Raw genomic sequence first — 71,035 nt, forward strand, 5'->3', positions numbered from 1 at the left:
AAAAAAATCATCATGACAAACATGATGACAGACGCTTTTGAAGAATTACTAAGGTCTTTCTTTTAAAAAAAAGTGATTTTTTAAAATAGAAGTATAGTTGCTGTACAGTATTATATGTTACGGGTGTACAGTATAGTGGTTTACAATTTTTAAGGGTTATACTTCATTTACAGTTATTATAAAATATTGGCTATATTCCCCAAGTAACTTTTTTTATGAATATAAAAGTAATGCATGCTGCGGCTTCCCTGGTGGCGCAGTGGTTGAGAATCCGCCTGCCAATGCAGGGGACATGGGTTCGAGCCCTGGTCTGGGATGATCCCACATGCCGCGGAGCAGCTAGGCCCGTGAGCCACAGCTACTGAGCCTGTGCTCTAGAGCCCGCGAGCCACAACTACTGAGCCCGTGGGCCACAACTACGGAAGCCCGCGTGCCTAGAGCCCGTGCTCCGCAACAAGAGAAGCCACCGCAGTGAGAAGCCCGCGCACCGCAATGAAGAGTAGCCCCCGCTCGCCGCAACTAGAGAAAGCCCACGCACAGCAACAAAGACCCAACGCAGTCAAAAAATTAATTAATTAATTAAAAAAGAAAAAAAAAGTGATGCATGCTTACATGTGAGACTTCAGAAAACACACAAAACCACACACACACACACACACACACAAAGGCAAAATAAGACACTTAAAACCCGTCTTTTTTCTAGCTCCAAAATACAATCACCATTAACAAATTGATATCATTTCTCTCCTTCTGGGGGTATGGTATTCATTGAACACAATATTTAATGTACGCATTGCTTCTTATCACTCAATATTCTTTAAAATACCTTTTGATGGCTCTTACATCTTTTATTATAAATGTACCATAGTTTGTTTGACTATTCTCCCGCTGTATGCCACACAGGTGGGCCCTGAGTCCATGTACTTATTTTAGATAATGCTTCGATAGACGTCTTTGTGCATACAGCCTCATCCACATTTTGAATTATTCCCCGAGGACTGATTTCTGCAAAGGGAATCAATTGATGAGAATGGGGACCATGACGGAGGTCTTAAAGTTTCCTGATGTTCAACATCATCAAAAATGACCACATTTTATGTGATCAGCTATTTAGGAGAACTCCAGTATCCCTCTATTTTTTTAAAACTTTAATTTATTTATATTATTTATTTTTGGCTGCGTTGGGTCTTCGTTGCTGCACACGGGCTTTCTCTAGTTGCGGTGAGCGGGGGCTACTCTTTGTTGCGGTGTGTGGGCTTCTCATTGTTGCGGAGCACGGGCTCTAGGCACGCGGGCTTCAGTAGTTGTAGTTGCGGCACGTGGGCTCAGTAGTTGTGGCTCACGGGCTTAGTTGCTCTGTGGCATGTGGGATCTTCCCTGACCAGAGCTCGATCCCGTGTCCCCTGCATTGGCAGGCAGATTCTTAACCGCTGCGTCACCAGGGAAGCCCAGTATCCCTCTATTTTAATGTGTATTTCTTTGATGAGCAGTGATTCTAGTCTACTGATTCCAGCCATTTGTCCGTCTTTTCCCTTTTTGGATGAGTCCCCCCTGCTTCTGTCACATACACCAGGCTCCACAATCACATGACCAAGTCCTTAAAATAAATCTCAATATCTTTGTCTCTGTGTCTCTCCATCTTTCTCCATCGTTCGCATCTTGGGGATACTTACGCACACCTGGCCTGAGAAGACGTCCCTGCCCTCACCTGCCACTCAGTGTCAAAGGTGCTCTTGTGCTGGATTTCATACACGAGACCTTTGTACCACAGGTCAGAGCAAGTCACTGTCACTGCTCCCTGATGCCACTGGAAGCTCAGGTCACTCAGGGATCTGGGTTTCACTAAGAAGGAGAAATAGCACATCTATTGTGACTAACACCTCTACAAAGATAAACATTGCACATCTCTAACATTACAGTGGTAACTGGGCTTGGGTTCACTGTCCTCTGACTGTTCCAATCCCTCCTCTAACACCTTATGAGATTTGGGGTTTCCGTGTCTTTAGTACATTGAGAATACAACTTTTAGCCAGCTCTCCAAGGACCCGTAGGTGTCTCATGGAAAGAGCTCTCTGAAACTGCTTGAAAAACTTTTCTGTATCTGTTACGGGATGAATTGTGTCCCACCAGAAAAAGACACTTTGAAGTCCTGGACTCTAACACCTCAGAATCTTTGGAAAGAGGATCATTACAGGTGTAATTAATTGTTTAAGATAAGATGAGGTCGTCCTGGAGTAGCGTGAGCCCTAATCCAATATGGGATGTCCTTATAAGAAGAGAAGAGACACAGACACACAGAGGAGAAGCCACGTGAAGATGGATGCAGAGACGGGAGGGATGTGGCCAGAAGCCCAGGGACGCCCAGGATTACCAGCAGCTCCCAGGAATTGAGGGAGAGGCTTGGAGCAGATTCTCCCTCAGAACTTCCAGAAGGAACCAACCCTACCCACATCTCGACTTTGGAACTTCTGGTGTCCAGAACTGGGACACAATGTTTATTTTAAGCTACCCAATTTCTGATCATATTTTATGGCAGCCCGAGGAGACTTATACAATGCCTATGAGGGATTTTTTCAGTAGGGGGTCCATAGCTCTCACGGGATTCTGAGATGCACCTGTGACATCCCATCCCTCAAAAAAGGGGGGGCAGAAACACTGCCTCACAGAAGTCCCGACCAAAACATGAATCTTTGGAGAGAGGGCTTCACCACCTTTGTACGATGTACCCTAATCCAAAACGGACAGTCACCCCTCAAGGTACCAAAGCACGTACGGTAGTTGCTGATCCACAAACTCTTGCTGAGAAGGGGCTGAGTTCCATTCCTGATGGAAAAATGTAGAACTGCATCTTTTTCTACTTCCAGGAGGCACCCGGCAGTGTAACCTTGTTGAAGGGTATACTTGGAGCATGGTCTGTACGCCTCATTGCCGCTTAACCTGTGATGTAAAAAGAGAAAAATTCAGCTATGTAGCATCTTTTTTATATATATATATAATTTTATTTATTTATTTATTTTTGGCTGTGTTGGGTCTTCATTGTTGTGCACGGGCTTTCTTTAGTTGCGGTGAGCGGGGGCTACTCTTCGTTGCGGTGCGCGGGCTTCTCATTGTCGTGGCTTCTCTTGTTGCGGAGCTCGGGCTGTAGGCGCGCAGGTTTCCGTAGTTGTGGCACGTGGGCTCAGTAGTTGTGGCTCGCGAGCTCTAGAGCTCAGGCTCAGTAGTTGTGGTGCACGGGCTTAGCTGCTCTGAGGCGTGTGGGATCTTCCCAGGCCAGGGCTTGAACCCGTGTCCCTTGCATTGGCAGGCAGACTCTTAACCACTGCGCCACCAGGGAAGCCCTGTAGCATCTTAAAAATAACATCTTAAGGGCCGTTCCTTTGCTCCATGACTCTGTCACTGACTCAGATTAGGTACCATGTCACTCGCTTCAATGACCCCCTTCCCCTTACAACTACAGCAAGACCTGTCAAAACAGAAAAGTACCCCTCTCTTAAATGTTTACACGCCTTGAATGGATCTTGTAGGGCTTGAATTGTGGCCCTCCAAATGGCATGCCTACGTATCAATACTAACCCCGGAACCTGGGAACAGGACCTCATTAGGAAATAGGATCTTTGCAGATGTGATGCAGTGAAGGGTCTGAGATGAGGTCCTCCTGGATGAGGGTGGCCCTACATCCAATGACAGGGTCCTTCTAAGAGACAGAAGAGGAGAGACACAGACACAGAGGAGAAGCCCCGAGAAGACAGAGGCAGAGACGGGAGAGACGCGGCCACAAGCCCAGGGACGCCTAGAGCCCCCAGAAGCTGGAAGAGGCAGGAAGGACCCTCCCCTGGAGACTCTGGAGGGACCGCAGCCCTGGGACACCTTGACCTCAGACATCTGGTCTCCAGGATGGGGGAGGTTGAATTTTCCTTGTTTTAAGCTGCCCTGTTTTTGGTACTTTGTTGCGGCCGCCCTAGGAAAGTAAGTGACCTGCAGAGTAACCCAGCCCTTGACTCAAGGAGGCATTTTTATTTTATATCGGAGTAGAGCTGATTAACAATGTTGTGATAGTTTCAGGTGCACAGCAAAGTGAGTCAGCCATACATATACATGTATCCAGTCTCCCTTCCCATCCAGGCTGCCACATAACATTAAGCAGAGTTCCCTGTACTATACAGTAGGTCTTTGTTGGTTATCCTTTTTTTTTTTTTTAATAAAATTTATTTAGTTAGTTTTGGCTGCATTGGGTTTTTGTTGCGGTGCGCGGGCTTCTCATTGCAGGGGCTTCTCTTGTTGTGGAGCACGGGCTCTAGGTGTGTGGGCTTCAGTAGCTGCGGCTTACGAGCTCAGTAATTGTGGCTCGCGGGCTCTAGAGCACAGGCTCAGTAGTTGTGGCGCAAGGGCTTAGCTGTTCTGCGGCATGTGGGATCTTCCCGGACCGGGGCTCAAACCCATGTCCCCTGCATTGGCAGGCGGATTCTTAACCACTGCACCACCAGGGAAGTCCCTGGTTATCCTTTTTAAATGTACCAGTGTACATGTCAATCCCAAACTCCCTAACTATCCCTTCCAGGAGACACCTTTAATAGGGATGTCCCAAGATTGGGTATATCTTTGAGGCTTCCCTGCAATATTAAGAAGAAGCCTATAGGACCCAGCGTGAGACCAGCTTATACTCCATCCTTAAGATCTCAAACGCAAGCAGTGAGGAGACCAAGAATTATCTCCTTTATGACTAAAGAAACAGATGCGGGACTTCCCTCGTGGTTAAGAATCTGCCTGCCAATGCTAGGGACATGGGTTCGAGCCCTGGTCCAGGAAGATCCCACATGCCCTGGAGCAACTAAGCCCGTGCGCCACAACTACTGAGCCTGTGTTCTAGATCCCGCGAGTCACAACTACTGAAGCCCACATGCCTAGAGCCCGTGCTCCACAACAAGAGAAGCCACCGCAATGAGAAGCCCGCGCACCCCAACAAAGAGCAGCCCCCGCTCGCCACAACTAGAGAAAGCCCGTGCGCAGCAGGGAAGACCCAACGCAGCCAAAAATAAATAAATTAAATAATTCACTAAAAAAAAGAAAAAAGATATAATCAAATATCTATTTAAAAAAAAAAAAAAGAATCTAGGTGGTTTCGAGCGTGAGTCAGTCATCGCTCCGTTAGAAGGTCTGGGAGCTGCAGCTGCAGCTGTGGTGAGGCCTGAGGGCGCACACATTCACACTTGCACTTTCTGATTCTTCACACGTTCACTTCCTGGGCCTCCCAGTTGCTGACATCTTAGAAGACGAAATATTTTAGCCATAGGCATGGTTTTCCCTTCCTCAGGGCACTTACTTTAGGAGGAATGTCAAATTAGTCCCAGAGTATTCACTTGCATTCCACGTAACCTTCACAGTTTCGAAATTAAAGTTGATGATTTGAAGCTGCAATGCTTCTCCTGGGTAAAAAGAGACAAATAAAGTAGACTTTGAGGCAATGCTGGAAAGAGTGAAATTTGTAAAATAATGTCAGCACTCATGTTATAAGAATGATATAGTGCTTTTTAAAAAAAATTTGATGATATATTTTATTTAACCCTATATATCCAGAATATTATCATTTCAACATATCTATCTATATCTATCTATCTCTATTATCTATGTATCTATCATCTTCATCATCATCATCATCTATTACCTATCTACTATCTATTTATGTATCTATCAATCATCTATCATCTATATCATCTGTCTACCTATCATCTAACTTACCATCATCTATCTGTTATCTATGTCATCTATCTGTAATTATCAACAAGATAGTTTATATTCTTACTATGTGTCCGGAGTCTGTTATGTGTTTCATACTTATAATACAAGAATGATAGAGTGCTTTAAAGGGACAGAGAAAACCAAGATTCTCACAAACAAACCGGTCATGACTTATGTCAGTAAGAACTGCAGGATCTATGAAGGTCGGTGAGAAAACTCAGTCACTTTGAGAGACAACAGTCAGTGTAAGGTTACAGCTGACTTTCTTCTCACGTTGGCAAGAGGTAATGATCATCGGTTAGTGTGAAGAGTAAACAGTGAGTGCCGACTGTGTGTCCAGCGGCACCACATTTTGTGGGCACACAGAGAGGAAGTGGACACTGTCCCCCGTCCACCAAAGTCGCTGTCTTACTCAGAACACCACACATGACGAGTCGAGGAAAAGCTCAAGGTCAAGTGAGTCCTTCAATGTTTGCTTTAGACGTTACTTAGGCTCCACACCTGTCAGAATGGCCATCATCAAAAAGACCACGAATAATAAATGTTGGCGAGGGTGCGGAGAAAAGGGAACCCTTGTGCACTGTTGGTGGGGATGTAAATTGGTGCAGCCGCTGTGGAAAACACTATGGCAGTTTCTCTAAAAGATAAAAATAGAGCTCATAGAATCCAGCAATTCCACTCCTGGGCATTTATCGCGAAAAAACGAAAACTCTAATTTGAAAAGATACATGCACCCCAGTGTTCATAGCAGTACTACTTGCAGTAGCCAAGACATGGAAGCAACCTAAACGTCCATCAACAAAGGAATGGATAAAGAAGACTTGGTACATATATACAATGGAATATTACCCAGCCGTAAAACAGAATGAAATAATGCCATTTGCAGCAACATGGATGGGCCTAAAGATGACCATACTAAGTGAAGTCAGTCAGAGAAAGACAAATATCACGTGATATCACTTACATGTGGAATCCAAAATATGACACAAACTAGTGAATGTAACAAAACAGAAGCAGACTCACAGATACAAACTAGTGGTTACAAGTGGGGAGAGGGAAGGGGGGAGGGGCAAGATAGAGGTAGAGGATTAAGAGGTACAAACTATTACGTATAAAATAAATAAGCTACAAGGATATATTGTATAACACAGGGGATACAGCCAATATTTCATAATAACTATAAATGGAGTGTAAGCTTTAAAAAATTGTGAATCCCTATGTTGTATACCTGAAACATATATATTATAAATCAACTATATCTCAACTTTAAAACTCATATATTTTTTATAAATTTATTTATTTGTTTATTTATTTATTGGCTGTGTTGGGTCTTTGTTGCTGCACGCGGGCTTTCTCTAGTTGCGGCGAGCAGGGGCTACTCTTCGTTGTGGTGCGTGGGCTTCTCATTGCGGTGGCTTCTCTTGTTGCAGAGCACGGGCTCTAGGCACGCGGGCTTCAGTAGTTGTGGCACGCGGGCTCAGTAGTTGTGGCTCGCGGGCTCTAGAGCGCAGGCTCAGTAGTTGCAGCACACGGGCTTAGTTGCTCTGCGGCATGTGGGATCTTCCCGGACCAGGGCTCGAACCCGTGTCCCCTGCACTGGCAGGCGGATTCGCAACCACTGCACCACCAGGGAAGTCCCAGAACTCATAATATATTTAAACAAAAAGAAAATGTGTAAGTTTTTTCTTCATCCCTTTGAAATATATGTAGAGACTTTTAGAACTTCGTGAGCTTTTGCCAGATTTGGGACCGAGGCGTATCTCTCTCAAGGGAGACAAGTCTTTGAAAAGCAAACATAAACGGTGTGGTGCCCCATTTCTGTGAGGGGCTAAGAGTCTGGCTCCAAGTCGTAAAAGCACCTTCAGTCATAAAGACAGACGTTAATTTTTCCTTTGGATAAAGCCAGTGATCTGACCCAGGTGGTCCCTCCCACTGGAAGGTGAGTTTAGGAAGAATTACGGTTACAGATGGTGCTGGGACATCCTCCCGTTTGAGAACGTGGGTGCAGTGGCTGGTGTCCACCTTGCTCTAGAAAAGGGTTTGTGCCTTGCCAATCTCCTTCTCAAAAGGCATGTGCATCAGAGGGCAGTCTTGTTCAATGCTTATTCAGCCATGAAATCGTGTCTCTCTTATCTCTACCTTTGTGGTGAAGAATTCTGGGTTGGCGAGAGATGCCGGTTTTGATTCTATTTCTGCAGTACCATCAGAAACACCTCCATCTCTCCAGAAATTACTCGCCAACCTGGGCCATCGGTGGTTAACAATCCTGGTGACACCATTGCCACTGAGAGATACCGTCTCATTCCTGTGATTTCACTGTTCCCACCTGAATGTCGGCTCCTGAACGGAAAGAACTCAGGGCCACCAGGACCCATTGTTGCTTAGAAAGTATGTGCTGATTTTATGGAATATTATGAACTTATTCGGAAATTTTAAGAGATGAAGGTGTAAATGGCAAAGTGTACCAGGACAGCCCTGGTGACAAAGGTTGTCTGTACCAAGGCAAGGGCGGTGGGGGGGGAGCTGTCTTTGGGTGTCAGTTTCCAACCTCCCTCAAACCCTCCCTGAAAACCCTCTGAAGATCATCGTGGGACCACACAGGACACAGTAAAGCCAGGGCAGATTCCATAAAGAGGTGCTCAAGTGTTCCGGGGCGTCTGCAAGAAATGACCACAGACTGAGGGGTAAAACAGCAGGAATTTATCCTCCCTCAATCCTGGAGACCAGACGTCTGAGGTCGAGGTGTCCCAGGGCCGCGCTCCCTCCAGAGTCTCCAGGGGAGGGTCCTTCCTGCCTCTTCCAGCTTCTGGGGGCTCCAGGTGTCCCTGGGCTTGTGGTCGCCTCCCTCCCGTCTCTGCCTCTGTCTTCCCGGGGCTTCTCCTCTGTGTCTGTGTCTCTCCTCTTCTGTGTCTTAGAAGGACCCTGTCATTGGATGTAGGGCCACCCTCATCCAGGAGGACCTCATCTCAGACCCTTCACTTCATCACACCTGCAAAGACCTTATTTCCAAATAAGGTCCCATTCTGAGGTTCCAGGGGTCAGGGCTTGAAAATATCTTTTGGGGGGACACAATTCAATCTTCAACAGGAAGACACCCGACACACAAAGGTATTTGCACAAGCAACTTAGGCATGTCTGCGCCTGGGACCGTCCTACCTACTCTCTGCTGTGAAAAGGCGGCTGATGTCAGCAGCATTGCTGGGTGTGCTCTGAGCCCCTCCGTGTGCACGGGGATACACTTGCCCCTGGGGGTCCCCGTAAGGTGCATCTGATACCAGCGACATGGCAGAAAAGGTGAAATCAGCATGGCCACGTCTCCTTGGAGCAGTGACAGCCCAAAGGAAGCAGACACACACAGGGGGCTCGCCCAGCACCTGCAGGGAGCATGCCGGTGTCTGACCACTGCCTCACATGCAAGTGGCCGCCTCACTGTTCCCCACCCACAGGCTGGGCCCACGTCCCCGAAAAGAGCGCCGTCCCGACTACCCCGTCGCCCAGACCACACACAAGGAGTGAGAAATAAAATTCACGCTTTATGGCAAGACAAGAAAAACTTAAACATAATAAATGTTCTCTGCCCTTTGGCCTCCTGTCTCCCCTCACTGTGCATCGTGTGTCTGCGTTAGGCATCGGCCAGACCTCCCCCATCGGCGGAAATACCTGCTCGGCCATGAGGAGTAACATTTCGCCGGGCGCCAACCAGACACTTCCTTAACGGCAACGCTCCCCGTTGACCTCGTAAGGGGCCAGGACGACGCTTAGATCTGGAGTGCGTACACGGTCACTAATACGTCACCGGATGCACAGCCCTGTGTCTCAAAAACCTTTGGGCGGAACCATTCTCAGAGCTTCCTGAGATGCTCTTCCCATTACCATCCTCAAATTTGGCTTGAATAAAATTTTCCATTTCTTTCTCAGATCGCCTAATTTTTCATCGACAGCGTCTTCCGCCTTAAGAACACTTTTTAGGGCCACCAGGAGGTGTCAGGTCACTTTCATCCACCGCCTCCCTCCACGCTTCCCTCCCAAACCCAAGCCTGAATCCCTGCTGCGTTTGGGGTAAGCAAGTGGGCTCGGGCGGCAAACATCTCCCGAGTTATTCCGGGGCGTCATGACGTGTATAGTGTGCCCACCTTTATCCTTCTTCCATTCCAAGCTCTCCCTCCCCTTCCACTGCCTCCATCCCCGACTTTCCTGGTCTCCCCGATTCTGCCCGACCCCCCCTCCTTATCTGCCCCCGATGCGATAAACACGATTCCAGCCCACACGGCTGCTGGTCAGTGAAACAGCCTGGGGGTTGTCTGAAGACTGAGGGTGTCTCATTCTGTATGGCTGGTGGGGACAGGCTCTCCCCTCACGCCTGAGCCTTTAATGAGCCCCCCCCTTCCGATCACTCCCACTCACCGCCCCTCATGCTTCTTTTGACACCGGTTCACAAGGGTTCACGAAGGTTAGGCGTGTTTGGGGCAAATGTGCATTCTCACTAGCCCCATCAGAAACACACAATAGCCTCAGATGGAAATATGATCTGAAAGCCCAATGGAGTCGTGAAGTCTGAATCTGTTGGTTCAAAATGGATCGACGGGGTGGAAACGGCCCCGGAGGGACCTCCCTGCGCAGCTCCGGGACCTCAGGTGGGATGGGGGGAGGCTTTCCTAAGAATGTGCCCAGTGGGACCGCAGGTGTTCACACACCTGTGATGACCTCGGGTAAAAGAAAAGCAGGCAAACCACAAAGGCCTTTCGTGAAGCAAGTTCTGCATTTTCCAGGAAGTTCCTACAAAGGTTCTGAGCGAGCCCGGCTTCACAGAGGGATGAGAACCGCCTCGGGTGGGACCCTCTGTCCATCCACGACCTGAGCCCCTACTTCTGCCCACGGATGTGCATCAGGTGGGTCAGAATCCAGAACTGGTCTAAAGGGCTCTTTCTTCACTCAAACTCCACGTGCGCAGTGGTGGCGGGTATAGGGGGGCTGTCAGAAGGGGGCTGTGGATCTCAAGGATTGTCTGTGGCCATGGGGAGCTCCGGCCACAGCCAAACCTCTCCTCCCTCTGCCTTCTGTCGCTGGCAGACGGAGTCCTGGATTCGGCCACGTGAAAACGGAGCACCGGGCATTGCACAGAGCTAGGGAATTATGCGGGTGTCAGCCCTGGGGACACCCCACATCCAGGCTCTCTCACCCTCCTCACCGTGTCCACTTGATACGCAGTTTGCAACCCCAGGGCTGCAGCAAAGAAGGCCCCTAGGGACCCTTCCCAACCAGGTAGGCGAGAGGCCAGCTCGGACGTGGACGGTCAAGCATGGGGTGATGCCTGGGGACAGTTCACCAGCTCCCATCCGGGCCTCCCCTGAGCTGGAAAGCAAATCAAAGCTGTCTAGTGCAAGACGGGACCAGACCCCTCCCGTCCGCCCCCTCCTGTTGCTGCCTTTTGACAAAGCTTGTAAGGTGATCATGCAGCCTGGAAACAATTCTCTGGAAAAGCCCCGGGAACCAGGCTCTGAGGACAGAGAGCAAGGTGACACTGATAATCATTCTCAGAAGGCACGGCCAGCCGTGGGATTCACGGATGACCCCGCGGACCGACGGGTGACTGGGGAAGCCCTTGTCTTTCTCGGGGGCACTGCGCGGCCGCATGATCTCACCACGGGAAGGTAAGTATTAATTTAAACAAAAGCCTTTCACCTCTTTGGAGGCAGACAGAACAACAAAGCAGCCCAGATTCTCAGTTCTGCAGACAAGGGCTCTTCTATTGATTTTTTTTCCATTCAAACCTAATCCTGAACTCAGTCAAGAGTGGGTCCTTTGCAACAGGCAAACGGAGCTTTGCCAGAGACTCAGAAACCTGCGAAAGCCCTTGTCACTTTCACAAAGAAAACAGTGCATTTGCAAAAGGCACCATAAAAAGAAAAAAGCAGAGATGTTCAAAGAAAGGGCATTTCTCGCAGACAAATGGCTACGTTTGCCAGCTGTTGACTTACCGAGCTCCTTTTCTTCTGAAGCCATCACACGTCCCAGCAGGAAGAGAGCTGAGACTGCCCAGGGCAAAAAGATACGCCTCATGCTTGAAGGAGGAGAAGTCAGTGAACAGAAGGTCAGTGCCCCCAAGGTCAGCGCCTCCGTTCATCGTACAGAGTCACCCCGTCTTTAAAATGTGGAAGAGAAACTAGGGAAATGACTACAGGAAACAGTCATGCTTTATTTTAAAAGATGACTCTTGTCAAAAAAAACACAAAAGTGCAGGATCATTTTTTCAGCCCCCGCCGAGTACTTTTGCAGCCCCGCCGGATACATCTCACTTGAAACATGATCAGATATGATCTACACCCAGGATTCTCACCGTCTGGTGGGTCGTGAGAATCCTGTGTTTGGAGATCGAGGTCCAAGCCCGGTCCTGCAGCCCTCATCTTGCTGAGGTTTCCTGGCCGCTCACCCAGAAGCAGGGAGACTTGGTGCCCCTCCCAATGACCTCAAGCCAAGCAGGGGACAGCATGGTATCCATAAAGGACAAAGTTTGGGGACTTGTAGAACCCCAAGGAGAATCGTTTCCCAGATGTTACCAGGGAGATTTGTAGGTGGGCTTTTTCCCACAGAAGGGAGCCTGGATTGACCCTCAGCGGCCAGTTTATGGCCCCCGTGTCTGCCTCCAAATGTGCCCCCGGGAGTGGGTGACTCTAACGAAACACAACACCCACTGTGGTAACTGCGCTTGTAAAATCACGTCAAAGCTACAAAGCCCTTTCACAGGTAGCCACGGACAGAATCTGTGAGCAGCGCGAGATGGGCAGAGTGAACACGAATTGCTCCATTGCGGAGTTAAAAACGCAGTTTCCCAGAAGCAGACAGTGGCCAATGGACTTCCAGTTGCGTATTGCAGGGCAGGCTGAGACTCGGGTCTTCCCGGCCCCAGATCAGGGGTGCTTCCACCGTGGGCATCCTTCTGGAGGTCAGAGGTCCAACACTGCTGTCCCGGGGCTGAAATCCAGGTGTGAGCAGGGCTGGCTCCTTCCGGAGGCTCCAGGGGAGAATCTGTCTTCTTGCCTTTGCAGCTTCTAGAGGTGCCCACGTTCCTCAGTTCATGTGCCCAGGTGACACCAACCTCTGCTTCTCTGACTCTGAACCTCCTGCTTCCTTCTTACACGTAAGGGCCCTTGTGCCCACCTGGAGAACTCAGGACACTCTCTCCATTTCCAGATTCTTTTTTTATGGCCATGCCGCGGCGGCTTGCGGGATCTTAGTTCCCTGACCAGGGATTGAACCCAGGCCCCCTGCAGTGAAAGTGCGGAGTCTTAACTACCGGACCTCCAGGGAAGTCCCCATCTCCAGACTCTTAATCACATCTGCAAAAGGTCTTTTGTCCTGTAAGGTAACATACTTGCAGTTGCCAGGGATTAGGACGTGGGCATCTTTGGGGACATTAGTCTGTCTGCTACCCAGGGATTACGACATCGACACCTTAGTGTGATAGATGATAGACTGAGAGACACAGACATGCATATGTATATATGTACATATATGTACATATATGTACATATATACTCATGTACATTGATGACAGATTGATGATAGATAAGTAGATAGATGATAGTGAGATAGATAGATGGTAGGTAGGTAGGTAGATAGATGATAGATAATTGATAGGAAGTCTCTCGTGCTAGGTCAGGGCTTCTCAGCCTCAGCACTACTGACCTCTGGGGCTGGATGACTCTGTGATGAGGGGCGTCCCAGGCCCTGTGGGGTGCGGAACAGCTTCCCTGGTCTCCACCCGCCAGGTGCCAGGGGTTCCCCTCTCCCCATCCCCCCGCCCCCAGCCAGGACAGCCAAAGGGCTGCAGGCATCCCCAGGCTTCCCTTTGGAGGGGGGACCCTTATCCCTTCATCGCCCCCCACTGCTCCCTCCTTCCCGCCATCCAGGGCAGCTAGAGCTTCTAGCTCTTTTCCAGAGCGGACCTTGCCCAGCAGGAACTGTTCATTTCAGAAATGTTACCTAAAAAAAGGAAATACTCAGGCAGACCACACGGGGAGAAAAGGCCTGGGAGGCCACTCGGAGGTCGGAGAAGAAAGCCAAGCCTCACCGTGGCGCTCCTGCAGCAGGGCCAGGGCTCCTGTGAGATTAGGATTTTACGGGAACAGAGACGGGTGGTCCCCGAAGGTGGGTTCCCACAGCTCCCCGGGTCAATGGCGTGAAAGAGCGTTTGCCCTTTGGGAGGACCGAAGAGGCACAGAGAGAGGGTAGGAGTCCGCGGTGCTCTCCCGCACTTCCTGGAAAACTGTGACAGGCTGTCCCCCCGTGTTTTGACGGCTCCGAGACGCTGGACCGCTCCGAGAGGGGTGACCCGGTGGGAAAGGCATGATGGCCGGGGTCGTGCTACCTCGGTGAACTGCGCGGGAAGGTTTTACCTTCTCTGGCCCTGCGCTTCACGGGGGCATAAACCTGGGCGGGGGGAGAAGATGGGCAGGCGAGACCTCCCCTCCCTTCTGGATTCCAGATTGGAAACAAACTGCACGTGGATCCCGGGGGCCACGGGCATCTCCCGTGGAGATGACGTATCACCCCGCGTGCACCTGCTTCCCACCGTCCGCCCTCTGCGCTCAAAGCCACAAACGGATACCGTGCTGTGCGTTTTTCTCCGTATCGGACGTGCAGGGTGAGTCAGCAAGCGAGAGAAGCAAAGAGGAGGGAGGTTATAAAACGTGGGTGTGAATGGAGCTTCTGTTATTTCTTCTCTTCTGCCCACTCGCCCTGCACGTGGGAATGATTGTGGTGATCTGTGGACGTGGCACAAATCACCCCGAAGCACCCATGAACAGCAGCTTGTCGTGTCTCCTGATTCAGAGGCTGGATGGGGCAGGTGTTGGCTGGGTCCATTGCCAACGGGAGGATGGAATGAGTGGGAATGTTCTAGAAGCTTCCCTCACACACCTGGCCTCTGGACTGAGTAGTAGCTGACAGCTTGACTGGTCCCTTCCCTGACCGGAAGACTTGACGGCATGGAATGTTCCACAAGGTCCGGTCACTTCCGCTATCTCTGATTGGCCAAAGCAAGCCACGGGCCAGCCCAGACTCAAGCGACAATGAACCCCCTTGGGAGCAGCTGTAAAGAATTCACACCCATCCAGATTTCTCCACAATAACGATCTCTGTTTGCTCAGGTTCCACGTGATTTCCAAAAAAGACAGTTCATTGTTACATGAAGTCAAGATGAGATGGGTTCGCAGCAATGATAATGAACCACAGTGTCGGTTCCACCGGCCTTAAATGTCAAGCTTCTGCCGTACCGAATTGTGTCAGAACGTGCAGCGTGACACGACCTCTCACCTCTACTCCGGCACGGGTCTGTTTCTGAATCTGCCCAGCGCTGCTGGATGTAATCTCAAAAAGGCACAGGGGGGGCAGCCGAACGCCATGAGCCGCGAGCTTTGCTATCAGATTCATCTCAGCGAAAGCGTGTCAGGGTTTACTGTGTACCGAGAACTATTACATAACAGGAGGATTTCCTCGCCCCAGCACAGAGTAGAGGCCTGGGAGCGATGGGCGTAGCACAGCGGCATTTTTACAGCACAGAACCATGTGGGAGGCTCTTGGCTATTTCATTTGTTTGAGGAGAGATTTGAAGATGGGCAGCTGTGCTGATCTAGAACCTTGGAAACGGAGGGATTGGCTTCAGAGGCAGCGTGGGTGGAACTCGGGGGGCCTGCGTATCTGGATCTGGGAGAAGGATGCTTTGCCCACAGGTGGTTACGTTAACAGCTCTGCGGACGGGCCAGCAGACACCATCGGTGTAGAGCATGGACCAGTGCACAGTGCTTACTTATATCACAAGCCAAGAAAACCCACTTCTTAGTTGCATGGTGTGTTCTTGGCCAGAGAGTTACAAGGTTGAGCGAAAGGGCCTGCCTCTGCTGAGTAATGTTGCCTTCATAAACAACTGAGTCTTGGAAGAGCTGCCATTTTTGTAGCCCATCCCAGCCTCCTGTCTTCCCCTGCTCCATCCCACCTACCCCCAAACCCAGCCTGGCTTCGCACAGAAATACCAGGAAGGGGTGGAGGAGGTGACCAATGACACGGGCAAAAATGGGAGAACCAGAGCAGTTCTCCTGGACTTCTCCTAGAATGAGGAAATACAATTTGGCTGAGGAAAAGATCTTTATTTGTGATGTGATAAAGTCTCATAAGTGAAATTACAAGTTCAACACTAGCTAAGTGGAGGCCTAAATAAATGTAACGTGTTGACGTAGTCATGTAATGATGATGGGCTTAGTAGGGCGCCGTTGGTCTGTGTCTACACGTCCCGGGAGCATGGCGTCCACCCTGTTTCTGACACACACAAAGTGTATAATCCTGAAAACTGACAGAGGGACAAATGGAGGAACATATGGGTGTATGAATGGGTGGATGGATGGATGGATGGGTGAATGATGAATGGACGGATGGGTGAATGATGAATGGACGGATGGGTGGGTAGAATCATGGAAGAATCATCCAGTCTGGGTTCTGGAAGATCCCTGAAAGATGATATTGTGGGTTCAATTTCCCCCTAAATACATATTGAAGCTCTAACCCCCAGAACCTATGACTATGACCTTATTTGGAAATAGGGTCTTTGCAGATGATCGAGTTAAGATGAAATCTTTTGAGTAGGCCCTAATCCAATATGATTTGTGTCCTGCAGAAACGGGACCTTGGACATGCCAACAAACACACAAAGGGAGGAGCATGTAAAGACACAGGGAGAAGATGGCCATCTACAAGCCAAGAAACCCCTGAGGCGCCTAGAATTAGCAGAGAGGACGTTGAAGAGATTCACCCTCACGACCCTCAAAAGGAACCCACCCTGCTGACACTTTGATTGTGCACTTCTGGCGTCCAGAACTGTCAGACAGTAAGCCCCCCTGCCAACCACCCCCCCACCCGCTTGCCGTCTGTGGTGCTTTGTTACGGTTGTACCAGGAAACTCATACAGATGTCACCCTGAGTCTGGTAGGGGCCACAAGCTTGTTATGGACAGAACATTCCATCTCGTATCCGAATGGCTGCAATGCACAGAAAGTCCACCTGTTCCCCCCACCTAGCCTGTCCTCTGACCACACAGAAAACCCATCTCTGTGTGAGCCCCATTCAGATAACTGAGGATGGCCAACGCTACCTTGATTTCCAGGTTAAACGAGCCTCATTCTTTCATGAGCTCCTAGGCTTTTCGGTAGCCTGATCTCCTGGCAATGAGCCCTCAGATTCAAGATGGTGGGTGACCCTCCACAGAGCTCAGTCATGTGGCTGAACAGTAATACGGGAAAGGGAATAAATCCATCACAGGGAGGGGGACAGGAGGGGCAGGCACTAGCAGAGCACAGGGTTCTACACGGTTCTGGACTAAGAAAGAGGATTGACTCTTACAGGGATGGAAACATCCAAGTGGGGGAAGGTGAAACTGTAGGGGAAGGAAGAAAAAAAAAAATCTTTTTCCTCTATCCTCTTAGGTTCTGTTCCTAGGCCCCTGCAAATTAAACTGACAGAAGATAGGCTAAGAGGAAAGAAGAAAGCAGAAGTTACACATGCAGCATGCATACATGGAGAAACTCAATGATCAGTAACTCAAAGGGATGGTTAGAATCTGGGGTTTATATACCTAACTTAGCAGGTGATGGGGAGGTGGAGAAAGGACACTTAGGTGAAAACAAATGTCTTTTGAAAAGATAAGTGGGTTTTCAGGTGAACCAACAGGAGATCAGAAAATGTGGGATAATGTTTGTTTACACAGATATGAGTGATCTTTCCACCTCCTTCATGGCCATAAAATCCCCTGGAGAAGGGATTGGGGGGTGGATTTTATTACCTTTTCCCTTCTGGGAGTAGATCCACCCTGAAGAGGAATTTATGGAGCCCTATTTCTCAGAAACTGCTGCTTTTGTTCAGATAGGGAAGCTCCAAGACTTTTTTTTTTTTTTTTCCCCTGCATCAGTTGAATTTCAAATGTCTTCAGGTTAAAATAATCTTGATACCAAAGTGGCCTATTTGGGGTGTGGCATATTCAAATCCCCTTCACAGGCCTGAGTCGAGGAGTCTCCAGGAAATTTGGGAGCCCCTTTGCCTGGAGGAGCCTGGGTAAGGCATGAGGCAGAAGCAGATGTTAGCAGAAGGATGGAGACCCAGCAAGACAGAAGAATCCACACCAGCTCCTGGACCCACCAACCCAGTGTCTTGGCCTGAAGTGGGGTTGACCAGCCAGCACAACTCACCTGGAACACCTGAAAAAGGGAATCAGCTGTTATTCTTCCCCAAAAAACCTGTATAAGCATAATCTTTTTTTTTTTAATAAATTTATTTATTTTTTATTTTTATTTTTGGCTGTGTTGAGTCTTTGTTGCTGCGCGTGGGCTTTCTCTAGTTGCAGCGAGCGGGGGCTACTCTTCGTTGCGGTGCACAGGTTTCCCATTGCGGTGGCTTCTCTCGTTGCGGAGCATGGGCTCTAGGCGCGTGGGCTTCAGTAGTTGTGGCACACGGGCTCAGTAGTTGTGGCGCACGGGCTCAGTTGCCCCGCGGCATGTGGGATCTTCCCGGACCAGGGCTCGAACCCGTGTCCCCTGCATTGGCAGGCGGATTCCCAACCACTGTGCCACCAGGGAAGCCCCTGTATAGGCATAACCTTTAGAGTTCTGGGTTAGCCAGGAGAAGAACTGGCAAAGAGTAAGAGGGGCTGCAGGTGTGGAGGGGTGACTGACAAAGTCCAGGACCTTTTCTCTGGGGCGCTGTCTAGATTTGGGGTTCTAAGCCTTGCCTAGGATGCGGAGTAATTCTCCAGGGCTAGTAACGCATCACCCCCAGTTTGCCAGAGACTGAGGGGTTCACGTCCAGGGCTCTGCAATCTGGGGTCACAATTTCCTTCTTAGTCCTTTCACCCCTCAGCCACAGGCTCAGAGACCACACTACATCTCTGACCTGTGGGCCCAAAAGGGTGTCCTGAGCACAGGGGTGTCATTGGGGCCGTGCCTGGCCTCGGGAGCCCTGAAGGCTCTTCCTAGGGCTCCAAATACCCCTGTGCTGACGCCGTTGTTCCAAGGATGGGGCAAGGCCAGCACCTAATGTCCTGGGCATCACTGGCCCCATGGTCCATCTCTGTAGGACCTTTCCTGTGTTCCTAAAGGAATGGATCCTTTATAGGGCGATATTGGATGAACTAAACAGTCTGAGAGGACCAGATCCCAGCCTGGGTCCTTGGAAAGGGATCTCTACCTTCTCAGGTGCGGATGACTCTGAACAGGATTACTTTGTCCGTGAAAAGGAGTGAAGCCCTGACACAGGCTGCCACGTGGGTGGACCTCGAACACACGATGCTCAGTGAGAGAAGCCAGACCCAGAAGGACACACAGTGTGTGATTCCGTTGATAGGAAACGTCCAGAACAGGCAAATCCATAGAGACAAGAAAGGAGATTCATGGTTGTCAGGGGCTGGAGGAGGGGGATGGGGAGTGACTTTTCATGGGGACGGGGTCTCCTTGGGGGGATGGGAAGGTTTGAGAGAGGTGATGTTTGCACAACACTGTGAAAGTCCTAAATGCTTCTGAGCTGTTTACTTTATTTATTTTTTTTTTTAAAGTTTTTTTGTTTTTAATTTTTATTTATTTATTTATGGCTGTGTTGGGTCTTCGTTTCTGTGCGAGGGCTTTCTCCAGGTGTGGCAAGTGGGGGCCACTCTTCATCGCAGTGCGCGGGCCTCTCACTATCGCGGCCTCTCTTGTTGCGGAGCACAGGCTCCAGACGCGCAGGCTCAGTAATTGTGGCTCACGGGCCCAGTCGCTCCGCGGCATGTGGGATCCTCCGGGACCAGGGCTCGAACCCGTGTCCCCTGCATTGGCAGGCGGACTCTCAACCACTGCGCCACCAGGGAAGCCCTGAGCTGTTTACTTTAAATGGTTAAAATGGTCAGTTTTATGTTATGTGCACTTTACACGAATAAAAACCTAAGAATATGGTGTTTTGGCTTTTTCTTTGATTTCTCCTTTCCCGGGTTCTTGGTCTAACTCTGTAACGGAACCAAACTCGGGTCCGCTCACCTGTGCGCAGTAAAGCCAATCTCCTTCACCCCTGTGGCGAAGGAAAGTGCAGCTTTATTGCAGGGCCCAGCAAGGAGAACAGGGCTGGTGCTCAAAAAACCCAAACTCCCCGAAGGGTTTCGACAAAGGCATTTTTAAAGGCAAAGTGCGGTAGGCGTGTCCCAGGATGTGTGATCAGCTCCTGCATGATTCTCTGACTGACGGTGAGGTACCAGGACGGGGTCACAGGGGTTAACGTCATCAGTCCTCAGGTGCCAGTAGGTCTGGGGGCTGCATGCTCACGAGCACAGATTTAATTTTATTTATTTTTTCTTTATGGATGGCCCATTGTCTACCACCTTCTACTGACGCACCCACCCTTTCCCCACCCTGTGGCCCTCTCTGCCATAAACAGAGTTTCCATTTACATAAGAATGTGTTTCTGTTCTGTTGGTGTGTTTGCCTATTCATAACCCTAATCTTGATATTCAGGAGGGTACTCCTCTATCTCTCCCCATTTTTTTCTTCTTCAAAATGTCTTAATCCTTTTTTCTGGGCTTCCCTGGTGGCGCAGTGGTTAAGAATCCGCCTGCCAATGCAGGGGACACAGGTTTGAGCCCTGATCCGGGAAGATCGCAGCAACTAAGCCCATGCGCCACAACTACTGAAGCCCGTGCGCCACAACTACTGAAGCCCGCGCGCCTAGAGCCCGTGCTCCGCAACAAGAAAGAGAAGCCACCGCAAGGAGAAGCCCGCGTGCAGCAACAAAGACCCAACGCAGCCAAAAATAAATAAATAAATTTAGAAAAAAGAAAGTAGATGGTGGGTCCAGGAGCTGGGGGAGGGGGGTGGGGAGTGAGTATTTCATGGGGACAGAGTCTCAGTTTGGGAAGATGAACAAGTTCTGGAGACGGACGGTGGAGATGGTTGCACAAGGTGAATGTACTTAGTGCCCCTGAACTGTGCACCTAAAAATGGTTAAGATGGGAAATTTTATGTTGTGTGTTTTTATCACAATTAAAAATAAATTTTTACAAGTATACGTTCTCCCTCTGAAATATGAAAAGAGTTTTCTTTTAGAGGAAGGACCCAACGTTGGAAGGAAGGGCCAACAGTAGGAAAAGCCGGCAACCCTAAAGAATCCGACGTTTGTAAAACAGCAGAAAAGCGACTTTATACGTCATGCCTTAGGTACAGTTGGCCCTTATTTGGCACTGAGCTTTGTGTGACATTAAGCCACATTCAGCCACGGTGTCTTTCCACTCCCACTTCTCGTGTCTCCTGCTTCCCTTTTGCGGCAAACGTCTTTTGGGACTGGCCGCTGGGAGCTGGGCGGGGATGCCTTTGTGGGTGTTTGTGGGATGCGTTGACTACTTTCCAGTCACAGCCGTGTCTAACTCTGTGGTCGCTAGCCAGCCCAGTGGTGTGTCGTCTATGAATATCCCTACCACCCACGGTCCTGACTCACCGGCCCATGATGGGAGTGGCCAGGGGTCAGTGGTCGCCACGCATCTCTGTGTCAGGGCACATGCACCAGGAGCACGTGTGAAGATGCGGAGCACCGAGCCCAAAGCCCGTCTGTGGAAAGATGCACCAGAGCCGTACCCAGCAGCCTGGCCATCAGAGCTTCAGACCTCGTTCGCGGATGCGGGGATATTTGGGAATCTGTCAGCGTTTCGAAATGTGCCCCCGCTTGTGTTCCCTTGCTCTGTTCCAAATGCACGTTTGCTTTCCTGTCGCATGTTCACTGCTTGGACCTGCCCCCCACACACACACACACCGCAAGTGAGCAGTTTGATGCTCTAAAATGCATGAAAATTAACATTCCTTTCCCCAGGAAATCACATCTTTTCTTCGCTGTTGTTTTCATCATTATGTGGGTCTTTCCTTCTCCCTGACGTGGCAGCCAACGCCCATAATATTCCTCTATCAGCATTAAGCAGGTTCCCAGCTGCTACAGAGACGTCTTGGCCCTTTGCCTTCCCGCCTACTTTATTAGCATTATAAGTGGGCACGAAAAAAAAATAAAACCTATACGCCCGTCCTCCAAAAGATCAGGAGACACACTTCAGAATACATTTCAACTTTCGTGTATAGAAGTGATTGAAATTACAGCCCAAGATGCAAGAACTGTAAAATAAGCATCTGCCTCCTGACACCGACATTCTTTACCCTGAAAATGGATATTTTACCCCAAGAAACAGCCCTCCAAGGGATCGCCCCCCGAGGCTGACTTAGTGAAACCAGCTTTTGTAACCTTTGGAAGCACACGGAGAACTTAATCGAGGGACTCAGAGAGGGCTTTCTGGAATCCCAGGGCGGCCCTGCAAACTTTTGCTCCCCTGGTTTGGAAAAGTTGAGAGGCTGTGTCTCTACTCCCCCCCCCACCGCCCCCCAACACACACACACAGCCCTCCCCAGCTTGGTCCTGGGACTGTTTGCAGGGCCCGGTAGCTGCAAGCTCCTTCGAGCTCCTTGGAGCCGACGACCCAGGTGCACCTAAGCAGGTATGAAGCATGAAACGCCGCGGTTATTAACCAGAGCTAAGCACCTAAAAAGGCTGCAGAAATTACCTTGGGATCAAGTGATCCCTTGATTCCTTAACGCGGGATTTCTAAAACCTCCGGGGGCCGTGCAATGATGCCCCGAGACTGGGGGAGAAAACTAGACCTTTGCATTTCCAGATTGTGCCTTAGATAGGATGGCAGGTGGAAAATGGGGGCAATTACACTGAACTTGCTGCTGATGTATTTCTGCCCCCTCACCCAAAATGCCTGCAGCCCTGGTACCCACATCCCTGTGGCTTCGGGTACTTGGGTTGCCAGCTGTCTTGTCCATTTCGTTTACATGGAAGCACCCCGGGTGGAAAACGCAATTAAGGCTGTGTACACTGCTTAGCTGGGTTCATCCAAAGAACCCAATATGTGTGTCTGGCAAAGGGAGACACGGATTTTTCTGGTTTTGCCTCCTCCGATTATTATGTTTCTTTTTTAGTGGGCAAACAAAGCAGTCCCTGACATGCTCTGTCAATGCTTTGTCCGCATCTCGGAAGCGTTTCACTGTCCCCCAGGAAGGACCTTGAAATCCCACAGAGCAGCCCTCTGGGGAACACAGTACATGGCTAGTAACCCACCACCGGGGACCACGGAACAACAGAGCGCATCTCTGCAGTCACGTCTAGGACACAGGAATCTCTCCTCCACTTTGGTTTCACAGAAAGAGAAACTCTGCAAAGAAGCTGGGCAGGAAATAGAGAATTCAGGAGAGGGGAAAGCTAATTTGGGGTAAGCAGACATTCTCAAACAGTGAGGTGCGTCTGAATCACGCGGAGGGGAGGTCTGGGGAAAGCGCAGGTTCCGGGCGGCGCACCTGGCTGGGACCTGAGGCTCTGCGTCTTGAACCTGCCCCGTGGGATTGTGGTGCTCCTGGTCCCGGGGCCCCCCCATCCCCGCCCTGGTCGCCCCCTGGAAGAGGGAGGTCATCAAAGGTTTACGAGAGGGAGGGAAAGAAGGACTGAGGGCAGAGGGAGTGGTGGTCTCTGAATTCCGCTTAGACCTCCGCACCTTGTGGAGAATACAGTTTTGTTTCCCACCCACGGCGGGTGTCGGCAGCACCCCTACCCCAGGGCCCCCGAGGCTCTAGACCGAGGAGATTTTTCAAGCAGAGACTAACGCTGAGTTGCTGACACACAGCCCTCTCCCCGTGGAAAAGCTCCATCCCTCCCAACCTGGAAGGTGTCAGCAAGCCTCAGGGACTGTGGACAAGGGATGGAAATTTGGGGTGATTCTGGGGTCTCTGGGGTGATTAATAGAAATTTGGGACGATCCTGGGGGCGGTCTCTGAGCTGAGTGATAAAAATGTGGGGTGATTTTCGGGGTCTTGAGGGATGAGGAATGGAAATGTAGGGTGAATGGGGGTCTCCGGGGTGAGGGATGGGCATTTGGGGTGAATGGGGGAACCCCTGGGGTGACTGATAGAATGTGGGGTGAGCCTGAGGGTCTCTGGGGTGAGAGATGGACATTTGGGGTGAATGGGGGAACCCCTGGGGTGACTGACAGAAATGTAGGGTGAATGGGGGTCTCCGGGGTGAGGGATGGGCATTTGGGGTGAATGGGGGAACCCCTGGGGTGACTGATAGAAATGTGGGGTGAGCCTGAGGGTCTCTGGGGTGAGGGATGGATATTTGAGGTGATGGAGCGGGGTCTCTGGAGTGAGCCCGGGCACCGTCAGAAATCGGGTAACCCTAAAGCTGCCTGTGTCCAGCAGACGCAGGTGCGAAAGCGCAAGAAGGCTGAAAATTTATCTTTGCTCCTTCTCCCGAGACAAGATTCAAAAACAAGAAACACAGGAGGAAGACAACCACTAACACGCATCACGGCCCAGTGATAAAACCGAGGCCGCGGGGGCGCGAGCTGGGGGCGGGGCGCAGCCGAAGGGCACCGAGCGAAGGGCCACGCGGACCCCCAAACACAGCCGCGCGCCTCTCAGAGCTTCGCACTCTTGAGGGGTGCGGGGTGCTCTCTCCACTGTGAACCCCTCCCCCGTCACCCCGCAATCTCTCGTGCATCTGACCTCTGCCACGGGTTACCTGCTTTTCCAGGAACACAAGCTCCGCTCAGACAACAGCCCTGGGGGCTGGGAGGGAGTTTCCGAAACTGCAGCAACAATGGAGATAAGCCCGGGAGATAAGCAGGCTATTCTCCTGTTTAAATTAAAAAAAACAAAACACCCCAAACTGTTACTGAGCCGGTTCTGCAGCCCCCCTGCAGGTGAGTAGTGCCTGGTGCGGAAGAAAAAATGCAAATGGAAGAAGGAGGCCTCCTCGGTCGGGCCCGGTGGTCTCTCCCGGGCTCCGAATGTGGGCGAGAGCGTCCCTCTGCGTCCTCAGGTTCTCACGTACCAGCCCCTTGCGGCGTGGTGTCTGGCCGAGGTTGAAACCCGAAAACGGAACGGCCGACGGTTTCTCTCCTGGGTTGCATCACAGGGCATCCCCGGGAAGAATAGTTTCTGCATTCGAGAGAGCATCTGGGGGCTCCTGAGAAACCCAGCGGTCCAGCATGACGCCTGCGCCCAGTGGTACTCCTCCCACGAGGGAGGGGTACATCCCGATCCCACCCTGCTTACCCCGAGCCATCCACGACGGGCACCACCCCTGCTTCGCCGAAGATGGGTTTCCGAGCCCTGTGATGAGGGAGGCCCCCTTCACTGCCCGCAGCCCGCCCGGACCGGGTTTGCAGAGAGCGCTACTGACCCCTAGTGACCAAAACTTCCCAATCAAGGCACAAACCCCAGGACGGGATGCCACCCTGCTCCCGGGCGGGCAGCTTAACAACATTTACCATTTACTGGGGCCAAGACTACCCTAAATATGGTGCCCCTCCTGAAGGTGTTGCCCAGAGCGCCTGCCCCCCATCTTCACCCTGAACCCCTGAGCCCTCCGTCCGCAGGGACCGGGGTCTACCCACGGCGGGGAGAGTATCGTCAGAAACAGACCGATTCCCAACAGAAACCCACTTCTCAGCGCCCCGTGAAGACTTCGGGGTTGAATAATTAAGGGTGACATGTAAGTATTTCAAAAGATGCAACCCCCCAAAAAAACCCTATATTTTCACTGATCCCCAAACTAGAGAGACCTTTCCAATGAGGGGAGGGCAGCAACGAGACAGTTGGGCAAGAAGGATTCAGGGGGGTCGCCCTGGGGTCTGAGCTGTCCATCCTTGCATGGAGGGGTGCAGAGGGAACACCGGACGTAAAGGTCAGCAGCGTCCTTCCACTGGAATTCTGAGACGCATCCGTACCTGAATTTGTCTCTTCTTTTAAGGACGCTGGTCCAGTCGGATGAAGGACCCACCCTAGGGACCTCATCGCAACTCGTTACATCTGCAAAAACCCTGTTTCCCAGTGCTGTCAAAGTCACAGGCACCAGGAGTCAGATTTCAGTATATCTTTGGGGGGACAGTTAAACCCACACCAGGGGACATTGGCCAGAGCAGCTCTGACCACCCACCCAGCCACCAAAGCACCCAGGTGCTTGCAGCACCTTCTGACTCAGCAAATCCTGAGCTACAAGGAAGGCCTTTGCACTCAGGTCCTGCTGGGCGGAACTTGGGAGGGTCGGTCTGTGCTGAAGGCTCTCTACCTGGCTGGGCTAGGAGCCGGGCTGGCTAGCTTCGTGTCCTGGGGGTTGTGCTGTCATTGGGAAGTTTCGGTCACTAGGGGTCAGTAGCGCTCTCCGCAAACCCGGTGCAGGGGAACTGGGCTCAACAGTGAAACTGAAGCTTGAATTGGGCACCGCGGTCGGGGGTGGGAGTGGTGAGGGAGGCCGAGCTGTGAGCCTGGGGGGGCACCGCGCCCTGTCCGAGCCGTCCCCCAGGAGCAAGCCCTCCAGGGGACCCGGAGTGAAGGGCCAGCACCAGACTAAGCCCTGCCTCTCGGGACGCTGGAGAGAAATGTAGCTCAAAGGCAGGGCCTGAAAGTGAGGAGGCCACGTTTTCCATCAGGCATCCTGGAGGGTGTGGGTCCCAGTTGGTTTTGTTTCGGGATTTCTGACTGTGTGTCCAGGGCGTTCTCCTAACGGGCTGGGCAGCAGATGCTGTCCTCTGGGTCCTGCCCTGTCTTCGGTCCAAACTATGCGCTACGTGATTTTGACTCTGTCTTGCCGTGTTGGTCGATGTATTTTCTTGTCCTTTTAATCTCTGCTGAGGCTTTTCAGTTCTTTCTGTAAACTAGGGCAGAAGGCTGGGAAGAAGAGTCTTACGTTTTTAAGAACGGGTCTTGCTCACGTCTACCGACCTTAAACTTTATATATATATATATTTTTTCAGATTATTTTCCATTATAGGTTATTACAAGATATGAATAGTTCCCTGTGCTATATGGTAATTCCTTGTTTTTATATATTTTGTATAAGATATTGAGTAAAGTTCCCCGTGCTATACAGTAGGTCCTTTGTTTATCTATTTTATGTACAGTGGTGTGTATCTGTTAATCCCAAACTCCTAATTTATCCCTCCCCTCCCTTTCCCCTTTGGTACCCATAAGTTTGTTTTTTGTGTCCGGGCGTGTGTTTCTGTTTTGTAAATAAGTTCCTTTGTATCATTTTTTTTAGATTCCGCGTATAAGTGATATCATATGATATTTGTCTGTGTCTGACTTACTTCACTTAGTATGATCATCTCTAGGTCCATCCATGTCCCTGCCAATGGCATAGTTGCATTCTTTTTTATGGCTGAGGAATATTCCCTTGTATATACATACCGTATCTTCTTTATCCATTTGTCTGTCAATGGACATTGAGGTTGCTTCTGAGGGTGGGTCTTTAATCCAGTATAAGCGGTGTCATTATAAGAAGAGAAGACACAGAGACACTCAGAGGAGAAGCCGTGTGACGACGGAGCAGCGACGTGCTCCCAGGATGCTCGTCAGCTGATCTTCAAGGTGCAGGAGGTGCTCTGGGGGCTTGCTGGCCGCTGGGCTGAGGAGCAAGTGTAGCGGCAAAGGCCCACCATGCTCCGTGGAGTGAGGGCAGCAGGAAGGGATTCTGTGTGCTCTGTGGAATCTGACATGTTGTGTGTCTCGGGTGCATCTTCCAGGGGGGGTGGGAAGAAGCTTCTCCTTGCTTCAGCACACCTGGGAAGAGGCCAAGGCGCGGAAGAATCTTGGTTGAGAGGTAAACAGGGGCCGGAGATGCAAGTGAGGCCCCGGGGATCTGAGGCACCAGGGTTCTTCCAGTGCGTTGGTCCTGGCAGAATCCTCCTTTGCCTTGCTGGTCAGGGCGGGGTGGAAGTTTCCAGAACACCTTAATCAGTGTCACCTTTGCATCTGTCATCTAGAAAGCCAAGGAGATGGTGGACACCATGCTCGTTCCTTCAGGGAAAAACTCAGGGACTCACCCTACGATTTTATTTCTTCTCTGATCAAGTCTCACCTTCCAGGTAGAACCCAAGTTTACATGAGGAAACACGTAAAGTTGTCTGCCCCTTCCTGAAGCCAGGTTAGTGATGGGTGCGGAGACTTCCTCTCTCTGCTCCTGGGGTGGCCCGATTTACCTCCATAAGGAAAAACAGCTGCAAAAGTTTAAGGTCCACATACACCCCAATGTTCATTGCAGCACTATTTACAATAGCCAAGACATGGAAACAACCCATCGACAGAGAAGTGGATAAAGAAGATGTGGTACATATATACAATGGAATATTACTCAGCCATGAAAAAGAATGAAATCATGCCATTTGCAGCAACAAGGATGGACCTAGAGATGATCATACTAAGTGAAGCAAGTCAGACAGAGGAAGATCAATATCATATGATATCACTTACAGGTGGACTCTAAACTATAACATGAACGAATTTATTTACAAAACAGAAATAGATCCACAGACATGGAAAACAAACTCATGGTTAGCAAAGGGGAAAGGGTGGGAGAGGGATAAATTAGGAGTTTGGGATTAACAAACACACACTACTATATATAAAATAGATAACCAACAAGGACCTACTGCAGAGCACAGGGAACTCTACTCAATATTCTGTAATCATCTAAATGGGAAAAGAATTTGAAAAAGAATAGATACGTGTATAACAGAATCACTTTGCTGTACACCTGAAACTAACACAACTTTGTAAATCAACTAGACTCCAATAAATTAAAAACACAAGACAAGGATGTCTGTTCTTGACACTTATACTCAACATTCTGCTGGAGGTGCTAGTCAGGCCAATTAGGCAAGAGTTTTATTAAAATTAAAAAAAAATTAAAAATACAAAATGTATTAAAATTGTATTACTTTTAAAATATGTGTAAGTCTGTCCTACAGCCCCCTTCTCCCACATCCTCTGTTGTAGCTCCTCTCTGAAGTACCTAGATGATAGTATTTGATGCATGTTCCCTGAGTTCTTTTGCAGATGTGAAAACGCCCCTGCGAAATGGTGGATGTTAATTACTTGATGACCATGAGCACAGAGCCCCAGGCCTCCTGGAGCCTGAGGACTGACAACGTTGACCCCTGTGACACTGCCCTGCGACCTCACCATCAGCCGGTCAGACAGCTGTGCCCAAGCTGATCACAGACCCTGCGACACCCCTCCCTCACTTGGCTTTTAAAAGTGCTTTGCCAGAACCCTTCGGGGAGCTCAAGGCTTTTCAAGGCATGAGCCACCTCGTCTCCTTGTGTGACCTTGTTTGGCCTCAGTGTGTGTCAGGCACACGAACTTGCCTTAACATATGCAATAACCAACAAGGACCTACTGTACGGCACAGGGAACTATACTCAAAATTTTGTAGTAACCGGTAAGGTAAAAGAATCTGAAAAAGAATATATATATATACATAATATATATATGTAATAACTGAATCACTTTGCTGTACACCCAAAACTAACACAACATTGTAAACCAACTATACTTCAATAAAAAAAAATCTTTTTAAAACATGCAGATCAGAAAAGAGAAATAAAACTATATGTATCTGCAGACGGCTATTATATATAGAACATCTTAAGGAATCCACTAAAAAATTCTTCGAACTAATAAACATACCCAGCTTGGCTGCGGGATATGAGATGCACACATAAACACATGTGCAATGGGCCATCCAAAAATGCAATTAAGAAAACAAGCCCGTTTACAATAGCATCCAAAAGAACAAAACACATCCGTTTTTACTGATGAGTAATTTTACCCATAAGTAAATAAATAACATCAGTTTAACCAAAGAGTGCAAGATTTATACACTGAAAGCTACAAAGCTTTGCTGAAAGGGATGAGAAGACCCAAATAAACAGAAAGACATCCTGTGTTCGAGCAGAAGCCTTAATCTTCTTAAGACACCAACACGTCTGAAATCTTCCATGTGGTCTTCAGATTCAGTGCAATCCCTTCAAAAAGCCCAGGTGCCTTTTTTTGCAGAAATTGACAACCTGATCCTAAAACTCACACAGAAATGCAAGGGATCCAGAAGAGCCAAAATATTCTCGACAAAAAAGAAGGAGTGAGGGCTCACGCTTCCTTGGAGCGAGTGATGGCTGCTGAGTCCCCAGCCTTGGTGGCCTGTCCCTGGGCCCTGGGGTGTTTCCAACCCACCCATCCTGATGCCCTGGTCCGGAGGGCTGGAGCTGTTGGGAACAGTTTAACCTTTCCTCCTTCTTTGTGAGTTCCTGGAAGGCTGGGTTGTGCCCATCCAGGTCCACATTCAGTTCTCAGAATGTGACCTATGACAAAGGTTACACTTACCCTTTAATAAAGGGTAAAATGTATTGTGTCGGAAAAGAAACAAAACACCCAAGCCCCAAATAGAGAAAGTGAAAATGAGAACACACAGTGCATTGTGCTAAAGTGACAGTCTAATGGTGAGAAGCCCTGTGAAGTTGGTGGTCGCCGGAGAGGACACTGGCGCCCACGCCCCCGCCCCACCCTGCATGCTCTCCCCAGGCTGTCCCAGAAGGACCCTTACAAGACACCCAAGACCAGGCAGCGTCTCCTTTACTCTCCTTCCCCTTGTCCACACCCTGGTGGGAACTCTGAGCGAGTCTGAAAAAGCCAGGGAAAAGCACAGAAGATGAAAACCAGACCGGGAGAGTGTCATACAGAGTGAACTAAGTCAGAAAGAGAAACGCAGGTACGTGGAGTCTAGAAGAATGGTACAGATGAACTTACTGGCAAAGCAAAAACAGAGACACAGACGTAGAGAACAGATGTATGCATACCACGGGGGAAAGGGGGGTGGTGGGATGAATGGGGAGATTAGGATGGACACCTATACACTACTATGTATAAAATAGATAACTAATGAGGACCTACTGCATAGCACAGGGAACTCTGCTCAGCGCTCTGTGGTGACCTACATGGGAAGGAAATCCAGAAAAGAGGGGATAGATGTATACATACAGCTGATTCACTTTGCTGTACAGTACAAACTAATGCAACAGTGTAAAGCAACTATACTCCAATAAAAATTAATTTTAAAAAAAACACCAGGGGGTCCCGAGAAACATCACGCATCCAGACCTTTAGTTATTCACCCTCTCTTGTGTGTGTCATGCTTGACCAGACATAGCGGCCTGCACGATGGTAAACAGGTAGTGTGTCGGGGTCCCTGAGACCACCCTCTGGTTCTACGATTCACTAGAAGGACCTGCGGAAATCAGCAAGACCGTTATATTCACAGTCCTGGTCTCATACGGCAAAGGGATACAGACTGAAGTCATCGAAGGCACAAGACGCAGGGAGCAGGGTCCGGGAGAGACTAGACTTCTCAGTGTCGTCTCCCTGTGGGGTTGTCTGGACAAGCCTTACTTCTCCCAGCAATGATGCCTGATGACGTGCGTGGGGTATTGTCAACGGGAGAGTTCAGCCAGCCTTGGTGTCCAGGCTTTTTACTGGGGTCAGTCAGGTAGCACGGAGCGCCCACATGGCTGACCTGAGTTACGCCGTCACCAGCCCCTCCCGAGGTCCGGATGTGGCGTGACCCACAATCCCATCATAACTCACATTGGAGCACAGACCACTGGGCGTGACCCAAGGCTCTAGGCAAACAAGGCAGGATGTTCCAAGGGTTCATAGGCGACCTCCCAGGAGCTGGTCAAGGGTCAGACCTTTCTTTGCAGTGGGCAGGGTGTGGACCACCCAGGGCCGCTGAGGTAACTCTTTACCACCCAAGTATGTTCATTCTGCAGCCACTCTAATCCTGTGAGAATCAGGAACAGGATTCCCGCCCGGAAGGGAGCTCAGGAGAAGGTCCCCTGCTCAGATTTGCAGACCTCTCCCTTGAGGCCGACCCCTACATCCGACTCCCTGATGGACGCCTCCCCTTCATGCCTCATCAGGGAAGCCAGTTAAACATGGCAGGACCGGGCCTGCCCCCAGCTCCATCCCCTTTGCCAGTGCCTCCTCTTTCCCTAACTCCGATCCGGAACCAGCATTCCTGCATCTCTGAAGCCCGAAGCCCCAGTTAGCTTGGGAGACACCATCTCTCCCTCACACCCAGGATGTGGTCCTGATGGAACCCACACCCACTCTTGTCCACCACCTCATGTCACGGGCCCTCCTTGGGGACATCCAGTGCTGCGTTTGTGTCCCCAGCCCCCATGACCCTTCTGTTTAGCCTGGTCCCATCACGAGCTGGAAAGCCACTTCCTACCCATTCTGGCTGGTTTTAAATCCCTGGGATACTCAGGAAAGTTCTGATGAATTGAATTGAACAGAACTGGGCTGGTTCTGAATGTGAGCAAGGGGGTATTCTCCACCGAAGACATGAAGACCCACCATGGTGTCCACTCCTAGAAAAATGACCTTCTCCACGTCAATGATGAAGATGGGCAGTGAGACGAGAGACCCACCTGGTAGCCGGTCCGAGCTACCTCCTGAGCCACCTGGTTGAACTTTAAGGAAGGTGACCTTCTCTGTATCTATGGTGAAGGGGCCAACTGCACCATGAAGGTTTCCCAATTCCTTAAAATGAGAAACACCACAGACGGGGGAGGAAATCAAGGAGGAAAAAAAAAAAGGAAGATATTGAGCTGAAATGTTCTTGTCACGCAGTCTGGGCACGCGCTTTCGGACGAGGAAGAGACTTAGTTGTCAGATCGGCCAGATGTGGGAGCATCAGGCAGCAGCATGGAGGAACACAGGTTGGCAGGGGCGAGCGTGGTACGGTGGGGCGGTCCGGTCCCCTTGACCCTGGGGTCCTCCAAAGTGTCCAGTCACTGGGGGACCTTTTCCTGCTTCTGTTGCTGCTCTGGGCAGCTGGCACTCCGGGTGGGTGAGAACTTGAGGGTGGGCACTAAAAACTGCTGGGTGAAGGGCACCGAGGTGAAGATGGTGATCGGTGATGGGTACATCCCGTAGCCCGTGAAGCTGCGTTTTAAGGTCTGAATGAGTCCCGGAGAGCCAGCCAGCTTGCAGTGGGAGTTTGTGGAGTTCCCTGTACAAGCCTGTGCCTGGAACGTGGCTTGGATTTAGTCCAAGGGCTCGGGGGGGCCGCCTTCGTGGAGCTGTGTGTCCTGCAGGGCGGGTGGCCTTGCCGGGTTACAGGTGCTGCTGAAGAGGGTGGCATTGCATTCTGTGTCTGTGTGTTGCCCGGTCACAGTGACGCGTGGCATCCCCAGGACCACAGCGAGATCCAAATGCCAGCTTGTGCAAGGGTCACCCATGGACCCACGCCCCCGCAAGGTGTGTCCTGTGTGCCTCGAATTTCAGAGATGTTGTTCTGAGACATGGTCTCAGCGCCTTCTTTCCAGCTGACATCTGTGTAAAGCTGAAATCTTGAAAAGAGGAAAGAAAACCCAGCCTGGTGAAAACCAAAAGAAGAGGGAAAGTGGGTTCAAAAGGCAAAATATGGCATGATTCCATTTATAGGAAACAACCAGAACGGGCAAATCCACAGAGACAGAAAGTGGGTTCATGGTGTCTGGGGACTGGGGGGAGGGGGATGGGGAGTGACAGCTCATGGGGACGGGGTCTCCTTTTGGAGGAATGAGAAGTTTCTGGAACCAGGTAGAGGTGGTGGATACACAACATTATGAATGTGCTAAACGCCGCTGAGCTGTACGCTTTAAAAGGGCGAATTTTATACCATGTGAATTTTGCCTCGACTTTAAAAAAAAATCAAGGCAACAAATAAAGTAAAAGAATGAGATTTCACTGGACTTTGGTCTTCTGGCCACTTCTGCGAGGGTACCAGGAGCTGCCTCATAGGACGGGGGTGAGAATTAAACCAGGTTATGTCTGAACATGATACATCATAGCAGTGATTATCTCATGCTCTGCGTGAATTGTCCGCTGGAGGTTTTCTCACCATCCTTGACCAAGAGCCGGGGGCCGCGATGAACTGATGATTTAAAGCAGCACCTTTGGGTGGATTTCTGTGTCCCTTTGTGGTGTGTGAGAACTTGGTTGGTTTTTTTTAAGTCAAGTTTACAGAAGTTTCTGGTTTTGCCCCATCACAATGAGCAAGAAGCCAAGGGGGGTTCAGTTCAGAGGAAGCTGAATGGGGAACTGCGCTGTAGGGTGTCGATCACTCTAAGATAGTGTGTATCCTTGGGTACCCGCTGTGTGTCCAGCCCCCTCCCCGAGGCAGGTACAATGTGAGGCACTAAGGAGGAGAAGAGTGCGCCCAGGAAGCTGACGGGACAGAGGGCCAGGGGATGAACGCAGGTGCTGTAACCAGAGGACTAAGAAGCTTCAGACTGTGGCCCTTCCGTGCCCTGCCCACGGCCCATCCCCCGTCCTGTTCAGTGAAGCTCAGCTCAAACCGCAAGGGCATTGCACAAATTGCGGATGTGAAAATCAAGGCAAGGCAAGAGTCGCTGTGGGCATGCACTGACCCAGGAAGGTCCTCTCCCAGAGCCTCTGGGGTGCAGCCGGAGGGTGCCCCGGCCCCAGCACAGAGGATCGGGGACAAGACCCAGAGGAAAGCTGGGTGGTCCAGGGTCCCGTTCGCGGGTGGAGGAAGCTGGGTGCTTTCCCATCGTGGGAGGAAGGCAGGAGATGTCAGTCAGGTGGGGAAGTTGGAACAGGTCTGGTCTGTGGGTTTTATTTCCTCTCCGATAGCAAGTGAGGTCCCAGGGGGCGGGGGGGGGGGAGTGGGGGGCAGGAATCTGAGGCTGGGTGCTTGTCTCCAGGTGTGCGGTGGCCCAGGTGTGCACACCTGAAAAAGGGAGTGGGTGGGGTCCTCCATCGTTGGGATCCAGCCAGGAGGCAATGGTGAAGGTTCAGGGAATCTATTTCCTTTCTCCCTCTTTCCCTCCCTTCCTTCCCTCCTCCCTCTTTCGTTCCCTCCTCCCTCGCTCCTTCCCTTCTTCCTTCCTTCCCAGCTCCAATAGATGAGCCAGTCCAGCCTTCGACAGAGGAGGTGGGAAAGGAGGCGCGTTCATGGAAACAGCGCATTAAACGTCGGAGGTGCTGGCGGCTCTTAGCAGAGGCAGCTGGGGTGTGAGGAGAGGGCGTCTGGTGCCTGTGGAGCACCGGCAAGCTTGGGGCCGTCGTGAACAGGTCCCCGAGAGGGGGTGTCCAGGTGCCACCGGGCCGGGGGACTGGGCGTGTGAAGGCAGCTGGGGTGAAGGGGAGGGCCTTTGCTGGTGGAGATGGCTCACGGAAGTCGGGAGGTCCCCCTTGTACAACAGATGCCAAAGTCACCCGGAGTGACACAGGCAAAGAGCGGAATGGCGCGGAGGAGTTGGGCCAGCGGTCCGCTGATGGCGGGTCCTGTAGGTCGTCCGAGAGCCTTGGCGGAAGTGGGAGGAGCCCCCTTGGTGCGGCTGGAGCCCAGGAGGGAGAAACGAGAACGAGGAGACGGAGGTCCAAGGGGTAGGCGTGCTGGGCATAGTGGGAGGGGCCTCCAAAAAGCAGAGGCAGGACAGGGTTGGACAGAGAAGGAATGAATTAGGGAAATGCCGGGAGGAAGGAAGGAAGGCTGGGAGGGAGGGAGGGAAGGAAGGAAGGAGGGAAGGAAGAAAGGAAGGAAGGATGGGAGGGAGGGAGGGAAGGAAGGAAGGAGGGAAGGAAGAAAGGAAGGAAGGATGGGAGGGAGGGAGAGAGGGAAGGAGGGAAGGAAGGGAGGGAGGGAGGGAAGGAGGGAAGGAAGGAAGGGAGGGAGGGAAGGAAGGAAGGGAGGGAGGGAGGAAGGGAGGGAGGGAAGGAGGGAAGGAGGGAAGGAGGGAAGGAAGAAAGGAAGGAAGGATGGGAGGGAGGGAGGGAGGGAAGGAAGGGAGGGAGGGAGGGAGGGAGGGAGGAAAGAGGGAGAAAGGAAAGAAAACTTGTGGTCATTTCTTAGGGCAGCCCCCAAGAAACTAAAACACCAAGAGACAGAGGCTGCGTTTAGACTAATAGACTCCATAAATCCAAGGAAATTACAGAAAATGTGATCATGCACCATAAAATGCAGAGAGAGAGGGCCCTCAGAGAAAAGATGAAGCGTTACAAGGATGGGATTCCTGGCAGCACGAAGAGGTGAGGTGTGGCCTGGCAGAACTTAGCGCAAGAGAAGGAAAGCGGTAAGGCCACATTCCAAGTCCCAGCAACACCAAAAAATGAATCACCGCAACCAAAAATACTGCTGGGGACACGGTGAGCAGAGTCGCAGATGCCACGCCAAACCCAGCCGGAAGACCAGGTGTTTTCTGTGGAGCGTGGCTTTACCGGAACAGAGCACGGTGCTTTTGTAGTACTCTTTTTTTGTAATGTTAATTGACTCTGTGTAAGGCAGCTGTAGGTTTACAGAAACATTCGGTGGAAAGTACAGGGGATTCCTATGGACCCACTTCCCCTACAGATGGTTCCCCTGTGATGGACACCATTCACCAGTGTGGTACACCTCTTACAATTGATGGAGCAAGTTGGACGCATGATTCTTGACTCAAGTTCATCATTTGCATTAGGGGTCAGTCTTGGTGTTGCCCATTTTATGGGTGTGGACAAATGTATGATGACCTGTATCCACCATTATATACAGTGTCCTGCAGAGCAGTTTCATTGCCCTGAAAATCCCCTGCGCTCCACTTCTTCATCCCTCTTCCTCTCTTAAGCCCTGGCAACCACTGATCCTTTTACTGTCTGCACAGTTTTGCTTTTTCCAGAGTGTCATAGAGCCGGAATCATGCACTACATGCCCTTTTCAGATTGGTTCTTTTACTTAGTCATATGCACTGAAAGTTCCTCCGTGTCTCTCTGTGTACTTACTGCTTCTATTTTTGTTTTGTTCCTAATGACTCTTTTTAATGGTTGCAAAACTCAAGTTTTAAAAAATATTTTAAGATCTCAAAAAATGTGTTAATATCATAAAGGAAACCTGAACCCGCATTTCTTGTCCCACTTTCCCCAAATCCAGTCTGATTAGTAAAAGAGAGTCAGAGCAATAAGACATTAAGCAAAGGGGCTGTAATTTTCCCCAAAGCATCTTTTTTTCTTAAATAAATTTATTTATTTATTTATTTATTTTTGGCTGCATTGGGGCTTCGTTGCTGCACACGGGCTTTCTCTAATTGTCGCGAGCGGGGGCTACTCTTCATTGCGGTGCGCGGGCTTCTCATTGAGGTGGCTTCTCTTGTTGCGGAGCATGGGCTCTAGGCGCACGGGCTTCAGTAGCTGTGGCACATGGGCTCCGTAGTTGTGGCGCACGGGCTTTGTTGCTCCGCGGCATGTGGGATCTTCCCGGACCAGGGCTCGAACCCGTGTCCCCTGCATTGGTAGGCGGATTCTTAACCACTGTGCCACCAGGGAAGCCCCCCACAGCATCTTATAATCACTGCGACGTGGCAGCCGTGGCTTCATGGGTCACACCTGAGTCACGCATTCCACGTCCTGATCCCCGTATGATCGACAGAAAACGTCCCCCTAAGAGGTCCACGTCTGATGCCCCTGTGGTCGACAGAATAACGTCCCCCAAAACACCCATGTCCTAATCCCTGGAAACTTTGGATATGTTACCTTACGTGACAGACAGGACTAAGTGAAAAGTACTGAGATGGGGGATTATTCTGGATTACCTGGTTGAGCTCAGTGTCAACCCAAGTGTCCTTATAAGAGAGAGGCAGTGCTGTGATGATGAAGATGGGGCTGGACTAATGCGCTTTGAAGATGGACGGGGGACCATGCACCCAGGAAGGAGGTGGCTTCCGGAAGCTGGAAAAGGCAAGGAAACACATTCCCCTGTAGAGTTTTCACAGGGAACCAGCTCTGCCAATTCCTTGATTTTACCCCAGAGGGACCCTGTCAGACTTCTGATCTCCAGCACTGCAAGAGATTAAGTTTGTAGTTTTAAAAATGCCAAGTCTGGGGCTTCCCTGGTGGCGCAGTGGTTAAGAATCCGCCTGCCGGGCTTCCCTGGTGGCGCAGTGGTTGAGAATCTGCCTGCCAATGCAGGGGACACGGGTTCGAGCCCTGGTCTGGGAAGATCCCACATGCCGCGGAGCAACTAGGCCCGTGAGCCACAACTACTGAGCCTGCGCGTCTGGAGCCTGTGCTCCGCAACAAGAGAGGCCGCGATAGCGAGAGGCCCGCGCACCGCGATGAAGAGTGGCCCCCACTCACCGCAACTAGAGAAAACCCTCGCACAGAAACAAAGACCCAACACAGCCATAAATGAATAAACAAAAAAAAAAAAAAAAAAAAAAGAATCCGCCTGCCAATGCAGGGGACGTGGGTTCGCGCCCTGGTCCGGGAAGATCCCACATGCCACAGAGCAACTAAGCTGCCTGTGAGCCATAACTACTGAGCCTGCGCTCTAGAGCCCGCGAGCCACAACTCCTGAAGCCTGCGCGCCTAGAGCCTGTGCTCTGCAACAAGAGAAGCCACCGCAGCAAGAAGGCCACGCACTGCAATGAAGAGTAGCCCCCGCTCACCGCAACTAGAGAAAGTCCACGTGCAGCAACGAAGACCCAACACAGCCCAAAATAAATAATATAAATAAAAATAAATTTATAAAAAAATTTAAAAATAAAACGCTAAGTTTGTGGGAATTTGTTACACCAGCACAAGGAAAGTAACACAGGCCACAGTTTTCTTCGGGGGCAGGAAAAGCTCCCCGGTTTCCACGCTCTGTGGGGAACTGTACATCCACGTCAGGCTCAGCCCCTACAAACTCATGACATCTGTCTGATTTTGTGTCTGTCTTTCTGCTCATTTATCAACACTTCCCTCATCGGGTGTGAATAATGAAGGGATCGAAGTGTGAAGCAAGCTTGTCAGAAAGAGAGTCTCCTAGCATAAAGATAATATAAGTAAGTGACAGAATGTCCTTATGTATCAATATTATTTATAAAATTGTTCATATTCATACAAACATGAATTATTTCTATATAATTCACATTATATATACAATTTTATACAAAGATATAGATTATAAATGAAGAGATAGATTTTATAAATAATGCATAGGGGAATTATATAATAATGTATATATGTATATAAATGGCTTCTATTTTCTTTACATACACCATCCGTGCTATTCTGTTCCCACCTTCAGCAGCTGTTCCAGGGGCTATACCTGCTTTTAGCACAGTCTGCTCTGGAGAAATAATCCACTCAAGTTGTAAAATGTGTATCCAGCGCCCTGATACCCATATGCTGGGGATGCATTTCTGGGGATAGAGAAACAGCTATGGCTGGGGGCTTACAGTCTCTTAGGGCGGAGAGAGAGACACTGCACGGAGGGATTCCCATCCACAGACTCTGGTAACCACGTTGGAGACTCAGGGTTTGGGTTTCCCCAAATGCACTACATGGAGGGACCCTCATCCTCAGGCTCTGGGGAAAGGATGCGGAAGAGTCAGGTGGAGGGTCTCCCACTGCATGAAGCAACCCCACCCTCGGGCGCGGTACATGGCCTTTCATTGCCTTTGACTTGGGGGCTATCCCCCCACCCCCCGACCCCTGCCACCAGGTTACAGACCAGGCAGGTGGGCCACTTGCCCGAAGTGATTCAGAGGGTAACAGGGAAGACTGGATCTGGTGGTCAGGCTTGAGGACAGGCTCTCGGTTCTGGGGCCATCTCTGAGGCTTACTGAAGCCTGAGGACCCTCTGCGGCCAGCAGTGACCCAGGCTGGCCAGGTCACCATGCTGACCATCCCCCTGGAGAGAGTCCTGTGTTTTTCCCCTGGACATCCCCCCAGGGAAACGTCACTGGTCGGCATGTCAAGACCGCCATGAAAGCTGATTTTCTCTTCCCCCAGCACGTCCACGTCCTTCGGGCAGCCCCACGAGTGCCCTGGCGATGGCCGCTCTGCTCTCCACGCTGCCAGTGCCCTCATTCCTCCTGACCCAGGAGCACTGGGGTAAACGTACGAATGTGCTTGACCTCCTCCTGCTGCCCCCATTCCCGTGACCCTGGGTTCTGGGGGACACATCCCAATGCCTGCATCTAATTTCATTTTATCCTCGTACGCAACGGTCAACCGGCGTCACACCTCCTGCCGTGCTCACCCCTGCTGGTGACGTGATTGCTCCCCCGCCCATTCTGCAGGCACAGGTGATGGTGGCCGGCGCTCTCTACTGTGGCAGGGTCTGAATCAGTAGCCTCCGCTCCCTCCTGCTTGGTTGGCCTTGGTTTATTTCCACAGTAGACATCTCCCCTTGCAGAAAGGGCAGGAAGGAGAGGTGGGAAAGGGGTAGGGGGTGATGAGGTTGTGAGAGGGGTGGGGGGACAGTGAATCCCAGCCCTGATCTCTGCTCACAAGACGTGAGACGCGTTGGTTAAGGGAGAATGGAGACGGGAGGAGAGTAGTTTCTGACTCCTGAGGCTGTGTGTTTCAGATCTTCCAACCGTGGAACGGATCTCCAGCCTAAACGTGAAGTTCGACCCCAAGATGACAAAATTAACTTGGGACTGCCAGGAAAACGCTACCTACGGGGAATGTGTGCTGATTCACAAGGAGAAGGGACAGATTAAAAAAAAGGTAAGATGGATTGGGTGTGCTCAATCACTGTTCTTTGTAGAGCTCTCATCAAGCAGGACAAATAGAAAACATACGCGTGACATTGGGACACATCACAGACTCACGGTTCGAAGTGCACCAGCAAAGTGCTGCTTGTGTCCAAGATGTGTCCACTGGGCTGATTCCCTGAGAGAACCCACCCATTCCTCCCTCAGGCCTCCCTATTCCAATTAGCCTGGGGGCTCCTGGCTGCCTGCAATGGCAGCTTTTTGCTCAGCTGGTCCATCTGCAAGACTTAATCCTGAGAAAGAGATAGCATTAGCTCTGCCGGTTCAATGGAAATAAAGTAAACAGACTGACTTGGATACAAGGTAAACGTGACACCTGTGAGAGAATGGTGGGTATGAGATAGGACAAGAAAAGTCAATCCCATAAAAGAGGGTGTGAAGTTCCCATACAGTTTAAAGGGATGAGGGCTCTCACATTAAAAGGTGAGCTCTGGGCTTCCCTGGGGGCACAGCGGTTAAGAATCCGCCTGCCAATGCAGGGGACACGGGTTCAAGCCCTGGTCCAGGAAGATCCCACATGCCGCGGAGCAACTAAGCCCGTGCGCCACAGCTACTGAGCCTGCGCTCTAGAGCCTGCACGCCACAACTGCTGAAGCCCACGCGCCTAGGGCCTGTGCTCCACAAGAGAAGCCACTGCAGTGAGAAGCCTGCGCACCGCAACGAAGAGTAGCCCCCACTCACTGCAACTAGAGAAAGCCCGCACGCAGCAATGAAGACCCAACGCGGCCAAACATAAATAAATATAATAAATAAATTTATTTTAAAAAAAAAGGTGAGCTCTATTCTGGCCTTCTGAACACTGCTAGTTGGCGTCTTCCCAAAGAAGGTACCTGGGGAGATGTCACAGAAGGAGGTAGATGTCATCACAGGGTCAGTGTAGGAGCAAACGACATCAGGACGAAACGAAAGAAGCCTGGTTCTTAATTCACTGACTGATGACATCCTTTCAGGTGAAAGACAAGGAATGTCAGTGCACCTTTCAGGACTGTTCCCTCCATGGGGGAGTCACGCTCACTGTCGAAGTAAATATCAACCAAAGACGAATTTCAGAAACACTGGTCTACCCGAACCCAGGTAGGGAAAACATGGTGGGGATCCTTTGGGTCCCCATGAACATCAGGACACATTCCCCTGCTTTTGTCTGCTGTGTGGAGATAGAATTGACACACAGGAATTGCATATATTTAAGATGTCCATTTGGTGGGTTTTGTTTTTTTTTTTTTTAATCTTTTTGGCCATGCTGCGCAGCTTGTGGGATCTTAGTTCCCAAACCAGGGATTGAACCTGGGCCCTCAGCAGTGAGAACGCAGAGTCCTAACCACTGGACCCCCAGGGAATTCCCACATTTGGTGTTTTGATGTACGTATACTTTGTGAAATGATTACCACAACTGAGCTATTAACGTATCCATCCTGTCACGTAGGTTTTTTTTGTTTTTGTTTATTTTGTGGTGAGAACCCTGGAGATCTACTCTCTTAGTGAATTTCAAGTGAACAATCCAGTATTTTAACTATAGTCACTATGTTGTGCGTTAGATCCCTGGAACTTACTCATCTTATAGCTGGATATTTGTATCTTTTCACGAACATATTCCCATTTCCCCCACCCTCCCCAGCCCCTGGAACCTCCATTCTATTCTGTGTTTCTATGAGTTTTCTTTAGATTCCACATATAAGTGAATCATATAGTATTTGTCTCTCTCTGTCTGACTTATTTCACTTAGCATAATACCCCCCAGGTCCATCCATGTTGTTGCAAATGGCAGAATTTCCTCCCTTTAGTGGCTGAATAATATTCCTCTGTGTGTGTGTGTGTGTGTGTGTGTGTGTGTCACATCTTCTTTATTCATTCATCTGTCCACACAGACACTTAGTTTATTTCCATATCTTGGCTTCTGTGAATAATTCTGCAGTGAACATGGGGACGCAGATATCTCTTCGAGATCCAGATTTTATTTCCATGGAACATACACTCATAAAAAGGATCTCTGGATCATATGGTAGTTCCATTTTTAATTTTGGGGGGAATCGCCACACTGTTTCCCATAGTGGCTGCACCAATTTACATCCCCACCAACAGTGCACAAGGGTTCCCTTTTCTCCACATCCTTGCCAACACTTGTTATTTCTTGTCTTTTTGATGAGAGCCATTCTGACAGGTGTGAGGTGATACCTCATTGTGGTTTTAATTTGCATTTCCCTGACAATTACTGATGTTGAGCATCTTTTTAGGTACCTGTTGGACATTTGGATGTCTTCTTTGGAAAAACGTCTATTCAGATCCTTTGACTGTTTTTTAATCAGATTATCTGTTTTTTAAAAATTTGTTTTTTGCTATTGGGTTGCTTGAACTCTTTATATATTTTGGTTATTAACTCCTTATCAGATACATATGGTTTGCAAACATTTTCTCCCATTCCTAGGTTGGCTTTTCGCTGTGTTGATTGTTTCCTTTGCTGTGCAGAAGTGTTTAGTTTGATCCAATTCTAGTTTTCTACTTTTGTTTTTGTTGCCTGTGCTTTTGGTGTTAAATCCAAAAAATCATTGCCAAGACCGATGTCAAGATGTTCTTTCCCTATGTTTTCTTCTAGGAGTTTTACAGTTTCAGGTCTTATATTTAAGTCCTTAATCCATTTTGACTTGATTTCTGTATGTGGTGTGGGATAAGGACCCAATTTCATTCTTCTGCATGTGGATATGCAGCTGTCCCTTCATCATTTAGTAAAGACACTAATCCTTTCTCCCTGGTGTGTTCTTGGCAGGTTTATCAAATATCAGTACACCATAAGTGTGGGGATTTATTTCTGGGCTCTCTAATCTGTTTCAGTTATCTCTATGTCTACTTTTATGCCATCAGAGTACAGTTTTAATTACTGTAGCTTTGTAATATATCTTGGGATCAGGCAACATGAGGCTTCCAGCTTTGTTCTTCTTGCTCAAGATGGTTTCTGCTATTTGGAGTCTTGTGGTTCCACACGAATCTTAGGACTGTTTTTTCTTTTTCTTTAAAGAATGTCATTGGGGTCTTAATAGGGGTCACATTGATCTATAGATCACTTTGGGTAGTATAGACATTTTAACACTATTAATTCTTTCAGTCCATTAACACAGGGTGTCCTTCCGTTTATCTGAGTCTTCTTTCATTTCCTTCATCAATATCTTATAACATTGAACTTACAAGCCTTTCACCTCCTTGGTTAAGTGTATTCCTAAGTACTTTATTCTTTTTGTTGCTATTGTAAATGAGTTTTTTTTTCTTAATTTCTTTTTCAGCTATGTCATTGTTACTGTGTGGAAATGCCACTGATTTGTGTATGTTGATTTTGTATCCTGCAACTTTACTAAATGTATTAGTTTCAATATTTTTTTTGTTTAGTCTTTAGGGTTTTCTACATATATGATCATATCATCTGCAAGCAGAGATCATCTTACTTCTTTCTTTCTGATTTGAATAACGTTATTTCTTTTTCTTGTCTAATTGCTCTGGCTAGGACTTCAGGTACTATGTTGAATAGGAGTGGTGAGAGTGGGCATCCTTGTCTTGTACAGGATCTTAGAGGAAACGCTTTCAGTTTTTCTCAATTGAGTATGACATTAGCTGTGGGATTTTCATATTTGGCCTTCATTGTGCTGAAGTAAATCCTTTTTATACCTATTTTGTTGAGAGTTTTTATCCTGAATGGATGTTGAATTTTGTCAAACACTTTTTCTGCATCCATTGAGATGATTATGTGGTTTATCTCTTTCACTCTGTTAATGTGGTGCATCACGTTGATTGATTTGCGTATGTTGAATCGTTCTTACATCCAAGGGATAAATTTGACTTTTAACGTGCTGTTGGATATGGTTTGCTAACATTTTGTTGGGGATTTTTACATCTATGCTTATTAGGGATACTGGCCTGTAATTTTCTTTTCTTGTGTCTTTGTCTGGCTTTGGTATCAGAGTGATGAGTGATGCTGACCTCATAAAATGAGTTTAGAAGTGTTCCCTCTTCTTCTCTTTTTGGGAAGAGTTTGAGAAGAATTGGTATTGATTCTTCTTTGAACCATGAAGCCGTCCGGTCCATCCCCTTTAAACTCCATGTACAAATTATTTTGTTTCTGCCTCTTCCCAGGTGGGGAGGGCACAGCTGCCCAAAACTTCTCCTGTCTTATCTACGATGTGGATTTCATGAACTGCACCTGGGCCAAGGGCCAAGCAGCACCCAATGACGTTCAATATTTTTTGTATATAAGAGACTCAAAGTAAGTGTTGACCTCATGTAGACAACCCTGAGAAATACAGTGAAGAAAGAAATATGCCCTGATTGTTCTCTGAACACTTTGGAATCTTACAGGAAAAAAATCGAAAGAGAATGTCCTCGTTACCTAAAAGACTCGGGAACCCATGTGGGATGTCACCTCCAAGACCTCTCCGGATTAACTTCATACAGTTACTTCCTGGTTAACGGTACCAGCCAAGAAACAGGAATCCAGTTCTTCGATTCGGTTTTGTTGTTAAAAGAAATAGGTGAGAGCAACCACCTGTGATTTAACCACTGCCTAGTAGGTCCGACAGAATTTGCGTTGAAATCTGCGTAAGTTTCCTGGAGATGCTGTAACAAATGACCACAAACTGGGAGGCTTAAAACAATGGAAATGTATTGTCTTGCAGTTCTGGAGGCCAGAAATCCAAAATCAAGGCATTGGCAGGGTTGGTTCCTTCTGGACTGTCTGAAAGAACATCTGCTCCCATGCCTCTTTCCTAGCTTCTGGTGATGGCCAGGAGTCCTTGGCTTATGGATGCATCATTTCAATCTTTGTCCACATGTCCATCTTCCTGGTATATCACAAATCTCCCTTCCTTCCTTTTATACAGACACCAGTCATTGGATTTAGGGCTCATCTTATCCAGAATGACCTCATCTCAAGATCCTTAATTACTCAATCAAACATGTCCACAAATTAGAGAGACAGCCACCCGAGAAGAGCAGGCATGGTAGCTCCACACCCTTTGCCCATGCCTTGCCCAATGCATCTCTTCTGTCTGGCTGCCCCTGAGTTATGTCCTTTTATCGTAAAACAGTGATCTAGTAAGTAAAATGTTTCCTGAGTTCTGTGAGCTTCTCCTGCAAATTAATCAAACCCACGGAGGAGGTCAGGGGAATCTTTGATCTATAGCAGGTCAGTTGGAAGCACAGGTGATGACCTGGACTTGGGATTGACATCTGAAGTGGGAGGACTGAGCCCTTCACCTGTGGAATCTGACGCTATCTCCAGGTAGATAGTGTCAGAATTGAGTTGAATTGTAGGACACCCAGCTGGTGTCAGAGAATTGCTTGGTGGTGTTGGGGGTCGGAGGGAAGTCCCACACATCAGAACTGGGTGCAGAATCCTAAGTCCAGATCACAACGATAGGCCAGAGGAATTATATCCCTTACTTTGTTCTGAGCTGGAAAATCCAGTATAAGTATCCTAGGGATAGAGCATCTCATCTCTAAAGTTAAAGATGATCAGATCTACTCGATGTGGATGTGGAGTCCATGAGATTCACAGTCACAAGAGAAGCTTCACACAGCCAAGCTGTCCAAACAGACCTTCAAAGTTTCCAACAACAGAATTGAGTGTCAGCTTTTAGAATGGAACAGATGCCCGTCAAAATGCAGTCATATACAGAACTCCCATCCTGTTGATTGCTGGCATGCACCGTCATGGGGTCACTGTTTCAATATCTGTTCAACGGTGAAGGACACTGAATTTCCTTGACCTTTTCAAACATGCATCATCTCCCCCAGTTGGAAGCCATGACTTTGCTAGCTCCATGTGGACCCAATTCCTCCAAGACCCCATCTTCCCCTCCTTCCCTCCCTTTGGGTAACCTGCTACAAGGACAAGTGTACACCCAGTTGAATCTACCCAGATGCCACCTCTCTTTCTCTCCTTAGACTGTGACAGTCCAAGCCCCTCCACCCATCCTGGACCACTGTGAATTCACTTCTTCTTCTTTTTTTTGCCAGCTCTTTCTCTTCTTTCTAGCGCTCTGCTCCAGGCTGGTCTCTTGAAGATACTCCCGTATGCCAAACAATGTCTTCTCTTGAACGCCAGCCCCCTCTTTCTACCTGCAGGCTCCCTGATCCCATAGGATAGTCCAGGCCTCTTAAGGCTAAAGACATCTCAAACCAGCCTCTTTCCTGCCCTCCAAACCCATCACCACCTACCTCCCCAGGTCTTCTTTTTTAAAATTTTTATTTATTTTTGGCTGCGTTGGGTCTTCGTTGCTGCACGCGAGCTTTCTCTAGTTGCGGGGGCTACTCTTTGTTATGGCGCACGGGCTACTCATTGCGGTGGCTTCTCTTGTTGTGGAGCACGGGCTGTAGGCACGCGGGCTTCAATAGTTGTGGCGCACGGACTTCAGTAGTTGTGGCTCACAGGCTCTAGAGCACAGGCTCAGTAACTGTGGCTCACGGGCTTAGTTGCTCTGCGGCATGTGGGATCTTCCCAGACCAGGGCTCGAACCTGTGTCCCATGCATCAGCAGGCAGATTCTTAACCACTGCGCCACCAGGGAAGTCTCCCCAGGTCTTCTTGAACCCAAACTTCCTCCCTTCTGCACATGGCGGCCTGATGATTCATCATCTTCCTCAAGAGCCAACACTCAGACCCACCCCTGCCCCCTGGTGACCTTGGGGAGCTACCATCAATGTTGGGAAGGCAGAACTGGGTCTCCTCTCTGTGGTCCAGGGGAAGCATTCTGGATTAGAGGTGTCTGCTGGGTTCTCATTACAGAGCAATACAACCCACCCAACAATATCACTGTGTACTGCAACGAATCACACTGCTTCATCCGGTGGGAAAAGCCCAGGACCCGGAAAACACAGTCCATCAGGGAGTTCCAGTACCAGCTGGACATCCAGAGACAGGTGAGTGGGCACTGCTCCAAGCGGGGCACCACGCCTCAAGAAGCTTGGCAGCCAACCCATGACCCACCATGAGGACCTGGGACACATGAGGTGGGCTCGGAATGGGTGAACATCTGGGAAAATTCAGGGTCTGCTCCAAGCCCACCTGGACCCAGTGCAGACAAGGAGGAGCCTTTGCTCCAAGCCCACCTGAATTCTTATTAGGATCCATTTCCAGCTGAGGTTCTAGAAGGAGCCATGAACAGGGGCACCCTTCCTCCTGTGGACATGTTCCATCCTTCCATGTGGGGTCCACTGCAGGTTAGGGAGGACAGAAGGAGCTCAACCCTTTGTTGGGCCTTGACTGTTTCGGTTTTTCCTGACTGCACTCAAAGGGGGAGATTGGATGAGACCTGTGAAAAACCTTCAAAATGGAGAGAAGTAAACATTCTATGTTGGTTTGGTTTTTTTTTTCTAGAGTAATACCGGAAGCAGTAGAAATCAACTGGTGAGTTACAACTCTGACCCAAAATATCACCCTTGTAGCTTAAGCGTACAATGTTGGGCAATGGACACATGCCAACTGCAAACTTGGTCCAGCAGTGGCCAGGATGGGGACGGGGTGAAAACCAGAGGATGGAGGTTCCCTACAGTACCGTCCAGTCAGTGATATAGGGGCACCCCCGGTAGCCCCCTGGATGGGGTCTCCCTCTTCTATCCATGTTGGTCAAGGAAATATTCCCTGGAGTGTCAAGGAGATGATGTCTTCTTCCAAAATTCCTCTCGAGGTTGATCATCAAAGTACTTTTTGTTGGTCTTTTCTAAGTTTCACCACCACTCTGACCTCAGTGTCTTCCTCTGTCCGATGAGGAAGTTGAACTTGGTCCTCTTAACATCCTTTACAGGGGCATTATCCATCCATGGGTCGGTTCATACCCACTGTAGCTCTTGAATCATTTCTGCATCTCTACTTACGATCCTAGCAACCCCAGGAGTGGTTACTCGGAAAATGGCAGAATCACTCATTGTCATTATTCCCTTAAGCATTCCTCCCAAGTCCTCAGGACATAAAGTACCACATTCATGCCCAGATTGGGAGAGTGTGGCTTTGAATCTTTCACTTCAGTTGGGCAACTGAAAAGACACCCGCACTCTGTTTCTCAACACAGGCAACAACTCTGTCTAACTTTCTGTTTTCTCCAAAGATTGTGGTGTCTGGTGACTCGGGGAATAAATACAGCTTTCCGAGACTGGGGTTCAGAGCCAAACATACTGTGAAGATCAGGACGGCAGATGCCCGGAAAGCCCGCTGGGGTGCCTGGAGCCAGCCAGCTGAGTTTGGTACGTGTCCCAAGATCATCACTGGACAGATCCTGGCATCCTGAATTCACCTCTGAGCCATTCTGGGAGGGGTTCCTGCCCACGGGCCCCTGCAACACTGTTCCCCTGGCAACAGCAACGGCTAGTGAGAGGGACCCTTTAAGAATAACTAAGAGCCTTCCTGAGCCTCCGCCACGCCAGGAAATGACCCATCCCTCCTGGTCACGCCAAACAGCCATCAAGGTCCACCTCTGGTCAGGATACAGCTCACATCCAAACTGGCTCTGTTTCTTTCTAATCAGGGGAGGGCTAGCCTGACAGATTTTACTGCCTTCCTCCTTCTAACTTTGATTAGTTGGCAGGAATCTAATGGTTTGGCCCTAAAGCCGATCTGATACTTAAGAGTCTACCTTCCCTTACATCCAGTCTCAAATACCTTCAGTGTTTTAGCAAGCATAGTATGCATACGTTTGTGGGTTTTTTTTTCTGATCCAAGATCAATGCCTTTGATGCCTGCCGGTGTAGAATTTATGAAATGAAATAAGGATTCAGCAATATTTCATAAGCTGGAAGGGACAGCTGAGTACAATAAGGAATCGATTTGCCATCTTGCATTTGTCAGTGGGTTCTTAGCCGTGACACCAAAAGCAGGAATGATAAAAGAAAAAAATAGGTATACCGGACTTCATCAAAAATGAAAAGTCTTGTGCATCAAAGGACACGCTCAAGACAGTGAAAAGACAACCCATGAAAGGGGAGAAAATATTTCAAATTGTTTGATAAGGGCCAAGCCTCCGAAGCATATAAAGTATTCTGAGAAGCCAAGAACAAAGACACTGACAACCCACTTTAAAAATGGGTTTAAAATATGCCACCCCCCCACACCAAAAAAATAAGAACAGACAAAAAGAATAGACTTTTCCCGGAATAGAGTTCTAAACAGACTTGGCTGACTTCCACGTGACTTTTTGGTTTCACTTCCCCTCTGGAATATGCACTTCTGACAATTAACATATTGCTTTAAAACACAACAACAACAGCTTTGTGTAATAGGTCACATTTCATCTGTTCATATTGAAAAATCTCACAGTGGCGGCCCCTCAATCAGGTTACGAGGATCCTGATAGAATTGGGGTTTCTCACTGGATTTTTAAATATTCACAGACCAAATGTGCCCCATTAGAAAAATAACGCACTGTAAAGAGTACTTATTCTAAATGGCATGCGAAATTAAAGCTTAAGAATAGATGGGACGTGATTTTGTTTAAAACCGTATGCCTGGAAATGTGTATTCATCTTTTTTTGGTCCGTTTTTAAATTGAATTCTCGATCTTTGGGTTGCTGTGTCTTAAAATCGCTTTATGTGTTTTGGACGTGACCCCGGGGTCGTGTTGTCTCACGAACATCTTTTTGTGAAAGTTGCAGGACTGGGTCCTTTCTCTAGATGTCCGTCCTGCTCTGGGCGTGTTTCCGCCTCCGCGAGCTAGTGAGGACAGCAGCTGGCTGAGTGGTGACACCGCAAACCCCGGCCCCCGGCGTACTTGGTGTGTTCCCCTCTCTCTCCCCAGGCTCTGCAGAACCAGAGTCCAGCCTGGTGCATATCTACCTGCTGGTGGTCCTGGGGACCCTCGTCTGTGGCCTGACCGTCAGCTGCCTTTTCAAAAGGTAACCTCAGGTCGTCCTAGTTGAGCATCCCCGTGGTCAGCGGAGGGGGCCGGTGTTTATTCCAAAGGCAGCCCCAGTCGGTGGCAAAAAAGAGAGCGCAGCCTGCAAACACCCCAGGCAGTCCCAGCAGCCAATTGGCGTGTGTGTTTTCTGGAGGAAAACCTGTCTGGAAAAAGGGAAGGAAGTTGGAGAGATGGAAAAACACACAGGAGAGAAACAGCTCTGATACTCTGTCTGTCAGTGGCAGGCGAGCTGGCAACCAACACGGGTCTCATCCTGCCCCCAGACTCTTGCCGGACACTCCTCACAGCTCTGCTGTACTCAAAGTTCTGCCTGCCTTCAGCCCCTTGGAGCTTCTGGAATTCTCAGAATGTCTCTCCTCCTCTGACTTTCATTTCCCCCAGCACAAGTTATTCAGCCCCGGCTCCCAGACCACTGCAATCAGCCTGTCTGCGGGCACCTCTGCAGTCATCTTTCCTGTTGTGTGACCCTGGCATCACGCAGGGTCTGTGGCCACCGGGCAAATGCTTTGCAATGAAGCATGAACATGCAGACTAAAGTTGCATGCGTATGGCATGACGCACTCTGCAAAGCATGGGGAGATTTTGCACCTGGGGACCCTCCTGCAGGATGTGGGGATGCTGTGGGCGTCCACCTGCGGCCCCTGTCCTGTTTGGGCATCCTGTGCTAAATGTCCCCCAGGACCAGGCGAGACACTGGTCTGCCCTGTGAAAGCAACTGCGAGGCACCCCTGTTCCCAGGGACACTGGACCTGGGAGCAAAGAGGCGTTTGGGCAGCCCGGCCGCTGGCTGAGGTGACAGGGACAGATCTCATGCCTTACACGGAAGACTTATCTTAAAGAAAAGCTGTGTGAGTTTCCTGTAGCTGCTGGAACCAGTGACCACAAGCCAGAGGCTTCAAACAACAGGAATCCATCCTCCCCCATCCTGGAGACCAGATGTCTGAGGTCAAGGTGTCTCAGGGCCAAGCTCCCTCCAGAAGCTCCAGGGGAGGGTCCTTCCTGCCTCTTCCAGCTCCTGGGGGCTCCAGGCGTCCCTGGGCTTGTGGCCGCCTCCCTCCCGTCTCTGCCTCTGTCTTCCCGGGGCTTCTCCTCTGTGTCTGGGTCTCTCCTCTTCTGTCTCTTAGAAGGACCCTGTCATTGGATGTAGGGCCACCCTCCTCCAGGAGGACCTCATCTCAGACCCTTCACTTCATCACATCTGCAAAGACCCTGTTTCCAAATAAACTCCCGTTCCCAGGTTTCAGGGGTCAGGAGTTGAGTATATTTGGAGGCTACCTTTCAGCTCGGTACAACCTCTCCTGATGATGTCACAGGATTGGAGGTACCATTCGTGTGGTGAGAAAGAAAATAAACGCCCCTGTGAACGTGCAGCAGGATTGGGTTGCTGCGGGACCATGGAATATGCTGGCTAAAAGATAGCATTGAAAACACGTGACATCAACAGGAGACGGCCCCATGTGGAACCGTGGGCTTCAAGGTTGGATAAGCCTCCTGGTCTTTAAACACCAGAGACCCCAGACTCCTCCAAGCTGCCGGAGACTGGACACGTCCCCCACTCCCATCCCTGTGCCCAAGGGAGTGAGTGAAGGTTCTAGAAAGACCCTCACAGAGTCTATCATTTTCTCCATGGTCTAAGCCTGGAGTTGGTCCTTCTGTGATTCTTAAAGGAAATTGTTCTGAAGAAATGAGCCTGGATGGCGTGTTTGCACGTGACATGACAACATGTCACCTTTGGGTGCAAGAAGGAAATTGGGCGTCTAGGTCTTTTCTTCACACGTTTCTTGTCTCACCAGGTTCCTAGGGACGCACAGGTTATTCCCGCCAATTCCACGGATCAAAGATAAATTGAACGATAACCCTCAAATCGACCACCAGGTACATATGGGGTGGGGGGCAAACCAGGATGGAGAAGAGGGAACAGGGAGCCCAGAATCTCAACTGTGTCCACCCAAAGGGGTCCACAGGACGTGGCTGCCATCCCGTGTCCAGCTCACTGGCCTTCTTCGGGGGTCAGGGACTGGGGTTTTACCTGCGAGCTGTGTCTGGGGAAACTGGGTGGGGGACAAGGAGGAGAAGGAGAGAAGGAAGATGGGGAGGGAGAAAGAGAGAGGTAGAGACAGACTGAAAGGGGTCTGACCAGATCTCCGGGAGGGGACAGCTCCCAGAGAGGATGAAAAAAGGACAAGGGAGACCCCCATACGTGAGACCCCCCCTTGGGTGCACCCATCACATCTGCTTCTCCATGGGGCGGGGGCTACATCTACCTACTCCGCTGTCTGGCATCATATCCCCCAGCTCTCAGCTTGCTCACCCCCATTCTTGAGCTGGGCACCTCTCCTCTCAGGAGCACTGACCCACACCCTCTCCGGTTCCCTGGGACCTCCAGGGTCCCGCGCACCCTAGGGGGCCAGGACGAGCCACCTCCCGCTCCCCTTGAGCTCCGGGTGGCCCTAGCGTGTGGTACCCTAGGCTCACATGTCCCTCCCACAAGCTCATCTGCCATCTGCAAGGTCTGATGTGGAGACCCGTCTCCGATTTCTAGCTAAACCCCCCATGGCCACTGCTTACGGGGCTCCTGACACCCCCATCCTTCTCCCCATCAGATCCTCTGGGAGAAATTTACACATGATGTGGGAAAAGGTGACAAGGAAGAGGTCTTAGCCGTGGAAGAAGTCACAGAAGCCCCAGCAAACGCGTGAATTCCAGATGTCTGCATCCCCATGACTTTCTGGAAGTTGTTGGTTTTTTTACAATTTCTTTTAATGTTTTTTCAATGTTTGGCTTAATTTTTTTGAATGTAGCTTTTTAAAATTGTTTTGAGCATTTTTCTAGCTTTCTGTTTTGTTTTGCTTTTTTTTACTCTAAAAAATAATGTGATGTTTCGCAAAGACGCTTTTGTAGTTGGAGGGATGGTTCGGGGCCCGTGGATCCTGACCACGTAATGCGCGTTCCAGCTCCTCCAGGGAAACACCAGTCCTTCCTCACAGCGAGGGGTCCGAGCCGCTGCTGGCCACTGGGGCTGGGATGAGGGTCTGTGCTGCCGCCTGCTTCCACTGGCAGAAGATTCACATCCTCTTTTTTTCTCTACTGGCTGCAGTGTAGAAAGGAATGACTTTCCAGTGGCTGCTCTAACAGGACCACAATTCCTGAGTCGACACAGTGGGAGCTTACTTGTTATAGCTTGTAAGCCCTCCCGCCTGCTTCTTACAGGGATGCTTGTGGATTATGTCACACCCACCTGGGTAATCCAGGACCAAGTCCCCATCTCAGAGATCCAGGACTTAATCACATCTGTAAAGTCCCTTTTGTCAGAAGGCAACATTTTTATAGGGCCCAGGTATTAGGATGTGGCCCTCCTTGGGGACATTATTTTGTCCACCACACGGAGATCAGAACCTGGAGGTCCTTGGGGACATTACTCTGTCCACCACACGGAGCCCAAAGAGGGGAGCTTGGTTGAGCGGCCGTGATGGGCGAGCTCAGAGCCGCCCTCACTCCTCCGAATTCGCACCTGACCCACTGGGCTCTGTGCGCCCTCCCCATGCCTGCCCTGTGCGTTCCTCCCGTCTGACTTGGATCCTAAGTCAAAACCAGCTGAGTGGGCTTCCTCGGTGGTGCAGTGGTTAAGAATCTGCCTGCCAATGCAGGGGACACGGGTTTGAGCCCTGGTCCGGGACGATCCCACATGCTGCAGAGCAACTGAGTCCACGAGCCACAACTACTGAGCCTGCGCTCTAGAGCCCACAAGCCACAACTACTGAGCCCACATGCCACAACTACTGAAGCCCACGCGCCTAGAGCCCATGCTCCACAACAAGAGAAGCCACCGCAATGAGAAGCCCGCGCACTGCAATGAAGAGTAGCCCCCGCCCGCCGCAGCTAGAGAAAGCCCACGCGCAGCAACAAAGACCCAGTGCAGCCAAAAATAAATAAATAAAATAAATAAATTTTAAAAAAAAAAGAAAAGAAATAAGAAAAAAAAACCAAAAACCCCAGCTGAGTTACATGCTTTATCATAAACCAGCAAAGTCTTTGTTTTCAATTCCAGTCTTTGCCTGAGTCTTGTGAGCAGTTTTAGCAAATTATCAACCCTGAGGCGGCGGGTCATGGGAAGCCCTGATTTATAGCCAGTCGGTCAGAAGTCTGGGCTGCCCGGGACTCCCAACTGGGGGTCTGAAGGGAGTGGGGTCTGGAGTCTTGGGGAGCCGGTTGTAGGAGTTGGAAAATGGCCCAGAAGACCGCGCACAACGACATGAAAAACACAGCAGCTGAGCATTTTACTGCACGGAAGTCACATCTCAAGAGAAATGAGTTATTTATGTCTGTGAGCCTGTTTCTGCTTCGTATATAAACTCATTTAGTTTTTAGATTCCAAAGTGGTGATAAGCAAAGGAGAAAGGAAGCGGGGGAGGGGATAAATTAGGAGTTGGGGATTAAGAGAAACAAACTGCTATACATAAAATCGGCAAGCAACAATGATTTACTTTGTAACGCAGGGAACAACATTCAATGTCTTGGAATAACTTAGAGTGGAAAATAATCTGAAAAATATATATATATATATAACTGAATCACTTTGTCGTAACACCTGAAACCAACACAACATTGTAAACCAACTAGACTCCCATATAAAATAAAAATTAAAAAAGAAACGAAGGTCATTCTAAGGGAACAAAACGAGTTCTTGGACTGATGCCCCAGGCACTCAGCACGTAACGCCCCTGTATCGTTCTGTGGCCCCGGCGGCGATCGGCTGCAGCTGCAGCGTCCCAGCCCATCCTCTCCCCGGGAAGCGCCCCTCCGGGCCCCGCTCGACGCTCAGGCTGCAGGCGCCTGCCCGTCTCTGCCACCCGGGAGGCCCGGCCTGGCCCCTCCTGGTGACTGTGTGGTTTGCACAACGGTGCCCCTGTGCTCACACGAGGGGTCAGCGGCTGCAGAGACGGGCTTTCAGGAACTTGCAGGCCACAGCATTGCCCAACAGGATGTGTGAGGCTGGCGCGGCTGGGGTGGTGGGACTGGTCCCAGCGACACCGGCCGTCTCCCCGTGGGAGGGCAGAGGGCGAGCACGTGCTTCCTGGGGACCCCTCTCGGGGCAGCTGTGCAGCTGCCTAAGTTGCATCCTTAAATAGACAGTTGAGGCACTCGGTCAGCAGAGACTGACCGGGCACAGAGTCACGAACCGGGCTCTGTCCTAGCGTCACGGGGTACCACAGGGGCACGGGGAGGGGGAGACAGGAGAAAACGCCCGCCCCGATGGAGCTGTCCTCCTGCTGAGGCAGCCGACCATTGGACAGCAGAGAAGGACGTGGGCGGCGTGTGAGTGACGTGTTCCCGGGGCAGAGGGGAGGCGGGGCCGTGTGTGGCTTTGGAGGGGCTGCCAGGGAAGGATCCTGGGAAACGTGGTATCCGAGGAGAGCCATGGACTGATGGGGACCTCCGAAGCATGTCCCAGGGATGATCTCGCTTTGGCATGAACCCTGCTACGGGGCTCTAAGAGAAGGACTTCAGGGTCACCACACACCTGCCTCTCTCACGCATGATTCGGCTGTCATCCCTGATTCCATAATGCCTTCACACACATTCCTCAGGTCTGTCTTCACAAAATCCCGGGCATTGCCGATGCAACTTTTTACAATTAGTCTTTTTGCCCCAGGGGCCAAAGGTCCACACGCGGCCCATGGATGCATTTGGTTCACGCATCTCAAAGCTCTTTGATCTGTAATGGTTTTCACTTCCCACCCTGGAAGTTGTCTTCTTATGCCATGTATTTGAGCAGGCAACCGGGACACTGGTCCAGGATGTGGCGGATTGCTTGAGCTTGTTCTGTAACCGTGGCATTTATCCTGAGACCTCTGATTTGCGGAAGGAGCTGGTTTCCCTAGAGTTGGATGGTTGGCTATTTCCAAGCTACGTCCACTGGTGGTGATTCTCCTTGTTCCCTGAGCGTTTATGTGTCGGGGAGCAGTCAGGGGTCTGCAGACCCGCTGTGGGGTTGTGTTTCCTCTCCTACCTCTTGTGTACTTTGCCTGTATCCTCCATAGGGCTGGATGCACGATGCCCAGAGCAGCTCCCAGCCAGTGAAGTCTCATCTACAGCCTTGCGGGTAGGTCGGCTCTGCTCAGAGTGACTTTGAAACTGTAGCGGTCAGTGTTCTCCAGAGAAACGAGACCAATAGGATGAAGATTTATATTAGACAGATGATAGATAGATAGATATCTTAGATAGATATCATAGATATGATAGACAGATAGATATCATAGATAGATAGATATGATAGAAAGATAAATAGATATGATAGATGATAGATATGATAGAAAGATAGATAAATAGATATGATAGATGATAGATATGATAGAAAAATAGATGATAGATATGATAGAAAGATAGATATCATAGATAGATATGATAGAAAGATAGATAAATAGATATGATAGATGATAGATATGATAGATATCAGAGATAGATATGATAGAAAGATAGACAGATATGATAGATGATAGATAGCTATGATAGAAAGATAGATGATAGATGTGATTGATAGATATGATTTGTAGATAGATAATAAATAGATGATTGATTGATAAATAGATATAGAGATGATTGGTACATAGATAGAGATGAGATATAGGCTATAGATGTAGACATACACATAAACATAGATATGGAGCTCTATATGGATACACAGAGGGAGAGAGATATTCATATATATGTGTGTATACATATATATAGATAGAGAGAGAGAGAGAGGAGTAGTTTATACAGCTGGCCCTCTGTATCCACAGATGCAGAACCCAAGGATATGGAGGGCCAACAGTATACGTATGGAGATATATATATGGATATATATCTATATATAGAAAGAGATATGAATGTGCATACCTATATGAGATATATATTTGGAGAAAGATAAATATATATATATGGCGATAGATATATATATAAATGCAAAGAGATTGATTTCAAGGAATTGGCTCACATGCTTATGGGGCTGGTGACTCTGAAATCTGCAGGGCAGGGGGCTGAGCTGGAATTTCAGACAGGAGCTGACGCTGCCATCATGAGTCAGAATTCCTTCTTCTCTGGGAAACCTCGGTGTTTGCTGCTAAGACCGTCACCTGATTAGACGAGGCCCACTGCCACATGGAGCACCTTCTCTTTACTCCAAGTCAGCTGGTTGTGGACTTGAGTCACACCTAGCAAACACCTTCCCAGCCACCCCCAGGTAAGTGTCTGAATGAGTGGGGCTGTCACCTGGACATCCGGACACATGAACTGACCACCACAGGAATATTTACGGCGGGTGGACACTGTGACATGTCCTCACATGGGGCCGTCCAGGCTCTGGTGGGTCCCTGTGCTCTTCCTGGGGACTGCCCGCCAGGAAGATGGACACCTGCCCCCAATGACTGTACCCCCAGCACCTGTCCAATACATCACCCCCTCACTCCCAGTGCCCCAGATCCCATCCTATGGGCCATGCCTTCAGGTCAAGACCTGTCATCAGAAAGGAAGTGCCGCCCAGAAGCCTGAGAGACTAGACTGCCGTCCCCAGTGACCAGATGTCCGTCTGCCCATCCGAGGGCGAGGGTAGAGGAGGGGATATCTGTGCAGAGGCGGTGTAGTGACAGCATCAGGGCACACACAGGGTTGAGAGGGGACAAAGACACTCGAAATTTCCTTCCGCTTTGAAATTTTGCCCTAGAGTGGTCCAGATGGGGACAAAAAATTCTACGAACAGAAAAAAAAAAATTTCTGGTAACAGCTATCCAACAGCAAACAGTGGGTACAGGGCCATGCAGAGACCATGCTGAACTAGAGACATTTTATTTTTAGGATTCTCACTTTCTATTCCACTTTTCTTCTCCATTCTTTCTTAACATCTTGACTTCCTGCATTTATGAGCAGATCCGATATCAGTCATGACCACTTTAGTATGAATTTGCAAAACGCCTCCCAGACAGGAGCATTTTATTCTAAGGCATAAGTATTGACATTTTCCTTCCCCGCTAAAGGAATTTAAATTCAGGGGGCGGAGGAGCTGGACATATTTTTTGTTGTTGTACAGGAGATGTTTTCAGTGGCCCCGAAATAACACCATGAGAAAGACTTGGTGAAGTCGTCATCTGGAAGATCAGGAACCCTCACATCCTTCTCTCCCTCTGATTGATTGGTCTCTGCAAAGCCCCCTCTCCGGGTCATTCACATGAAGCCCCCTGATCGTCAAGGGCTCCTGGGAGACTGGTCCAGCTCTGCCCTCTTATGGGGACTTCAAGCCAGAAATCATTTTCACCAAAGCCACACAAACTTAGTCAAGGTGAAGATCCTGGGGCCATGTGAGCAACGTGCTGCTGGGAGCACCCAGATTTCAACTTACTTAAAACAGAGAATACCTGTCCATACAGGCAAACAGGCAGACCTTGGAGATGCTGTGGGTTTGGTTCCAGACCATCGCAATAAATCGAGTAGCTCCATAAAGTGAGTCACATGCATCTTTTGGTTTCCCAGGATTCCCCTGTATGTACACACCACATCTTCTTAAACCAATCTTCTGGGGATGATGCCGCATTTTATTATTTTTTAAATTTTATTGGCCATACTGCATGGCATGTGGGATCTTCCCCAAGCAGAGATCAAACCCATGCCCCCTGCGCTGGACTGTCAGGGAAGTCTTTTTTTTTTTTTTTTTTTGGCAATGATGCTGTATTTTAATCACAGCGCAGCCTTCCCTGTGGGCTGCAATGCCCAAGGCCCACCTCCCCTCTGTCCATCCTGACCCTCCTCCTGCTTCACCCGGGCTGGGGGCCACGGCAGGGGCCGTGGGATGCACCACTGGGGATGGCGGGGACTGAGCCCCAGCCATGGTTGCCATGGTTGCCATGGTTGCCTTTGCAGCGCATGCTCCTCGGGGCTTCTTTACCTTGGCAACGGGGGCCCTACCCCCACCTGCTTCTGGGGAGACGCACCCATCACACACCTGGGCTGAGATGTCCCTCAGCATCCAGCTCACACGCCCACGTGGCTCGTGTGCACTCACGTGGTCGACAAAGGCGTGTGAAGGTGTAACAGGGAAGAGCCGATTCTGACTCCACGTTGGATCTGTTTCTTTCACTTTAACCTTTGCTTCCTGCTGCTTTTGTTCAAGAAAAGGATACAGTCTATACACAGTGGTCTGCCTCGGGGGACCCTGCCTCCCTGCCTGAAGGTTAAACCAAAGTGTCTTTGTTCAGGGAAGCATCCGGACCCCGCCCACCTGCGGAGGGCTGCAAGAAAGAAGAAATTAACACATCCCCTCCCCGAGGCTGGCCATTCCAGGGGATATTTGCAGAACTTATGGCCTTTTTACTTTACTTCCTCATCTCCTGCCCCTCTCTGTGCAATAAAAGAAACTGGCATCCAAAGCCCCCAAAAGATGGTTTTTCAGAGACACTCGTCTGCCGTCTTCTCCAAAGCCTAATAAGTCGTATCCCTTGCCTCAGCACCTCATTTTCAGGCAGAGCGAGCTTGGGCTCGGTAAGACCTCGTAGCTGAGGGTGAGCTCTCAGCCCCGCTGGGGGGAAAGGGTTCTCCCAGGAAAAACTAAAGCTGAGCAAGTGCTGGAGCTCGTGGAGGCCGGAGAGGGGATTCCGGGTATCTTCACGTGCACGGGCAGGGCGAGGGGTCTCCAGACTCTGCCAGGGACCAGGGAGCAGGGGGAGTGATGGCTAGGTGGGGGGGAAATGGGGACCTTTGGAAGAGAATCTGAGTCTGGATGTACAGGCAGGAGGGCCGGGGTTGGGGGGAGGCATGGGCAGTGTCCTGGGGTGGCAGCAGCAAATGACTGCAGACCGGGGGGATGAAAACCACGGGCATCCACCCTCCCCCATCCTGGGGACCAGACGTCTGAGGTCAAGGTGTCCCAGGGCCGCACTCCCTCCAGAGGCTCCAGGGGAGGGTCCTTCCCGCCTCTTCCAGCTTCTGGGGGCTCCGGGCGTCCCTGGGCTTGTGGCCGCCTCCCTCCTGTCTCTGCCTCTGTCTTCACGGGGCTTCTCCTCTGTGTCTGGGTCTCTCCTCTTCTGTGTCTTAGAAGGACCCTGTCATTGGATGTAGGGCCACCCTCCTCCAGGGGGACCTCATCTCAGACCCTTCCCTTCATCACCTCTGCAGAGTCCCTGTTTCCAGATTAAGTCACATTCTGAGGTTCTGGGGGGTCAGGAGGTGGACATACCGCTTTGGAAGGAACACAGTTCCACCCACACGCCCCTCTAAAGAGGCTCCTTCCCGACTGTGTGCACCCCTTACGCCCAGCCCTGCCCTGAAGTGCACCCAACCTGCACCCACAGCCCCACCTCTATCCACTTCCCCCAACTGTCCGCAAACGTTCGCTGCAGTGAAAACCAGACACTTGAGTCTCCGCAGGCCACATGCATCTGTCAACCAGATCCGGTCTCTCTCTTTTTTTTTTTTAACAACCCTTTAAAAATGTAACAATTTATTCTTAGCTCACAGGCCCTCCGAACACAGGCGGCGTGTGGCGGGTAACCCCAGTGCATGCCCTCTGAGGTGAAGGCCAGGTAAATGAGATTTGTAAGGACAGACACAAATTAAAATTAAGGAAAATAATTTTATTTATTTTTAAAACTAATTTTTATTGGAGTAGAGTTGCTTTACATTGTTGTGTGAGTTTCTGCTGTACAGCCAAGTGAATCAGTTATACGTATCCATCTGTCCCTTCTCTTTTGGATGTCCTTCCCGTTTGGGTCACCGCAGAGCACTGACTAGAGTTCCCTGTGCACTACAGCACATTCTCCTTAGTCACCTACTTTATACATAGTAGTGCGTACATGTCCGTCCCACCCACCCCGCCCCCCCTCGGTAACCATACGTTTGTTCTCTACATCTTGTGACTCTGTTTTTACTCTGCAAATAAGTTCATCCGTACCACTTTTCTCGATTCCACATAGAAGTGATATTATACGATATTTGTTTTTCTTTATTTAGAGACAGACACACACCATAGGCAGTGTGGGCCATCTCAGAAGGTGAGATGCCAAGAAAGATAATTTAAACTCTCTCTTCTGCCACATTAGGGCAAGTACCACCTCGCTCCAAGTTGCAAACGTACTAGCTGGCACAAAGCTGGGAGCCGTGTGTTGTTTTCTCCGGAGAGAGGCAACTGGTTAACGTAGATGGGGCCCCGATAAACCGGGGGGGTTTAGGACAAACTCTGCGCAGCCCACGGGGCTGTCAAGACCTGTTGGTTCAGGAAATAGAGATTGTTTATCCCGAGAACGAGGCTGGGGCTGGTCGTCCCCTCCGGGCTGTGCGAGAGGGCGGGACTCTTCCCGTCCCTGCCAGGTCTCAGCCTGTGATGGGCGTCCCTTCCTGGTTTTGGGCTCCTTCAGTGATAAAACCTGTTCTTCCCCTCCTGTCATTGTGGGAAGGTTTTCTGGGTTCGCAGGAGACTTGGGGTTAATTACATTTCCCCAACAGCGTGAGGCTGAGAATCTGCTCACTATGGCATCACGCTCCGTGGATCCCCCGATGTCATAAATGACCTCCACCCCGTTCTGGGGACCCCTCTGCACATCCCCACAGGCACTGAGTGACTGGGCCGTACCCGCCCTGCAGGGTCTTTGGGTGTCTGCCGCACCTGCTCAGAGAGCAATGCTTTCTTTCTTGCGCTGAGTGCAGACTCGCAACTCCGGGCAACAGTCCCCAGGTGCGCACGGGGGATATGCCGTCACGGCTGTGTGACTTTGGGCAGCCTGCTTGCCCTCTCTGTGCCGCATCTGTGAAATGGGATTGAGGACAGTGCTTGCTCCACTGGGTTGTGGGAATTCCAGGGAGCCCCACAAAGTCCCTGAACAGACCCCCGAGGCTTGGGGAGGGGAGGGGCGGAAGGGGAGGAGATTGTGCAGAGACTTTTGTCTGTACTGGGTTTGGAGGGGCCAGGATGGGGTGGGGAGGGAAGAGCCCAGAATAAAACCAGGATTTTCCTGACTTTCTCAGAGACCTGAGGATGCACTTTCCTGCCTCACCCCAGCACACTGATTCCTCGTCAGGGCTACACCGGGGACCCCAGTGCTCTGGGGGCTGATGCCTCCCTGGGATGGAGAAGCTGGGGTGTGCAGGAAGACCACCCACAGGAGGAGGGGCCCAGGAGTCTCCAGGACCAGACATCACCCCCCCCCACAGGGACGCAGGGGTCCAGCCCTACAAGACAAGACCTGCCGGGGCATCTCACATGGGGGGAGGGGGTCCAGGACCAGGGACCCGTGACCACGCACCTGGACTCAGGGAGCAAATCCAGAAGCCCCTTCCCCACCCCGCCAGCTCAAATCCTCAAGTCCAGCCCGGCCGCCCAGACCAGACAGACGGACCCTCCTCTGTCACCAGCACAGTCACTGCCCACAAACCACAAAACACCAGATGGTTGTAAAACCTTCTAAGGAAGGAACACGGCTGAGTTCATTAATAAAGGGCCGCACTTCTTGCTGAAACAGAAAAAGAAATGCGTAGATGGGTTGGGGGTGCAGGAAGGAGGGCAAGGAAAGTGGGGATGAGGGTAGTCCGGAGCCCAACCCTCCCCATGGCAACTGCAACTTCTCTGTTTTATATCCGGGGGAAAAAAAAAATTGAAAAGTGTGTTCTGGGGCTTTGGAAGCCCTGGTTCAGGCAGGGAACCGGTTCTGTGTGGCTACACTACATCCCGGCTAAGAACAATGTATCAGTATCAACGTATCCATGGTAACAGATGCACCACCCAACGCAGGATATTCCATAATAGGATAACAGGGGAAACTGGGAGAGGGTAGGGAAAGTCCACGGGAACTCCATGCCTTCCGCTGAGGTCTCTGAAAAGCGAAAACTGCTGAAAACATTGTCCGTTAGGAATGATGATAATAATAATATTAAAGTCCCAGGAGGGAGAGGCTAGGGGAACAGCAGAAAAATAAAATAGCTCCAGAGCGTATTAGGGTCTTTGGAAGGGAAACCGTGTCGGCAGACTCTCTCTTTTAGGTGATGAAACACAGAAGGAACACCGAATAGTGACAGTTGAGGAAATGTCATTTGCGGACGGACCACAGTACAAACTGAGTCACTGCCAACTTGCACTATTTCCGGCCGTGTCTGTCTCTTTCTCAGTGGAGTCCCCAGCGGGCAGTGGCTGACCTGCAGGACCTGAGGGTCCCGGGGAGGCCCCCCCCCTCGCATTGAGACACAGGGGACAGCCCCCCAGCCATGGGTAAAGCCTGCTGCCTCTGGGGTCCACGCCAGGGACCCCGGTCCATCGTGGGCGGCCGGGTCAGAGGGGGAAACGGGATGTGGACTTGTTGACTCACTCACTGACCCACACGCCATCCTGCAGGGGGAGGGCCTGTCTCACCCCCAGGGTGCCCTCGAGGCGTCCCACCCCTGAGCTTTCAGGGCGATGCAGCCCTCAGGATCCCTGAGACCAGCCAGCCCGTGGGGTTAGTGCTCTGCGTGGTGACACTGTGCACGGGGTCTTTCCCACCCCGCATCACCCTGTGCGGTCCTAAAAGTTCAGGGAAGCCGGGGACCCCATTGCTGAGGGCGGCACAAACATCTACCAGCTCTGGGATCTGCTTCTCTAATCCCAGGGGGCAGGGGTGAGTGAGGAGGGGGCAGGTACATCCCTCCTAATTCAACATCTCCTAGGTAACAACTCTAAGATCTTCTGGAAAATCTGCTGGATGGAGGGATGATTTGGGCATCCTTCATGCAGCCTCGTGAGGTTTAGCAAGTGGACAAACCCGTGTCACAGGCACGATGTGGAACTCTTCCCTCTGGATTCCCTGTTCCTCCGTCAGCCAAGGGACACCCCAGCCCCTGTAGATGAGACGCACCATCTCCCAAGTTTCCTAGAGAGGGAAGCCCACGGTATGAATTCTGCTGTCTGGCTTTCTTTTAGCTCAGCGTGTTTTTGAGGTTGGTCCACGTCCTTGAGTATACGGGTAGCTCGGTGCTCTTCATGGATGAGTCACTCTATCCCTGTGCATGGCTATGTCACAGTTGCTAGGTGCATTTTCCCATTGATGGGTGTTTTGGTCATTCCCAGTTTGGGGTGACAAAAAAATCAAGCTGCTGTATGACATTCGGGTACAAGTCTTTCTGTGGAAGGAAATCTTCCTTTATTTGGGGTAAATACCTGAGACTGAAATTCCCGAGCCGCATAGGAATTGTATGTCTGACTTTATAAGGTCTAAGAACTGCTTGCTTTTTGCTGTGTCCTCCCCAAAATTTATATGCTGAAGCTCTGACCCCCAATGGGATGGTGTTAGGAGGTGAGGCTTTTGGGAGGTGATTAATTAGGATTAGATGAGGTCATGAGGGTGGGGCCCCCATGATGAGATTAGTGTCCTTAGAAGAGAAGAAGATGCACCAGAGCCCCTCTCTCCATCACGTGAGGTCACAGTGAGAAGATGCCTGTCTGAAGGACAAGAAGAGGGTTTTCCCCAGAAAACCAGCCATGCCAGCGCCCTGATCTTAGACGTTCAGCCCCCAAACTGTGGGAAATCAGTGTCTGTGGTTTAAACCACTTGACTAATGGTATTTGCTATGGCAGCTCGAGCAGATTAATGCCAGAATGTTCTCCAAGGCAGCTGCACTATTTTAGATCCCCACAAACAGCGCTTGAGGGTTCTGGGTCGTCAGCGTCCTTACCAGCTCTTGTTACGATCTTTTTCATAACTTTCCTGCTGCTTGTTTCTGTATATTTATGAGCTTTGATAGAATGCCTACCCTTAGATGTCAAAACGTCTGCGTGCCTAAAATAGTGATTCCAAAAAGCAGCTTTATTTATTTATTTATTTAGGCCGCACCGCATGGCTTGCAGGATCTTAGTTCCCCGACCAGGGATGCAACCTGCGCCCCCTGCAGTGGAAGCACAGAGTCCTAACCACTGGACCACCAGGGAAGTCCCTGTCAGTAGCTTTTAGCTGAAAAGAAAGAATGATTTCTCTGCTCAGTGATACCGTCTTATGGGCTCTTCCATCCCTGGGAATTTGGTTACAACTTTGCTGGTTTAATTTATAACAATAACCTTTTTGAATCCTATACCATACCTGTGTGTGAAGTTAAATTTTCATAACACCCTAAACATCCCCTGCCCCGCAAAATCATCTTGCCGTATATTCAGTGTGTTCATCAAGTGCACCTAAAACCTATAGCAGATGGGACCCCGTAACGAACGTTGTTCAAGCTCTCTGATGAAGGTGCAGATTTGACAAGAGTTCTTGTGACCCCCAAAGAGGTTTTGTTTTCTTATCACTGAGGATGAATAGACATACAGTGAATTACACATGATTATAATGTGAAATGCGGTCAGTTTTGACTTAGGTAGACACCTGTGAAACCATCACCACAGCCCCTATGGTGAACATCTGCATCACCGCATCAATTTCTGGGTGCCCCTTTGTAGCCCCCACACACTTCCCTACCGTCTCCCCCACCCCCAGGCCACCTGAGCATTGTTAAAGTAGCACTTCATCCATCAAAAATTATAGGTTCCACATCTATCCTTGTCAGAACAAAAACTTTTTTTTTTTTTTTGGCAGTTATTTGAGTCATTTTCTCTTGTGTCACAAGTTGTGTAATTAATCATGAAGATAGTGAGGGTTTCTGTCTTCAGAATGACTGGAAAGTCTGCTGATCACGTGGTCCCCACCTCAGCAGGACTGTCTCAGAGCATCCTTATGTGGCCATCACCACGAAGCCCCGTTCCTACTTACCCCACCTCGTTCCTGCCTTACTTGTCTTGGTTACGCATCACCACCTTACGTGACAATTTTCTCCATTTTTATCATTCTTCACGTGCGAATGTAAACTCAGTAAGAACAAGACCTTTGTCCTCCTGTTCTTCTTTTTCCTTTATCCCCAACGCCTTGGACAATACCAGCTATGATACAGATCTGCAATCCATATCTGTGGAATTTATAAATTAAAACGCTGACCGATGCATCCCTTCCTGCCCAGCCTGTTTCCTGACAGCTGACGGAGCTTGGTCACCATCTGCGTGAGGTCTTACTCCCTAACTCCCAGGGGTCTGGAGGGAGAGGTTGCCATATTGAATCCTGGTCAAAGCAGAAGAGTGACCCCTTAGCACTTCCTAGAAAATCGGGGGCCCTGGAAGCCTCCCGTTTAGTTCTGGGTGTGGAGAAAAGGCAACCCTCCTACCCTGTTGGTGGGAATGTAAATTGCTGCAGCCACTATGGAGAACAGGATGGAGGCTCCTCTATAAACTAAAAATAGAGCTACCATATGACCCAGCAATCCCACTCCTGGGTTTAGATCTGGAGAAAACCAGAATTCAAAAAGATACACGCACCCCTATGTTCATAGCAGCACTATTTACAACAGCCAGGTCATGGAAACAACTTAAATGTCCACTGACAGATGAATGGATAAAGAAGATGTGGTACATGTATACAACGGAATATTTCTCAGCCATAAAATGGAATGAAATAATGCCATTTGCAGCAACATGGATGGACCTAGAGATTATCATACTCAGTGAAGTAAGTCAGATAGAGAAAGACAAATACCGTATGATATCACTTATATGTGGAATCTAATTTTAAAAAGGGATACAAATGAACTTATTTACAAAGTAGAAATAGACTCACAGATTTTGAAAACAAACTTATTAGGAGCTTGGGATTAACATATACACACTACTATATATAAAATAGATAAGCAACAGATCAACTATGCTCCAATAAAAATTAACGTTAAAAAAAGGGGAAAAATAGATAAACAACAAGGACAACAACTAGAGAAAGCCCTCGCACAGAAACGGAGACCCAACACAGCCAAAAATAAATAAATAAATAAATAAATAAATAAATAAATAAATAAAGTAAAAAAAAAAAAGGAACAATTTCTAGAGAGGGGAGAAGACAAAGGAAGAGGGGTTTCGGCTTTTAGGAGCTGCCAACTGTGGGGAGGTAAATATTGGGGAAATTTATGGAAGATGAGGGTTGTTTTAGTGAGGTTTGTTCCTTAGATTCGCGCCTCTCTGGGGTGGTAAGAGTGTAGCACCAGCTCATTCTGCCTTTCCTGGTACGAGAGTTTCAAAGAGGGGACACTTCCCAAAGAGAAATTTATGCCCTGTTTTTAGGCAAAGGGTGGGAGGCCAGAGAGGGTTTTTTCTGGTTTTGTTGTTGTTGTTTGTTTGTTTTGTTTTGTTTCGATCTGCTCTTTCTCAGTTGCCTGCAGCTCCAAATAATCCTTATGCCAAAGTGGCCTCTTTCAGGGTGATGTATTCTGATCCCCTACAGAATCAAGGGTTCTCAGTAATCTGATTTAACAGGGTGCTTTGCCCAAACTGGGTTCCGCAGGCCGAGGAAGAGAGCTAGTCCCAAAGAGGGCAAGGTGAGGCCTGAGCAAAGTTTGATCAAGGAAGGGGGGTCCTTTGCAAACATTTCCTCCCATTCCCTAGGTTATCTTTTGGTTCTGTCGATGGTTTCCTTTGCTGTGGCAAAGCTTGTAAGTTTAGTTAGGTCCCATTTGTTTATTTTTGCTTTTGTTTCACAGTGACAGTGGCTGTTTGGAGATGTGGGGGAATGTTCCTCAAAAAACTAAAACTAGAACTACCACATGACCCAGCAATCCCACTCCTGGGCATATTTCTGGAAATATGGAATTGGAAAAGATACATGCACCCCTATTTTCATAGCATCACTATTCACAATAGCCAAGACATGGAAGCCACCTAAGTGTCCATAGACAGATGAATGGATAAGGAAGATGTGGTACATAATATACAATGGGATATTACTCAGCCATAAAAAAGAACAAAATAATGCCATTTACAGCAACGTGGGTGGACCCAGTGATGATTATACTAAGCGAAATAAGTCAGACAAAGACAAATACCATATGATATCACTTATATGTGGGATCTAAAAAATAAAACAAACTAGTGAATATAACAAAAAAGAAGCAGACTCACAAATACAGAGAACAAACTTGTGGTTTCCGGGGGGGCAAGATAGGGGTAGGGGATTAAGAGGTACAAACTATATGTATAAAATAAGCTACAAGGATATATTGTACAGCACAGGGAATAGAGCCAATATTTTATAATCACTATAAATGCACTATGACCTTTAAAACTGTGAATCATGATGTTGTACACCTGAAACATACAATATTGTACATCAACTGTACCTCAATAAAAAGGAGGGGGGTACTGGTCAGGGACCCTCACCTCCTGGAACTGTCGCGGGATTGACTTGGGTCCCCAGGAGCCCGCAGCCCAGGTTGTGCGTTTATTCTCGGTGGAGCGTCTTGCAGGTCACGGAAGACGACACCTACTTCTGCACATTATACAACATTATACAACGCCGGGCTGCACGGGGCCGCCGCGCTGACTGTCAATGCCGCCTCTGATGGACACGTGTTCCAGGACGTCCTGCCCTTTCGTAACCCAGGTGACGTCGCCCCCTGCGGACCCCTGACATTTCCTATGGTGACACGCATCCGTGTCGCCGGCGGGGCGCTGGGGCCGGTGGGGACGACCGTGAGGATTGGGGTGTCTGTCTTCCCAGGCAAGGAAGGTTCCAGAGCCGAGAACGTCTCCTGTGTCATCTACAACGTCCGTTTCACGAACCGCAGCTGGACGCCGGGCCCGGCCGCCCCTGCAGACGTGCGCTGTCACCTCTACAGGGGGGCCTCCCCGGAAGCGGCGCGCCTGGGGGCCCGAGACCTCGCTGGGGTCGTCACGTTAAACGCTGCCCCATAGTCCAGAAATGTTGCCTCAAGGACCCGGGGGGGCGCCGGTCTAAAATGTCCAAACATCCAGGAAGGAAACACCCGTCTCCTTCACCTGGCTGGTGGCTCTACGTTCTAAAATCCTCCTCTGGTCTGAAAGTGTCAGGAAATTACCAATTTTATCTTTTTTTTTTTTTTTTTTTAACATTGGAGTAGAGTTGATTTACAACGTTGTGTTAGTTTCAGGTGTACAGCAATACGTTCTAAAATCCTCCTCTGGTCTGAAAGTGTCAGGAAATTACCAATTTTATCTTTTTTTTTTTTTTTTTTTAACATTGGAGTAGAGTTGATTTACAACGTTGTGTTAGTTTCAGGTGTACAGCAAAGTGGTTCAGTTATACGTACACACATATATATTTTCTTTTCAGATTCTTTTCCATTATGGGTTCTTATAGGATATTGAGTAGAGTTCCCTGTGCTACACAGTAGGTCCTTGTTTATCTATTGTATATGTAGTCATGTGTATCTGTTAATCCCAAACTCCTAATTTATCCCTCCCTCCCCCGCTTTCCCCTTTGGTAACCCTAAGTCTGTTTTCTGTGTCTGTGAGTCTGTTTCTGCTTTGTAAATAAGTTCATTTGTATTATTTTTTCAATTCCACATGTAAGTGATATCATATACTGTTTATCTTTCTCTGACTTATTTCACTTAGTATGACCATCTCTAGGTCCATCCTTGTTGCTGCAAATGGCATTATTTCATTCTTTTTTATGGCTGAGTAATATTCCATTGTATATATGTACCACATCTTCTTTATCCACTCCTCTGTCAAAGGACATTTAGGTTATTTCCACGTCTTGGCTATTGTGAATAGTGCTACAGTGAACATTGGGGTGTAAGTATCTTTTCCAATTAGTGTTTTTGTTTTTTTCAGATAAATACCAGAGTGGGATTGCTGGATCATACTGTAGCTCTATTTTTAGTATTTTTGAGAAACCTCCATCCTGTTCTCCATAGATGCTGCACCAATTCATATTCCCACCAACAGTGCAGGAGGGTTCCCTTTTCTCCACGCCCTCTCCAGTGTCTATTATGTATAGACTTTTTGATGATAGAGCAGTTTTATCCTCAGGCTGTGAATGGGATGGGTTTTAGCCACTTCGCTCTATAAAAGGGTGACATTCCTCCCCATCTTTGCAATCTCTTTGGTTGCCTTCTGGTTTCACACTGAGTCAATGATAAAACTGTCTCCTTTTCAGAAGGGTTTTCTGGGTTGGAGGGATATATTGTTTTTTTAAAATTTTATTTTGGTATATTTTACTCTACAGAATTTTTAATTAATTAATTTATTTATTTATTTTTGGCCGCGTTGGGTCTTCATTGCTGCGCACGGGCTTTCTCTAGTTGTGGCGAGCGGGGGCTACTCTTTGTTGTGGTGCGCGGGCTTCTCATTGCGGTGGCTTCTCTTGTTGCAGAGCACGGGCTCTAGGCGCACAGGCTTCAGTAATTGTAGCACGTGGGCTCAGTAGTTGTGGCGCACGGACTTTGTTGCTCCGCAGCACATGGGATCTTCCTGGACCAGGGCTCAAACCCGTGTCCCCTGCATTGGCAGGTGGGTTCTTAACCACTGCACCACCAGGGAAGCCCAAGATTTTGGGTTTGATGTGCACCCCCCCCAAGAGGATGCACGCTCCTCCCACCGTTCCTTGATGTCCTTTTGGAAATTACAGGCATGGAAACATGTCCGAGTGTGGCTGGTACATCCTTGACTTGGCGGGGACACGTGTGGGATGCCATTTTGATGAGCTAGGCAAACCCCAGAGAACAGACAGTTACTTCTTCCTGGTGAATGGAACCAGCAATGACACGGACATCCAGTTTTTGGACTTTCCTCCCTTTAAAGCCCCTGAAATGGGTAAGACAATTGCTCCCCTTGTATTCTTCTGCCCCTCTGTGAGCCGTCTGATGGACTGAATTTTCATCTGAACCAAGGCTCTGTAGGACCAGGTAATGGGTCCCCGACTGGACTCAGCAAGATGCAGGACGTAGATTCGGGGTCTGGGAAATATGCAGAGAGGAAGGAAGGGTGTTAGAACTCTCCCTTGGGGTGCAATGCGTATGTTTGTGTCACGCATGAAATATGTCAAATACAATGGATTCTCATTATTTGTGGTAGTGATGTTCTGGAAATTCCCCCTGCAAACCCAGAATTAGCAAGTACTGATTCATCGCTCCAA

The 71,035-nt window shown here is 49.6% G+C and overlaps 2 protein-coding genes across 5 annotated transcripts in view; one reads left to right on the forward strand and one right to left on the reverse strand.

Moving 5' to 3' along the window:
* Positions 1 to 11,796, reverse strand: part of CRLF2 (cytokine receptor like factor 2) — an 18,119-nt gene extending 6,323 nt beyond the window's left edge. Inside the window, exons 1-4 of the mRNA XM_007173848.1 lie at positions 11,715 to 11,796; positions 5,321 to 5,423; positions 2,774 to 2,937; positions 1,709 to 1,842 (exon numbers count right to left, since the gene is read on the reverse strand). Of these exons, the coding sequence (XP_007173910.1) occupies positions 1,709 to 1,842; positions 2,774 to 2,937; positions 5,321 to 5,423; positions 11,715 to 11,796 (483 nt within the window). The remainder of the gene's footprint in view (positions 1 to 1,708; positions 1,843 to 2,773; positions 2,938 to 5,320; positions 5,424 to 11,714) is intronic.
* Positions 11,797 to 32,321: 20,525 nt separating this feature from the next.
* CSF2RA (colony stimulating factor 2 receptor subunit alpha) lies at positions 32,322 to 52,894 on the forward strand. Of its 4 annotated transcripts, none has more exons than XM_007173843.2 (12): positions 32,322 to 32,389; positions 39,429 to 39,536; positions 40,009 to 40,151; positions 41,149 to 41,272; positions 44,315 to 44,444; positions 44,537 to 44,709; positions 46,964 to 47,097; positions 47,555 to 47,584; positions 48,282 to 48,417; positions 49,965 to 50,061; positions 51,878 to 51,959; positions 52,688 to 52,894. In XM_007173843.2, the coding sequence occupies exons 1-12, from the start codon at positions 32,353 to 32,355 to the stop codon at positions 52,781 to 52,783; spliced, it is 1,290 nt and encodes a 429-aa protein (XP_007173905.2). In that variant the 5' UTR covers positions 32,322 to 32,352; the 3' UTR covers positions 52,784 to 52,894. The 4 variants fall into 4 exon arrangements, with proteins under 4 accessions (XP_007173905.2, XP_007173906.2, XP_007173908.1 ...); XM_007173844.2 differs by having other exon boundaries at positions 39,429 to 39,530; XM_007173846.2 differs by lacking the exons at positions 32,322 to 32,389; positions 39,429 to 39,536 and adding an exon at positions 39,772 to 39,852.
* Positions 52,895 to 71,035: the final 18,141 nt, after the last annotated feature.

This window comes from Balaenoptera acutorostrata, chromosome X (assembly GCF_949987535.1).
Source record: "Balaenoptera acutorostrata chromosome X, mBalAcu1.1, whole genome shotgun sequence".
Classification (NCBI taxonomy): domain Eukaryota; kingdom Metazoa; phylum Chordata; class Mammalia; order Artiodactyla; family Balaenopteridae; genus Balaenoptera; species Balaenoptera acutorostrata.

Excerpts from the sequence above, each read along its gene's own strand:
- CSF2RA (XM_007173843.2), top strand. The coding sequence starts at position 32,353 with ATGTGGGAGCATCAGGCAGCAGCATGGAGGAACACAG. Across the intron at positions 32,390-39,428 it reads AGCAGCATGGAGGAACACAG|CACGTCCACGTCCTTCGGGC; the intron begins GTTGGCAGGGGC and ends CTCTTCCCCCAG. Across the intron at positions 47,585-48,281 it reads GAAGCAGTAGAAATCAACTG|ATTGTGGTGTCTGGTGACTC; the intron begins GTGAGTTACAAC and ends TTTTCTCCAAAG.